Source organism: Thamnophis sirtalis, unplaced genomic scaffold, assembly GCF_051295495.1.
Source record: "Thamnophis sirtalis isolate CommonGarterSnake01/CBP01778 unplaced genomic scaffold, rThaSir2_p1.2 scaffold_5, whole genome shotgun sequence".
Lineage (NCBI taxonomy): Eukaryota > Metazoa > Chordata > Lepidosauria > Squamata > Natricidae > Thamnophis > Thamnophis sirtalis.
This window is the reverse complement of record NW_028261385.1, coordinates 115,590,937-115,663,025: the sequence shown is the minus strand read 5'-3', so window position 1 is coordinate 115,663,025 and position 72,089 is coordinate 115,590,937. Positions and strand designations below refer to the sequence as shown.

Here is a 72,089-nt window from a genome sequence, read left to right as displayed (position 1 = left end):
CTTGCCACAGTTCTTAAGTGAATAACTGCAGCTGATAAGTTAGTAACATAAGTGAATCTGGTTTCCCTATTTGACTTTGTCAAAAGGTCACAAAAGAAATTACATGACCCCAGAACACTGAAACCATCATAAATACGAATCTGTTGCCAAACATCAAAAGTTTGATGGCGTGACCATGAGGATGCTGCTACGGTCGCTAAATGTGAAAATGGTTGCTAAGTGTGAAAATGGTCATCAGTCACTTTTTTCAATGCCATTGTAACTTTGGTCACTAAGCCCATTATACCACCTTTCTTGGCACAGTTCTTAAGTGAATAACTGCAGCTGGTATTTTGTATTTTGGATAGAATCTTTTTTTAAATAGTCTAAGACAGTTTAAAAAAAGAATCCACACAGAATAAATTGAAGTAAAACATTTCAAACTATTCTTTCTATGCACAATATATTTCAAAGTGTTGTGCATAGAATTTTTAAACATGGTTTCACTTCAATTTATTTTGGATAGAATCTTTTTTTAAATAGTCTAAGACAATTTAAAAAAATAATCCACACAGAATTTTAAAAAATCCTATGCACAATAAATAAAATATTATTTTAAAATACATTAAAAAAATAAAAGAAAAAAACCCAGCTCACTTACCAGCAGGCTTGCACTCCAAGTAAACCCAGAATGATGTAGATGTTAATACAAAGAACTGAGCAAATTGAGATGGTAAAATTAGTCAGGGAAATATTTTTCAAAGAAACTTTGCCACCATTTTTCGGAGCAGCCCTCCAACCTCCGTGCCCCTCCCCTCCGGAAAATCCAGGAATTAACACTTGCGACCTCTCTAGCTATTTCCTGGAGCTCTATGATACTTGGTCATTTTTTCTTATAAAAGTGAGTAAAAGGGGCGGGGGGGGGGTCCGTTTTGTTGCTTTTAACGTTTTAATATCTTCAATGAAAGTACTGAGACAGAGAGAGAGGTTAGACAGGGTGTCTTTTGTCTTGCCCCAGTTAGGATTTCTTAAGCAAATCCACTGGGCTTTCAACATGAAGCCAGAAAATCGGAACTGTTTAAAAATGGCCCAGGACACGGGACAATTTGTTATAAAGCGTGACCATCCCGCTGAAATCGGGACGTCTGATCACCTTAAATTACTGACTAATAGTTTAAAAGGAATAGATAGCTAGAACAAATTGGCTCATGACGGTGGTGAGTTTAAAAGACAGGTCTGTCTCCAGGCCTCTTGGAATCTTTTAAGGCTAAGCATTCCAGTTCATTGGATTTCAGCAGAAGCTCAGAGACCATTTATTAGTTCAACAGTTTGTTGTTGCTGCCTGAAAAGGCTTTCCATCCTTAACTGCATTTTTCTACCTTCTGGTCTTCTTCCAACAGGACTTCTGATTGTGTGCCATGTTGCTAAGATTCCACTCCCAGAAGAAAGTAGGAAGGAGATGGTGCGTTACTTGCGTTCAGTGCAACTCCCAGATGGAGGATGGGGCCTGTGAGTAAAGCTCAAAAGCCGTTGCTTCAGAAGGACTTTCCCCACTTTCTGTTATTTCATTATCAGTGGTGGTGGCAGCAACACTAGCAACATTTCAGTTCTCCTCAGCCTAAATAGAGATGTCTCTGAATTTTTTTTTCAATTGTAAATATCTGACAGTCACTCCTTTTTCCAGCTGGCAAATGACATCCTGGTTCAGAAGGGACTGATATGCCGCTCTTGGTGTGGGCAGTGTGAATTCATAAGCATATTACACAGTGGCATATCATACATGTTTGAACCAAAGGCATAAAAAGGCAAAAGCTCTTATTGCTGATGGGCATCAATGCCTAGCCAATTACTTCAGGAGCAAATGGTTGGGATTCCTAAGGAGAAGATGATACCTGTTTCAGGAATTGGCCAAGAGTGTTTAGTGCCTTAAGAAATCAGTAAGAAATCTACATTACTTTGCATTTTGAAAGGGTAGTAGAAATTTGTTATCTTGCAAAAATCTACTATTTCAGTGAAATATTTTATGAAACCTTGGAGAATCTTTCTCAGTCTTGGCATACTGCAACTATCATAAATATAAGTCAGTTGCCAAACATCTGAATTTTGATCATGTGACCACAGGGAAACTGCAATAGTCATAAGTGTGAAAAATGGTTATAGGTCACTTTTTTCAGTTCTTCTGTAACTTTGAACGATTACTAAACAAATGGTTGTTAGTTGAGAATTATCTGTATAGTTATTTCTAACATTTTTCTATCTCTAGGAAATATACAAGACATCAACTTGAACCAAAAAAGCTTGAGCATAATCTGTGCTTTTTATCCCTTACCTCCTTCCCTGCCAGTACTTTGTTTTATCCAATTTATCTGCTATTGCAATGGCCTCCAGCTTACTCTGTTTTGTATCTTATATATGTCTTTTGTCATGTTGACTAATTTTTATTAATTTGGGGGCTCCGACATAGTTCACACCTGTGTTTATTAATAACATTTGTCCTGTCATAATCCACACTAATTTAAATATAAGCATAGATTTCCCTTTACATAAAACACTACTTTCTTAATAACTGTTCAGTAATTCTAGCATCAAGATTGACAGATTTTTTTATGAAGCCAAGAGGGGATAGACTGGACAATCATTTGACTGGGATAGCATAAGGCTTCTGCCTCGAGCAGAGGGTTGGACTAGAAGACTTCTGAGGTTCCTTCCATCACTATGATTTTATTACCAAAATAGTATAAAATAAAGGCAGAGGGAATGATTTTGGTAGGAAAAAAAGTGTGAGAATGTGGGGAGGGCTTAGAACAGACAGTGGCTTTGTTTGGAATAGGTGGAAATTCTGTTGCTTAGTCCTATTTATGCTTCTTAAATCCCTTAAACTCAGCAAATGAAAATGATATGAATTTCAGGAAAACTTCTTAATGCTAGTTTAATGTGTAGTCTTGAAAACTATAAAAATAACTTCCAGACAAATTTATAGCAGATCAATTAAGGTGGAGTTACTTTAAAATGTTTCCTACCCACCTATGGGCTGGGAACTCCTGGCTGGTTCCTGCAGTTGTTTCCAATGCTTCTTCTAACAGATACATTAATTGTAGCTATAGATAGTGAAATGTCCAGACTTCTTTGTTTTCTTTTTAAAGCTATCCTTCCTATAGTTATATTTCTTGGAAAGAAATTTTAGATTTATTACATTGTTAAAATGTGTTAATAGCTTCCTTTCACAAATGAGGTTGAGGAATGACTTTCTGTCTAAAAGACATTGTCTTCTGTCTTCCACATTGTCTAGAAGGTGGAATGTTTAATTAATAGAAGAGAGAAAGAAACTCAAAACAGCCCAGATAACACCATATTCCTAATATTTATATGGCATTTATATGGCCTGGATGAATAGTAAACAAATCCATAGAATTGTTATCACTAGTGCTCATTAAGCTTTGCTGCTCTGATTTATCATTTGAATGTTTAGGGATTACAGTATTAATTTTTCCTATTTCTGGTGAATTGATTCTGCAAGCAAACTGTAATTCTACCTAATCTCAATCTGCAGCATTATATTTCTCTCTTATGCATTTAAAATAAAACTCTAAAATATAGCCATTGTTAGTCAAGTTGTAATAAAATTACTCCATGCTCTTTTATTTTGCCTTCGTTGGTTTAATCAGTTCTTAAAAATTCACAGAACTTGAAGTACAGTTGGGTTTTCTTGTGTGAACCCATCTACCTAACACTTTTCTTGTTTGTTGTCTGTTAGACACATTGAGGACTTGTCTAAGGTATTTTCTACTGCTCTGAACTACACGGCCATGCGTATTCTTGGAGTCAGCGCTGATGATCCAGATTTAGTGAAGGCTCGAAATAACCTCCATAGCAAAGGTGAATGACCAGCTGGAGCCTGGAAATAAATGTGGCTTTCATTTTTCATTTTACCATCATTTGATGCCTTTGGAAAAAAGAACTCTCTGCTTACAGAATAATCGCAAATTATGGTTTATATGTTTATGGATTAAGTTGATTTCATCTCTTAGTGACCATATTGGTACACTGTTTTCAGAAATATTTATCCCTATTCTGGCCCTTCAGGTCTTCCTGTCTTCAGTGTCTTTATTAGTGTCAATACCACTTCTTGTCGTTTGTAACAGCTTTCTGAAACTCTTTATTTGGTTGCTTTCTGAGATCTTTGCTTATATTTACTTTAGTTTCTGTTTTCTTTTTGGCAATTTCCACTTCTTATTCTGACATCTAGTGTTCTTTAGTCTATTTTTGGCAGTCTTTTTTCACATTTATTCTTAACAATTTCTCTGATATTATTCCTCATTTCCTCTGATCCTCTGTCAAATTAGGTTCAGGGCTTCCAAGCAATTCCTGACAAGCTCCTTGAAAATGTTGGATATATGCTCAAGATTGTATCATGGAAACAAGTTGGCTTTGTTCTTATGCTTTAGGTTAGTTTGGAACTTGTACATGAACAGTTCATGATCTGTTCCATAGTGAGTGTCTGGCCACATTTTTGCTCTTGTAGCTGAGTCTTCCACATGCTTCTGCCAATAGCATAGTTATTTTCATTTTTGTATTCATCTTCTATGATGTCCAACACTTTAGATGTTTGAAGATTTTGATAGCAGTGAAGTAATTAGATTGCCAGAAACTGATACATTGTTCTGTTCTTGAAGGAGAAGGACTGGCAGAACTTGGAGGCAAGTCAAAAGAGGAATCAGCCTAGAGTGTTTACATAATCACAAACAGACTAAATCCACCTTGTCTTGAATTCCGTTGACTTTATCTAGTGCCAAAATAGTGCTAAAGTTTAGTTGAGTAAATTCCTGTGCATAAGCATGAATTGTAATATATCAGTTTAATTGGAACTTCATGTGTGCTCCTGTCTTTCATGCCTGACCATTCCAGTTCAGTTTCCTAAGTCGTATAGTCCAACTATATTTTCTTCATCATGATTTCCACCATTGACATTCCAATCTCCAAATACACATTTGGAGCACATTCTGTTTGCATATTCTACTGCTTTCACATTAAACTGGATCATAAAACTTGTCCATAAAATTGGACAAGTTGATCCAAACACTGGACCATAACATTTCCTCTTTTTCTGCATCAGTGGTTGGAGAATATACTTGGATAACCTTCATATTAAAAGGTTGTACAGGAAGTGTAATGGCTAATATTTGATCATTGCTACATTATGCCCTAATACTACTTTCACTAGATCCTTCCTGATTATGAAAAAATGGAATTTCTTTGTTTTTGTGTCCTGAGTAGTAAACAGTATGGTCAACTGGCTGAAAATATCCAGTTGGCATTCATTTTAATTTGCTGATGCCAAAGACTTAAACATGTAGCAAATACATTTCCTATTTCATTGTTTTGAGCTTTCCCATGTTCAGGAGGACTTGAGGGGGAATATTACATTTTTACTTTAGATTTTTCAATGCATTCTTGATTCTCCGTGATCATGTTTGTTGTTATGAAAATCTAGGAGAAGAAAAAAAGATCAGCTTGATGCCAACCTGCTTCCTTTTCTAAATATCTAGCTAAGAGGTTCCTCTGGTTTTCAGATGATATTTTCAGATGATTGAAGCTGCTCAGTAATTAACATGCCTAATGCTGTTCATTGATTAATAGTTTGCTATTTGCAGGAAATGGGAATGATTATGTGACCACTTGTGAATTAAATGTTACTTACATCATTCAATTTTCCTAGTGTAAAGGCTCCTCTCCTAACTTGAGAAAGTAAAGACTATTGAAACTGATTATTTCAAAAGGAACCTTTAATCAAGCAGGATGGAAACCATTAGAAGCAAAGCAGCACCTAAAAACCTTTAGGCCATGCAAATGGGATTAAGCTGATAATGACCCCTCTCCTTTGTCAGAATGCAGATTCTGACCAATATACAAGTGTGAAGATGCTTCCTTAACTCTTCTGTCCTGGGAGTCAATAAAGCACATGTTTTAGTTAGACATCAAAGTTATATATCCTACATGGCTACCATAAACATCCCTGGAGAGATGTTGGGACCTTCAGTCTCCCGGTGACAGGAAACCAGTTGTAAAGTTGTAAAACTCAGTTGTTTCAGATGTAGCTAATGATTTAACTACGAGGCTCCCCTCCTCCCAATTGAATGGCAGTATCACTTTTAGGGATCTGACACCTAGGAAGCCTTTAAGTAGGAAGCACCATCTCTTCTTTCCTAAGAGTTCCCTGTTTTACTTAGCCTTGTGAGTAGATTTGTTCTTCTGGTCTACTCCAAGTCCAATGAATAGTAGGTATTTGTATTAGTTCTATGGGCCCAGATCATCGTCAATGGAAGTCTGACAGACTCCTTTCAAATTGAAAAAGGTACAAGACAAGGCTGTCCTCTGTCCCCATTATTGTTTATTATAACTTTGGAAATACTGTTGAATAAGATACGGGGCCTAGGCGGTCTAAAAGGGATTAAAATTAGACAGCAAGAATATAGAGTCCGTGCATTTGCGGATGATCTGGTTATAATATTGGAACAACCGCAGGAAACTAGTAGGGTATTATTGAATACGATCAATCAATATGGTCAAGTCTCGGGATTTAAAATAAATCTAGGAAAAACCAAAATAATAGCTATAAATATGACTATCAAACAGAAGGAAGAACTGGGGGCGATGCTAAGATGTGAGGTAGTTAAAAAAGTTAAATATCTTGGAGTTAATATTTTAATCTCAAATGGGAAATTATACAAGTATAATTATGAATCACTTTGGCATAGTACACAGTTGGAGTTGAAAAGGTGGGAAAAACTGCATTTGTCCTTGCTGGGTAGAATAGCGGCAGTAAAAATGAACATTTTACCAAAATTTTTATTTCTATTTCAAATGTTACCAATACTTAAAAGAGATGCGAATCTTTTAGAATGGCAGAAGGGTATCAATAAATTTGTGTGGGCAGGAAAGAAGCCGAGGGTAAAGATGAAAATAATGCAAGATGCACGTGAAAGAGGAGGATTGAAATTACCTAACTTAAAATTATACTATGACGCAGTGGCATTATCTGCAATTAGTGATTGGATTCATCTAACTAATGACAGAATTTTGAATATCGAGGGATATGACTTGTTATATGGTTGGCATGCTTACTTGTTATTTAACAAAAAAACGGATAAGAAATTTAAAAATCACATCTTAAGAAATGCTTTATTGAGGGTTTGGAAAAAATATCAACATAAATTAAATGATAAAGTGCCCATGTGGGCAATTCCTAGACATGCAATTGAAAATATGAATGTAGAACAAAAACACGATAGAACCACCTATAGACAACTTCTTATCTCAGAAAGAGGGGTGATGGAACTAAAATCTTAAAGAAGAAAAGGTAGTTCAAACGTGGTTTCAGTATGGTCAATTACAGGCTAGGTGGAAAATAGATCAAAAAATTGGCTTTGTAAAAGTTGAGGATAATTTGTTTAAACAAATAAGAGATCAAAGCTCAATGCATATAAAGAGGATATATAACGTATTAGTACAGATGGATTCTGAAACGGAACTGATTAAGGATTGTATGATAAAATGGGCTCAGAATATCGAGGAACCAATAATGCTTGAAACATGGGAAAGAATCTGGGTAAGAAATGTGAAATTTACACAAGCACAAAACTTGAGAGAAAATTTTTATAAGATGTTTTATAGATGGCACCTAGATCCTAAAAAGCTTGCCTCTATGTATCCAAATGTTCAACCTAAATGTTGGAGATGTGGTTCTTGTGATGCTACATATTTTCATATATGGTGGACATGTCGTAATGTCAAGGCATTTTGGATAAAAATATGGTGGATCCTGCAAAACATCTTTAAAAGAAGGATAAAATTTACCCCCCAGTTGTTTTTACTGGGTATATGTATTGATTTTGCAGCAGCAGAGACTAATTTGGTTCTGTATTTAATAACGGCAGCAAGACTCTTGGTGGCGCAGTATTGGAAGAAGAAAGATTTACCTACAATTCAAGAATGGACTTTGAAAGTTATGAACTTAGCCGAAATGGCCAAAATCTCAGCATATCTCAAAGAACATTCAAACGAGAGATATAAACGAGACTGGAAAAAATGGATTGATTACATAAAAAGTAAATATGGGACTAAGAAACTCCAGATAGCTTATGCTTAGTATCAGTAATAATTTAAATTGTTTAAAATTTGGGTAACAGTAAGAAGCTGAGTTCAATGTAGAGATATTTTAGACTGTGATTGTTCAAAAGTTATACCACGTATGGTCTTTGGGAAGTCGGGGGGGAGAGAAGGGAGGTGGGGATTTAGGGGGAGGGGGGAGGGGGGAAATACAATATGTGTTAAATTCCATGATTGTATTTGTATACTGTGGCTTTTCAATGTTAGTGCGAAAATAGAACAAACCGAATATACTGGAAGGTAATAGATACCGAAGGAAAGAGTCGAGTGAAAGAAGAAGGAGGGTGGAGAGGGTGAGAGAGAGGAGGAGGAGAAGGGAGGGAGGGAATGGAGAGGGTGTGATAGAGTTAAGGTTAGAAAGAAGGGGAGGGGAAGTAGGCGTAGAGGGGTGTGTGAGAAGGAAGAATGAAAGTTGGAGGGGGTTGAAAAAGGGTGTATGGCGGGTCAAGGTGGTATACTGGGTTTGTATTGTAGAGGGCATTTTCTATATTCAATGTTATATACCCTGATTAAGCACAGTGAATATGTGATTGTATAGAATGAAAACATAATAAAATATATATATATAAAATAAAAATAAAAAAAGTAAAAAAATGTATTAGTTCTATGGGAGGTAAAAAGTTACTCACTAGCTTTCTTGCTTTCTCTCTGACTGAATAAATTGAAGCCACTCTTTTACTTTTTGTTTTCTACTGTATGTTGTACATTTTCCTGGCCAGAAACTTCAGGAGATATGAAAAGTCTAGATGTAAAGAATGACTCATAAAAACTGTTGTTATGAACAGGGCTAAGGGAAAAAGAGGAAGGATGAGGCCAGACTATTTGGTAGCAGTGTCTTTTCGGGACTGAGAAGGCAAGACACACCACATAGGTGGAGGGAAAAAGGAGAACCGTAGCTCTTAAATAGATCATTTCTCCCCTTTCTTTTCCTCTGTAATAACTATGAACTGTTTATGTTTTATAAAGTTGTCAGCTGTTTTGATATTATTCTGTTTTGGAATTCTTCAGGTGGTGCTGTAGGAGTCGCTTCCTGGGTTAAATTTTGGCTGGCTGTCTTGAATGTCTACAGTTGGGAAGGAATGAATACGTTGCTTCCTGAGATGTGGTGTGTAAATCATCATCAAGAAAATTATACCCAGCTTCTGTCTGTGTTCGTTATATGGATGGATGCACTTGACCCAAAAAATTCCCAACCCTGTTTACCATCCCCCCCTCCAAGATACAAAGGTTTCTTAGAATTTGCACATGCTCTTTGCAAGTCAGTTAATTTCCTATTCATTCAGATCAGTTTATTATCTTTCAACCCATGTTCCAGATTATCCCCCCTATCTCCTTCCAAAACAGACCACTTGTAAGTTTAAACTGCTGAAAATTTATTTATGAGGTAAGAGGTATAGGGAAAGCTTCACAATGAATTCTTAGTTGTATTTTCATGGTGAGACTGAAGAAGTCACATTATTAATGGAATCTGTTTCAGTATTTAGTATGAGGATTTTTTTCCCTGGGCTCTTGAATGTCCTCCTTTACTTTCTCTTCTGTTTTCTTTTCTACAAGCTGAGGAGGAATTTCCTATATTTACTTTTAAAAATTCACCTCAATGTTTAAGATTAGAATCTAATATCCCCTCCCCACAGGAAGGAGTGTATGGTGCTTTAAGCACTACCAAATGGCTCTCTAAACTTGTCTACCAGTTAGAGTAGTAAAAGTAAAAAGGGTCACTATATCACAGTTTTCATCTAAGACCAAAAGAGTACAACCTGATTCCAGTATTTTTGATACTGTCCCCAAATGTGAAATTATTTATACACTGGATAACTTCATGGAGACTCTTTGAGGTCTGATAGTTGCTAGAGATGGGCATACCAATGGCTAATTTTTCAAAGCTTACTGTATGAAGTGTGTTTAAGCAGCCACTCCATGTTTTGTTGTCATGATCTTTTTGCATTTCCTTCAGTCAAGTTGTTACATTGTCTTTGCAGGCAACTGTCCACTGTTACGAGCTTTTCCCTTCTTTCCACTTCACAATAGGTTCTTTCCTTCATGGATGCCAGCTAACCCTTCCACACTTTGGTGTCATTGCCGCCAGGTTTACCTGCCAATGGCCTACTGCTATGCTGTCCGCCTCACTGCAGAAGAAGATGAACTTATCTTGAGCCTTCGACAGGTAGTTGCCAAAGCATAACTTTCCTATTAGTCCAATGACTTTCAATTTCAATGGAATCTCTGATCTTGTTTAAGATGCAGGGTTGGGCCAATTTTCAGTTTCCCAGTCCCCAAAGGATTCCAAAATTGAAATGTAGGAAAATGCCTTTTGATCCCCCCCACTCTTTTTGTGCTCTATCTATCTATCTATCTATCTATCTATCTATCTATCTATCTATCTGAGGTGTACATGCTTCAAAAATTATTTCAAAGCGGTATTATGAAATGCATCGGATTAAGGCATCATTTTAAAGCAGCTACATTTTTCAGGCTTCCACACATTCAGCTCATTAAAGCACCCCTGTATTTAGTGCTGCTTTAAGGAGATGCTGTGCTTGTGCTCTTTCATATTCCAAAATCATCTTTCCAAATAGTTTTCAAAGAATGCACAGCCTTACTATTTAAGCTTGTAATTCTCTGTTCATAAAATAGAATAAAACCTCTGAAAATTGACCCAAGGGACTGAATGAAAGTGGCCAGCATACTGAACAACTGTACTGATATGTACACATGCCTCATTTTACTTTACAGAAACACACATAATGAAAACATAGTAAAATCATTCATACAATACTGCATTATACAAAATCAATACATTTTTGTATGTATTATTTTCTCATGAAAAAAAGAGTCAATTTTAGTCTGTTTCTTATTCATGTTATGAAGGTAAGTGGAGAAAGCTGGCCATACCACTCACTATATCTAGGCAATTTTCCATGGCAAATGACTTTAATTGCATTATCAAATGACTGACATCTTCTTCTTTTGGAATATCTGCAGTTTTATGGTCCTCATTTAATTCTTTTGCTTCATCAGTTGCTTCCAGCACTTTTCCACTGGGTTGTACATCAGTCAGTACTGATTGGAAAATTGCTTCTGAATCAGGGTCAGGGATTTGCTTCTGCAGACGAACCATAGGTTTGGATCTTAGCATTGACCCACTGCAGAAGCTGGGCTCAGTAGTGCATTTACAGTAGAATGTTTTGATTATGCCTTGTCAAGAGGTTGAAGTTTTGATGTAGTGTTTGGAGGCAAATTTTTCAGTTTGTAGGATGATTCACTTGGGGATGGCTAGGACAATTGTCCACTACAAGAAGAATGGGCCATTTCTTCTTCTTCATTTCTCAGTCAATACCACTTATCCCCTCCTCAAATAGGGCATCAGTCATCCATGTAGGTTTGTTAAGATTTCCAGGTGACGGGAAGGTCTTTGGGCTGCAGGTTCTTGAATGAGGATGGCTTTGCCAATTTACCGATCACCAAAGGTTTTAGCTTCTCTCCGGTTAAGTCAGTGCACAGCAGAACTGTGACTCATTCCTTAGAAAGTTTTCCTTTGTGGATGCCAGCTAAGCCTTCCACACTTTGGAATCATGCGGTTGTTAAATGAACCTCACTTCCCCCATTGACTATTTCTTTGAAGCCAGCTGGGAAAGTAACAAATGGTGATCACATGACCCTTGGACAGTGCAACTGTCATAAATACATGCCAGCTGTTAAGAAGTTAAATTTTGATCACGTGTCCATGGGGATGCTGATTCAGTCGTAAGTGTGAAAGTTATAAGTCACTTTTTTCAGTGCCATTGTAATTTTGAATGGTCACTAAACAAATGGTTTAAGACTCCCTGTAGTCCAGATATCTCCACCAAGAGGCAGCACAGCAGGACCTGGCCCATAGCTTCTGTTTCTCCCTGACTTATATTTTAGAGGTGTTGCTAAATTGGCTGTTGAAAAGAGCAGGTGGAAGGGCATTACAGTGGGATAATCTAATTTATTTATTAAATGTACTTATGAAATGTATGTGACACTCATCTCACTGTAAAAGTAAGTCTTACAGCATAATAAAAAGATAATACAAAACAATTTTAAAAGTAAGAAAGATTAAATACAGATAAAAACCCAAGAGGACATATTACATGGTAGGGATATTCTCTCTGTATAGTCAGCCCCAGCATTAAGCACCCTTATTGGAGCCCTAGGCCAGCCAACAGAGCCAGGTTTTAAGGCTCTTCTGGGAGGCCAGGAATATGGGGCCAACCTTACCTTCAATGGAAGAATCTGCCAAATGTCGGGAGCCACAACAGAGAAGGCTCTTCTCCTAGATCCTGCCAAAGAAATTATTGCACATGGGAACTCGGTTTGCTGTGGCCTAGAGGTGGAGCTGTATGCTGTCTTAAAGGACTATTTGTTATATTCTAAAACATTGGGATAAAAATACACCTATGCTTAGTAAGAAAGCTTTTCCAGAGGCAGTGGGATACTACTGAGAATGTCAATCTTCTGGTCTCAGTCAACTCATACCACCAATTACTTTCAAGTTGGGTGATTGGTGCATCCTTTTGCTTTTGCTTTTTTTGTTTAGTGTATGGCACGTGTTAGCCAGGGATCACTGAAGCGGCTGCCTGCCTCTGTGAAAGGATTGTTTTCGGGCGGTGTTATCTTACCCGCAGGATGCCAGGATGCCAGTAGACAATCGGGGGAGGCTCCTTTCCTGTCCCTACATGGTTTTTTGCTCATGGGAATCGAGCTGCCAAGCTGCCGACTTCAGCAGAGTGCAGGCTCAGCGTCTTACCATGAAAACAATGTCACTTAATATTATACTATTATTAACCCCTTAACAATCAAGCTCATGAAGAACTAGGCAAACGAATCCATCATGTAGAACTAGAAAGTTTTGAAATATATAGTTAAAACAAGTAGGACAACATGAATGGGGCATCCAGCAATTTGATATATGTCAAAATGCTCTATTTGAGGGAATGCACTAAAACAAGTTTCCAACTTATATTTTTACTGTGTAATAAATAACTATATTCACACCAAATCTGAAGACTTTATTTCCTCAAACTATGATCCACAGGCTAAATCTGACCTGCCATTTGTTTTTATACAGCCCATGAGCCATGAATGAACAGGCAAGTGGGTGGCAGATTATCAGTGCCATATTTCAGCCAAGGGCCGTGGATGCGTGAATATCCTAGGTGGCCATAAAGGCCTATCAGCCATAAAGGCCTGACAGGCTGGCACTGTCCAATGGCTACTGTGCTGTTTGGCCTGCAGTCTTGCCATCTTATACCTGCAAAGACAGAGGTAGGATCATCAGGCCCTTGATCAAAAGAATTTCCTGAATCCTAGTTTAGACCAGTTATGTTGCATAGTATGTTCTATTCAACATGCAAAGTGAAGCAGGACAATTTTCTGTCACAGAATGATTCTCCCACAGAACGATGCTCTGATCTGACGAAATATATTTCAGCAAAACAACCTGAAACATATCCCAGTAAAATAAGCTTGTCAACTCATGAGTAGAAATCATAACTGCAGCAAGGGAATGTTCCACTTAAATCTTTCTTTTTGGCCAAACATCATTTCAGGGGAAAAAATACCAAAAAAAAATCTGTTTCTGAGATATTGAGACCAGCCAAATTGATCAGTCAATATTTTTAATATTATACCCAAAATTTTGGATGGAATCACAACTAGCAGATAGGAGTTTGTTAGCAGCTATCTTTCAAAAGGCAGTTTTGAAGGAAGAAAAGATTCAAAATGTTCAAACTCTGCCTTAAACTCACTTATAAATGAGGCTAGAAGTTCCTATTGCAGTTAGTGTAATTCTTACTTTTGGGACTTCCTCCTGTTGTGAAAGTATAGGCAGTCCTCATCTTACATCCATTTGTTTACTGACCATTTGAAATTACAACACTACTGAAAAGTGACAATCAGTACTCAACTATTGCAGCATCCCAGAGTGACATGATCAACATTTAGGAGCTTGGCAATTAGCATATTTTTATGAGGGTTGGAGCGTTGGGGTGTTTGTGTCACATGATTATATTTGCTACTTTCCCAGCCAGCTTCCAAGAAGCAAAATCAACGGAGTAAATTGCATATGCTTAATGACCATGAGTCACTTAACTGCTTAACAACCATGGCAGAAAAGGTCATAAACTTGCACAACTCACTTAACAACCACTTTGATTAACAATGGAAATTCTGGTCCCAATTGTGGTCATAAGTCAAGGACCACATATGTACTGATATGTCTTTTCAGTTCAACTTTATGGAAAGAAATGGGTACTCTTATTCAACAAATGTTCTTGGCATATAATTTGACATCTATGTGATATGGTGAACAATCTGCCTCATTACCATCAACATACAGAATTATTGGATGTCTACAATGGCTTCCTTTAAATAGAAAAGGCTGTCAGTTTCATCAATAGGAAACAACATTCAGAATGCAGAATTTAAGATCTAACATTACAGTTCAGGATTCATTTAAGGGTTTCGTGTTTGCACAAACACTGCAGCAGCTAGTCCTCGGCCTACTGGTGCTAATTGAACATCTCAGCAATAATGACCAACTTTGTTAGAGATGAATCAGCCAAGCCTCTTTATTTAGCAAAAGCAAATAGTAAGTTCGTTAGATGACATTACGGGCTAATTTCAGTAACTCAAACTGTTTCAATCGTTAACTGCCTCCCTCCAACCACAATCTGTCACAGTTAGGCATAATCCAAGAACATGTTTGGTTTGCTGTGAAGCTGTAAATCACTTTAAATTCTACAGAGATCCCCAGCATGATGCGATTTTTCACCGGAAGATTTCCACCTGGTGTTAATGCCCTACAACTATATATATATATATATATATATATATATATATATATCTGAGAGTTACATTGGTTTGGCTGGCTTGAAAGAAGTTTTGCCTCACACCCTGCAAAGGGCTGTAGCCCCAACACATTATTTTTGCACTTAATTTGGAAGCGTCCCTTCTGTGCTCTTTGCGGCTTTCTTCCCATCCCCATTTTCTTGTCACTGATCTGAGCCAGACTCGCTTCCTTCGCATGGAAGCTCTGCAGCAGTCCACATTTAAGCTCTAAGGAGGAAAACCAGATCAAAGCGCGGAAGGGCTGGCGCCCCTCGGCTTTAAATTTTCAATGGTGAAAGCGCCGGAATTTGACTTGCTGAGTCCCTGCATTTCTTTGGATCCTCTCGCTTGCTCCGTTAAAGCTACCAGCGCCTGTTATTGTTCCACATCCAATAACTCGTTTTTCTGTGACTACTCCCTGCAAAAGTTTCTCCTTTCCCATAGGAGACCAACAGCAAGCTTTACTTGGAAACTGACTCCGCCTTCAATTGTACCTAAACTCTCGTGATTGGCACGTACTTTCATCAGTTCAAATCGGGATGTTTCCAATAGCTTCTTGGGAATTGTAGTCCTCAAGAAGGAACTGCTTTGGGCCACGATTCACCCAAAATACTTCATATCCCAGCGTGCCGCTGAAACAGTCGAGCTGTGAGGTGTGTGATAAGTCCAGCCTTGGCTGTACTTTATTTTATGCCGGTCCTTATGCTACTGCCTGCAGGCTTCAACCTTAGCTCAGAGTGACAGGATGGATGGAACGTGAGTATTTTGGCATCTCTCCTATTTTAGGATTCTTCCAGAGCTTTCTGGTCGTTTTAGTTTTAGCTTTGTTTGGAAAAATCACTAGGATGCTTTACTTGTGGCGATGCAAAAAGAAAAAAAAAAGAATGAAAAGTCCAGGACGTAATTGGTGATTAAAAAATGCCACATTTTCCCATGGTCTGAGAAGGGATTTGAATCTTCTGTGATCATCTACCCGTTAATTTTTTTGACAAAATGGGAATAATTAAAAACATATTTGTACTATGTATATATGATGTGATACATACATTATTGCTCTATGCTCTTTCTCTGTTAAACAATTTAAATCACACAGAGGCTGTTTGTGGTTTGGTTGTCCTTTCGTTTCACAAAAAAGGTTAATTTTGATAATATTTCATATTATCTAGTCATCAAATTCATTTTTGTATTTTATACATCTTTTTCTTCTTCTTCTGTATTATATTTGTTTTTTGTTTGTTTTGTTTTATTAAACATTTATAGGCCGCCCTTTTCCCTGAGGGGACTCAGGGCGGCTTACAATAATAGGGGAGGGGAGTGCAGGACAAAACACAAAAAGAAAATGTGAGTAAAAATAATAAGCGGTAAAACACAACATTCACTCAACATTCGGGGGGGGGGGGCGAGAGTAAAGTCTTATCCCCAGGCCTGACGGGATAGCCAGATCTTGAGGGATGTGCGGAAGGCCTGGAAGGTGGTGAGGGTGCGGATCTCCACGGGGAGATTGTTCCATAGCGTCGGAGCTGCAACTGAGAAGGCTCTCCTCCGCGTAGTCGCCAGTCGGCACTGACTGGCGGATGGAATTCGGAGGAGGCCTACTCTATGCGATCTGATGGGACGAAGGGTGGTAATCGGCAGAAGGCGGTCTCTCAAATAGCCAGATCCACTACCATGGAGCGCTTTATGAATGGTAAGTAGGACCTTGAAGTGCACCCGGAGATCAACAGGTAGCCAGCGCAGCTCACAGAGGATCGGTGTTATGTGGGCAAACCGTGGTGCGCCCCCAATCACTCGCGCGGCCGCATTCTGGACTAGCTGAAGTCGCCGGATGCTCTTCAAGGGCAGCCCCATGTAGAGCACATTGCAGTATTCCAGCCTAGAGATCACAAGGGCTCGAGTGACTGTTGTGAGGGCCTCCCGGTTCAGGTAGGGCCGCAACTGGCGCACCAGGCGAACCTGGGCAAATGCCCCCCTGGTCACAGCTGACAAGTGATGGTCGAAATTCAGCTGTGGGTCCAGGAGGACTCCCAAGTTGCGGACCCTGTCTGAGGGGTATAAATTTTGACCCCCCAGCCTGAGTGATGGAACGTTGGCCAAATTGTTGGGAGGAAATCACAACAGCCACTCGGTTTTGTCCGGGTTGAGTACCAGTTTGTTAGCTCTCATCCAGTCTTTAACAGCCTCAAGACCCCGGTTCATCACGTCCACCGCTTCATTGAGTTGGCACGGGGCGGACAGATACAACTGTGTATCGTCCGCGTACTGATGGTATTTTATCCCGTGCCTCCGAATGATCTCGCCCAACGGTTTCATGTATATGTTAAATAGTAGGGAGGATAAGACCGAACCCTGCGGCACCCCATAAGTTAGGGGCCTCGGGGACGATCTCTGCCCCCCCACCAACACTGACTGCGACCTGTCCGAGAGGTAGGAGGAGAACCACTGCAGAACAGTGCCGCCCACCCCCACCTCCCGCAGTCGTCGCAGAAGGATACCATGGTCGATGGTATCGAAAGCCGCTTCTACTATATCATAGAAAAACTTGAATTGGTTTGCAATAGCCATAAACCTTTTATAGATTAAACATAGTAAAATTGACAAATCCCATATAAATAGTAGAATAAAAAGATACATGGTAAAAATAATCCCTTAAAATAGAGGTGCCGAGGGAGTTAGTGACCAAAGAAGGCTGATGTAAAAAGGCTAGTTTGGTAAGAATGCCTGCAGCACATCAGCTTGGAGCCTGGATTCTTGGCACTCTGAGCTCAGAAAACATCAAGACCCAACAATTTAACCTTATTCTCATATATTCTCAGCTATTGGAAAGCAAATCATTCTCAAATATGTAAAAAGGTCACCAATGCAGCTCTTTAAATAGCAGTCCCAGAGAAAAGCCGTTTGAGGGGAATTTGATGTCAACAGATATGTTTCTTTGGTTTATCTATTTGAAGGATTTAGAACTTTGTCCAAAAATAGAAGCCCTTTTAAATTAAATTAAAACATTGTAACTTTTCCCACATCATCTGTTGAAATTGACACAATCCCCTGTATCACACCATCAGAAGGTGTGCAAGTAATTACTGGTGCATTTTTACTCTTAAGAGTTTGAGTATATTAGCTGAGTACAATAGTCCTCAACTTACAATCACAATTGACCTCAATATTTCTTGTTAAGTGAGAAATTTGTTAAGTGAATTTTGTCCCATTTTATGACCAGTTGTTAAGTGAATCACTGAAGATGATAAGTCAATAACCTGGTTGTTAATTGGATGTGGCTTCCCTATTGATTTTGCTTGTCAGAAGGTTGCAAAAGATGATCATATGACCTTGGGACAATAAATGAACTGTTGTAAGTCAAGGACTACCTATATAAATATTGAACTAAGCCAAAGCACATTGAATTACCATTAGATGAATAGCCCATAATTGGCTGTTTGCATATCATGGTATGATTAATAGAAGAGATGCAAATGCTGAGAAGCAGGAATGGGGCTGAACCCTCCACAAACCAAGCAGCTTCACATTGGAAGCATACAGGGAGAAACAGTAGATGTTTTATTTCCTGATTTAATTTTTTATTGGATTTTGAGATTACACATTTAAACAGATATAGACTAACAGAAAATTGGAAGGGACCTTGGAGGTATTCTAAAGCTCAGGCAGAAAACCCTATATCATTTTAGACAAATGGTTGTCCAGTTTTTTCTTAAAAACTACCACTGTTGGAGCATTCATAACTTCTGGAAAAAAGCTGTTCTACTGATTAATTGTTCTGTTTTACTTATCCAATGGGTTTATTTCCTTACATTTTCTATTACATGTGGCTGTAGCGAGTTTTATTTTATCCACAGTTAATCCATAGTTTAGTTTTAAGCTGGAATCCTAAAAAACAAGTTTCAGACACTGCTTGGATCCTAATGCTTGGACATTTTTCATTTGCAATGCTAGGATGAAGGCTTTACCTAGGGTCTCTCTTTTGCTTTTCACCCCTGTTAGATATTTACGGAGAAGAGGAGGCCCATATAAGACAGAACCAGCCACAGACTTAACCCGCTGGCGTTTGAGTTATGAAGAAGGTCGGCAGCGGTGGCGATATCTAGCAGATGGCGAGGGTGTGGAGCGGGAGCAGACTGCACTGGAGGCTCATTCTCTAGGGCTGGACACAGTAAGTGACTGATGCTGTAGTGAATATGAGATAGGAGGGGAATGGACAGCTTGCAAAACTCTCAGCAATTTCTTTCAAGTTCAGTCTTTAGAGAGCAGGACAGCTTGTCTGTTGCAAAATATTTCTGTACTCTAGCAGACATGGAAGAGAGCAAATTCATAGTGCATCTTTGGGTCATGTGAGGCACTGTGAATATCTGTGGAGCTCTACTGTTAACATGAGTATCCAGGAATTGTCCCACGACGCACATTGTCTTTGCAAAAGGGAAAATGGTAATGGTGGGAGAGCGCATCATATTTCTGGGGAACTTGTCTGTTATTACTTAATTTCTTTTGGAAAAGGCCAAATATGGTGAAACCGATTTGCTTGACAAAAACCTCTGAAAGGACAAAACTATAAGAAGATGTGATGGATTCAGATGGTTTATGTACACATCTCAGTGCTGGCCCTCTGTAAATTGGAGAAAGGATGCAAAAGCGATCTACAGCTCTCTTTTTAGAAAGATACCATCTGAAATACATGACTTATACTGCAGATTTCAACTTTTATTTCTAGTCTTCTGTAATTAGGAATATTACTTTCCAGTATATACAAGAGAGTGCTTGAAGAAGGCTCATATTCCATATATTTCTCTTACCAATATCTTTCAGTGTTTCAGGCATCAGTGTGTTGGATCTGGGTCCAGAAGAAATATTCAACAGATTCTCACAAGGTGAAAGAGGATACTGCCCTTTAGGAAGCATACAGATACTGGCTGGTTCCATAAAACAATAGATTAGGTGAAATCAGGGCTAGATAACCTGTGGTTTATCATACAGTAGGATTGGTCTAGTGCTTAAGGCATCAGGCTAGAAAGTGTGAAACTGAGTTCTAGTCCTGCATTAGCCATTAAAGCCTAGTGGATTACCTCGAGCCAAGCATCCTCTGTCCACCCAGCTCACCTCACGGGGTTGTTGTAGGGAAAATAGGAGGAGGAAGGTGTTCTGAATATGTTCAATCATTTGTAAAAACTAATAAACAAAGAACAAGTAAGCAAATTCACTATAAATCTTTTCTGGCTGGTATCAGAACTGTTTTTGGTTTGCCTAGGGAGCAAATCCAAGGTCAGCTGCTATCCTTTCTGTTGTACCAGAATCTGGGAGAGAGAGCAGTTAAGTACCCCTCCATACGTTGTACTGCTTGAATAAAGCAGAAGACTTCAGTGAACATCTTTATACATATGCCAGTTCCCTTTAGACTTTTATGGACCTACAGTCTGGTCATTTATATTACTTTCTGGTTCCAATTCTTTCTCTTTTGCAGACTAAAGTCTTCCCAATCTTGCCTACAGCCTGTACTGCAGAAGAGGCAGCGCTAAATGGGATGAAATTTTTTGCAGGCCTCCAAGCAGAGGATGGTCATTGGGCTGAGGATTATGGAGGACCTCTCTTTCTGTTGCCAGGTATTATTACAAGAAAGGTCCCAGTAGCTCCTTCTCACAGATGGTCATGCATTGGTCAGATGATCAGTGTTTTGTATCAAAGGCAAAAAATCTACTAAGCTACATTGGTTGTAGCTACTTCAGAATTAATTACCATATTTCTCAGAGTATAAAACGCACCAAAGTATAAGACGCACCAAGGTTTTGAAGAGGCAAATTTTAAAAAAAGTAGGTAGGTAGATAGAGAGAGAGGAAGAGAGAGAAATACAGTAAGTAGGTAGGGAGAGAGAGAGAATAGGTAGGTAGGTAGGTGGATAAAGGAGGAGGGGGAGGGAGAGAGAAATACAGTAGGTAGGTAGGAAGAGTGTGTGTGTGTAGGTAGGTAGGTAGAAGGATAGAGAGAGAAATAGAGAAATACAGTAGGTAGGGGGAGAGAGTAGGTAGGTAAGTAGATAGATAGATAGAGAGGGAGGGAGAAATACAGTAGGTAGGGAGAGAGAGAAAGTGTAGGTAGGTAGGTAGAGGGATAGAGAGAGAGAAATAGAAAGAGAGAGAGAAATACAGTAGGTAGGTAGGGAGAGAGTAGGTAGGTAGATAGATAGAGGGATAGAGAGAGATAGGGAGGGAGAAATATAGTAGGTAGGGATAGAGTAGGTAGGTAGATAAAGGGATAGAGAAATATAGAGAGAGATAGAAATACAGTAGGCAGGTAGGGGGAGAGTGAGTGAGTGTAGGTAGGTAGGTAGAGGGATAGAGAAATAGAAAGAGAAAGAGATAAATAGAGTGAAATACAGTAGATAGGTAGGGAGAGAGAGTAGGTAGGAAGGTAGGTAGATAGAGGGAGAGAGAGGGAGAAATACAGTAGGTAGGTAGGAAGAGAGAGAGTAGGTAGGTAGGTAGATGTTTCCAGGTGTATTTATCCATGTGCTGGAGAAAGAAATCAGTGACAATCTGCAGTACCTAAGACTTGTTTCTGCTGGCACAGCACTTGATCAATGTAATTTTCATCAATCAGTTAAAGAGCTTTCCAAAAGGGAAAAAAAAAAGTTTTTCACTATGGAAACCTCCCAAAAACAGTCGGTTTTTCATGAAAATGGGCCCTTTTTAAAAAATAAAAGGCATGAATAGCCTTGCGGGGGGGCTTGCAGAGTGCTCCTGGGGGGAGGCTGGGAGGGCAAAAATCAGCAAAAATGACCCGTTTTTTCACAAAAACAGGCCCGTTTTTTGTCAAAAAACTGCTTATGGAGGCTTATAGAGTGCTGCTGGGAGGGGGGGGGAGAAAACCACCCATTTTTTGCTTATTTCTGCCCTCCCTAGCCCCCAAGAGCTCTCTGAAAGCTCCATAAGGGTATGCACAGCCATTTTGGTGAAGGGATGGGACTTCAGGAGGCAAAAAATGCTGTATTCGATGTATAAGATGCACCCAGATTTTCAGCCTGTTTTTTTGAGGAAAAAAAGTGCGTCTTATACTCTGAAAAATACGGTAAATGTTTCTCTACATGCTACCAATTACTGACTAATAGTTTAAAAGGAATAGATAGCTAGAACAAATTGGCTCATGACGGTGGTGAGTTTAAAAGACAGGTCTGTCTCCAGGCCTCTTGGAATCTTTTAAGGCTAAGCATTCCAGTTCATTGGATTTCAGCAGAAGCTCAGAGACCATTTATTAGTTCAACAGTTTGTTGTTGCTGCCTGAAAAGGCTTTCCATCCTTAACTGCATTTTTCTACCTTCTGGTCTTTTTCCAACAGGACTTCTGATTGTGTGCCATGTTGCTAAGATTCCACTAACAGAAGAAAGTAGGAAGGAGATGGTGCGTTACTTGCGTTCAGTGCAACTCCCAGATGGAGGATGGGGCCTGTGAGTAAAGCTCAAAAGCCATTGCTTCAGAAGGACTTTCGCTATTTCATTACCAGTGGTGGTGGCAGTAGCACTAGCAACATTTCAGTTCTCCTCAGCCTAAATAGAGATGTCCCTGATTGTTTTTTTCAATTGTAAATATGTGACAGCCACTCCTTTTTCCAGCTGGCAGATGCCATCCTGGTTCAGAAGGGACTGATATGCCGCTCTTGGTGTGGGCAGTGTGAATTCATAAGCATATTACACAGTGGCATATCATACATGTTTGAACCAAAGGAATAAAAAGGCAAAAGCTCTTATTGCTGATGGGCATCAATACCTAGCCAATTACTTCAGGAGCAAATGGTTGGGATTCCTAAGGAGAAGATGATACCTGTTTCAGGAATTGACCAAGAGTGTTTAGTGCCTTAAGAAATCAGTAAGAAATCTACATTACTTTGCATTTTGAAAGGGTAGTAGAAATTTGTTATCTTGCAAAAATCTACTATTTCAGTGAAATATTTTATGAAACCGTGGAGAATCTTTCTCAGTCTTGGCATACTGCAACCATCATAAATATAAGTCAGTTGCCAAACATCTGAATTTTGATCATGTGACCACAGGGAAACTGCAATAGTCATAAGTGTGAAAAATGGTTATAAGTCACTTTTTGCAGTTCTTCTGTAACTTTGAACGATTACTAAACAAATGGTTGTTAGCTGAGAATTATCTGTATAGTTATTTCTAACATTTTTCTATCTCTAGGAAATATACAAGACATCAACTTGAACCAAAAAAGCTTGTGCATAATCTGTGCTTTTTATCCCTTACCTCCTTCCCTGCCAGTACTTTGTTTTATCCAATTTATCTGCTATTGCAATGGCCTGTAGCTTACTCTGTTTTGTATCTTATATATGTCTTTTGTCATGTTGACTAATTTTTATTAATTTGGGGGCTCCGACATAGTTCACACCTGTGTTTATTAATAACATTTGTCCTGTCATAATCCACACTAATTTAAATATAAGCATAGATTTCTCTTTACATAAAACACTACTTTCTTAATAACTGTTCAGTAATTCTAGCGTCATGATTGACAGATTTTTTATGAAGCCAAGAGGGGATAGACTGGACAATTATTTGACTGGGATAGCATAAGGCTTCTGCCTTGAGCAGAGGGTTGGACTAGAAGACTTCTGAGGTTCCTTCCATCATTATGATTTTATTACCAAAATAGTATAAAATAAAAGCAGAGGGAATGACTTTGGTAGGAAAAAAAGTGGGAGAATGGGGGAAGGGCTTAGAACAGACAGTGGCTTTGTTTGGAATAGGTGGAAATTCTGTTGCTTAGTCCTATTTATGCTTCTTAAACCCCACAACGTTTGAAAACTCAGCAAATGAAAATGATATGAATTTCAGGAAGACTTCTTGATGCTAGTTTAATGTGTAGTGTTGAAAACTATAAAAATAACTTCCAGACAAATTCACAGCAGATCAATTAAGGTGGAGTTACTTTAAAATGTTTCCTACCCACCTATGGGCTGGGAACTCCTGGCTGGTTCCTGCAGTTGTTTCCAATGCTTCTTCTAACAGATACATTAATTGTAGCTATAGATAGTGAAATGTCCAGACTTCTTTGTTTTCTTTTTAAAGCTATCCTTCCTATAGTTATATTTCTTGGAAAGAAATGTTAGATTTATTGCATTGTTAAAATGCGCTAATAGCTTCCTTTCACAAATGAGGTTGAGGAATGACTTTCTGTCTAAAAGACATTGTCTTCTGTCTTCCACATTGTCTAGAAGGTGGAATGTTTAATTAATAGAAGAGAGAAAGAAACTCAAAACAGCCCAGATAACACCATATTCCTAATGTTTATATGGCTTGGATGAATAGGAAACAAATCCATAGAGTTGTTATCACTAGTGCTCATTAAGCTTTACTTCACTGATTTATCATTTGAATGTTTAGGGATTACAGTATTAATTTTTCCTATTTCTGGTGAATTGATTCTGCAAGCAAACTGTAATTCTACCTAATCTCAATCTGCAGCATTATATTTCTCTCTTATGCATTTAAAATAAAACTCTAAAATATAGCCATTGTTAGTCAAGTTGTAATAAAATTACTCCATGCTCTTTTATTTTGCCTTCGTTGGTTTAATCAGTTCTTAAAAATTCACAGAACTTGAAGTACAGTTGGGTTTTCTTGTGTGAACCCATCTACCTAACACTTTTCTTGTTTGTTGTCTGTTAGACACATTGAGGACTTGTCTAAGGTATTTTCTACTGCTCTGAACTACACGGCCATGCGTATTCTTGGAGTCAGCGCTGATGATCCAGATTTAGTGAAGGCTCGAAATAACCTCCATAGCAAAGGTGAATGACCAGCTGGAGCCTGGAAATAAATGTGGCTTTTATTTTTCATTTTACCATCATTTGATGCCTTTGGAAAAAAGGACTCTCTGCTTACAGAATAATTATGGTTTATGTGTTTATGGATTAAGTTGATTTCATCTCTTAGTGACCATATTGGTACACTGTCTTTAGAAATATTTATCCCTATTCTGGCCCTTCAGGTCTTCCTGTCTTCAGTGTCTTTATTAGTGTCAATACCACTTCTTGTCATTTGTAACAGCTTTCTGAAACTCTTTATTAGGTTGCTTTCTGAGATCTTTTCTTATATTTACTTTAATTTCTGTTTTCTTTTTGGCAATTTCCACTTCTTATTCTGACATCTAGTGTTCTTTATTCTATTTTTGGCAGTCTTTTTTCACATTTATTCTTAACAATTTCTCTGATATTATTCCTCATTTCCTCTGATCCTCTGTCAAATTAGGTTCAGGGCTTCCAAGCAATTCCTGACAAGCTCCTTGAAAATGGTGGATATATGCTCAAGATTGGATCATGGAAACAAGTTGGCTTTGTTCTTATGCTTTAGGTTAGTTTGGAACTTGTACAGGAACAGTTCATGATCTGTTCCATAGTGAGTGTCTGGCCACATTTTTGCTCTTGTAGCTGAGTCTTCCACATGCTTCTGCCAATAGCATAGTTATTTTCATTTTTGTATTCATCAGTGAAGTAATTAGCTTGCCAGAAACTGATACATTGTTCTGTTCTTGAAGGAGAAGGACTGGCAGAACTTGGAGGCAAGTCAAAAGAGGAATCAGCCTAGAGTGTTTAAATAATCACAAACAGACTAAATCCAGTTTGTCTTGAATTCCGTTGACTTTATCTAGTGCCAAAATAGTGCTAAAGTTTAGTTCAGTAAATTCCTGTGCATAAGCATGAATTGTAATATATCAGTTTAATTGGAACTTCATGTGTGCTCCTGTCTTTCATGCCTGACCATTCCAGTTCAGTTTCCTAAGCCGTATAGTCCAACTATATTTTCTTCATCATGATTTCCACCATTGACATTCCAATCTCCAAATAGCACATTTTGTTTGCATATTCTACTGATTTCACGTTAAACTGGATCATAAAACTTGTCCATAAAATTGGACAACTTGATCCAAACCCTGGACCATAAAATTTCCTCTTTTTCTGCATCAGTGGTTGGAGAATATACTTGGATAACCTTCATATTAAAAGGTTGTACAGGAAGTGTAATGGCTAATATTTGATCATTGCTACATTATGCCCAAATACTACTTTCACTAGATCCTTCCTGATTATGAAAAAAAATGCAATTTCTTTGTTTTTGTGTCCTGAGTAGTAAACAGCATGGTCAACTGGCTGAAAATATCCAGTTGGCATTCATTTTAATTTGCTGATGCCAAAGACTTAAACATGTAGCAAATACATTTCCTATTTCATTGTTTTGAGCTTTCCCATGTTCAGGAGGACTTGAGGGGGAATATTACATTTTTACTTTAGATTTTTCAGTGCATTCTTGATTCTCGGTGATCATGTTTGTTGTTATGAAAATCTAGGAGAAGAAAAAAAGATCAGCTTGATGCCAACCTGCCTCCTTTTCTAAATATCTAGCTAAGAGGTTCCTCTGGTTTTCAGATGATATTCTCAGCTTGATTGAAGCTGCTCAGTAATTAACATGCCTAATGCTGTTCATTGATTAATAGTTTGCTATTTGCAGGAAATGGGAATGATTATGTGACCACTTGTGAATTAAATATTACTTACATTGTTCAATTTTCCTAGTGTAATGGCTCCACTCCTAACTTGAGAAAGTAAAGACTCTTGAAACTGATTATTTCAAACGGAACCTTTAATCAAGCAGTATGGAAACCATTAGAAGCAAAGCAGCACCTAAAAACCTTTAGGCCATGCAAATGGGATTAAGCTGATAATGACCCCTCCCCTTTGTCAGAATGCAGATTCTGACCAATATACAAGTGTGAAGATGCTTCCTTAACTCTTCTGCCCTGGGAGTCAATAAAGCACACATTCCCATGGCTATCTGTAGTTAGACATCAAAGTTATATATCCTACATGGCTACCATAAACATCCCTCGAGAGATGTTGGGACCTTCAGTCTCCCGGTGACAGGAAACCAGTTGTAAAGTTGTAAAACTCAGTTGTTTCAGATGTAGCTAATGATTTAACTCGGAGGCTCCCCTCCTCCCAATTGAATGGCAGTATCACTTTTAGGGATCTGATACCTAGGAAGTCTTTAAGTAGGAAGCACCATCTCTTTTTTCCTAAGAGTTCCCTATTTTACTTAGCCTTGTGAGTAGATTTGTTCTTCTGGTCTGCTCCAAGTCCAGTGAATAGTAGGTATTTGTATTAGTTCTATGGGAGGTAAAAAGTTACTCATTAGCTCTTCTTGCTTTCTCTCTGACTGAATAAATTGAAGCCACTCTTTTACTTTTTGTTTTCTACTGTATGTTGTACATTTTCCTGGCCAGAAACTTCAGGAGATATGAAAAGTCTATCTGTAAAGAGTGACTCATAAAAACTGTTGTTATGAACAGGGCTAATGGAAAAAGAGGAAGGATGAGGCCAGACTATTTGGTAGCAGTGTCTTTTTGGGACTGAGAAGGCAAGACACACCACATAAGCAGAGGGAAAAAGGAGAACCATAGCTCTTAAATAGATCATTTCTCCCCTTTCTTTTCCTCTGTAATAACTATGAACTGTTTATGTTTTATAAAGTTGTCAGCTGTTTTGATATTATTCTGTTTTGGAATTCTTCAGGTGGTGCTGTAGGAGTCGTTTCCTGGGGTAAACTTTGGCTGGCTGTCTTGAATGTCTACAGTTGGGAAGGAATGAATACGTTGCTTCCTGAGATGTGGTGTGTAAATCATCATCAAGAAAATTATACCCAGCTTCTGTCTGTGTTCGTTATATGGATGGATGCACTTGACCCAAAAAATTCCCAACCCTGTTTACCATCTCCCCTTCCAAGATACAAAGGTTTCTTAGAATTTGCACCTGCTGTTTGCAAGTCAGTTAATTTCCTATTTATTCAGATCAGTTTATTATCTTTCAACCCATGTTCCAGATTATCCCCCCTATCTCCTTCCAAAACAGACCACTTGTAAAATGGTGAAAATTTATTTATGAGGTAAGCTTCATAATGAATTCTTAGTTGTATTTTCATGGTGAGACTGAAGAAGTCACATTATTAATGGAATCTGTTTCAGTATTTAGTATAAGAGCATTTTGGGATTTTTCCCCTCATATTGGCTCTTGAATGTCCTCTAAATGCTTGTTTTACTTTCTCTTCTGTTTTCTTTTCTACAAGCTGAGGAGGAATTTCCTATATTTACTTTTAAAAATTCACCTCAATGTTTAAGATTAGAATCTAATATCCCCTCCCCACAGGAAGGAGTGTATGGTGCTTTAAGCACTACCAAATGGCTCTCTAAACTTGTCTACTTAAAAGTAAAAAGGGTCACTATATCACAGTTTTCATCTAAGACCAAAAGAGTACAACCTGATTCCAGTATTTTTGATACTGTCCCCAAAGGTGAAATTATTTACATACTGGACAACTTCATGAAGACTCTTTGAGGTCTGATAGTTGCTAGAGATGGGCATGCCAGTGGCTAATTTTTCAAAGCCTACTGGATGAAGTGTGTTTAAGCAGCCACTCCATGTTTTGTTGTCATGATCTTTTTGCATTTCCTTCAGTCAAGTTGTTACATTGTCTTTGCAGGCAACCGTCCACTGTTACGAGCTTTTCCCTTCTTTCCACTTCACAATAGGTTGTTTCCTTCATGGATGCCAGCTAACCCTTCCACACTTTGGTGTCACTGCCGCCAGGTTTACCTGCCAATGGCCTACTGCTATGCTGTCCGCCTCACTGCAGAAGAAGATGAACTTATCTTGAGCCTTCGACAGGTAGTTGCCAAAGCATAACTTTCCTATTAGTCCAATGACTTTCAATTTCAATGGAATCTCTGATCTTGTTTAAGATGCAGGGTTGGGCCAATTTTCAGTTTCCCAGTCCCCAAAGGATTCCAAAATTGAAATGTAGGAAAATGCCTTTTGATCCCCCCCACTCTTTTGCGCTCTATCTATCTATCTATCTATCTATCTATCTATCTATCTATCTATCTATCTATCTATCTATCTAAGGTGTACATGCTTCAAAAATTATTTCGAAGCGGTATTATGAAATGCATCGGATTAAGGCATCATTTTAAAGCAGCTACATTTTTCAGGCTTCCACACATTCAGCTCATTAAAGCACCCCTGTATTTAATGCTGCTTTAAGGAGATGGGCCAATTTTCAGTTTCCCAGTCCCCAAAGGATTCCAAAATTGAAATATAGGAAAATGCCTTTTGACGCCCCTCCCCTTTTTTTGCTCTTCTCTCTCTCTCTCTCTCTCTCTCTCTCTCTCTCTCTCTCTCTCTCTCTCTCTCTCTCTCTCTCTCTCTATATATATATATATATATATATATATATATATATATATATATATATATATATATATATATATATATATATATATATATATATATATGTTATATTTATGCTGATAAATAAATAAAGGGAGACTAGATCTATTTCAAGCTATTTAGCTCTCATCAGCTAGCCACACCCTTGTTGGGAATCGAACTTGTGCTCTATTGCCTCTTAGGCAGATGTGATAACCATTGAGCTACACAGCTCGACTCCTTATCAGCCAGCCAGGGTGAGAGATATATATTTAAAGTCACATTAAAGTCACATTAACCATTGTAGCTCAATAGTTAACACATCTGCCTAAGAGGCAATAGAGCACAGTTTCGATTCCCAACAAGGGTGTGGCTAGCTGATGAGAGCTAAATAGCTTGAAATAGATCTATACTAGTCTCCCTTTATTTATTTATCAGCATAAATATAACAAATGTAACAAAAAGGCAACAGTAAAAAAAATATTGGGTTTCTGTCTCGGTGGTCTCTTGTGACGAGCCGAAGACAGAGAGTGGAAGTGTGACCTTCCTCCCATATTTGGGCATACCAGGGGTTGTGACTTTAAATATATACCTCTCACCCTGGCTGGCTGATAAGGAGTCGAGCTGTGTAGCTCAAAACTGAAATATAGGAAAATGCCTTTTGACCCCCACCCCCTCCCCAACTTCTCTCTCTCTCTCTCTCTCTCTCTCTCTCCCTCCCTCCCTCCCTCCCTCCCTCCCTCTCTCTCTCTCTCTCTGTGTGTATATGTATATATATAAAACCAATTTAGAAGAGGTGTACATGGTTCAAAAATTATTTCAAAGCGGTATTATGAAATGCATGGGATTAAGGCATCATTTTAAAGCAGCTACTTTTTCAGGCTTCCACACATTCAGCTTATTAAAGCACCCCTGTATTTAGTGATGCTTTAAAGAGAAGCTGTGCTTGTGCTCTTTCATATTCCAAAACATCTTTCCAAATAGTTTTCAAAGAATGCACAGCCTTACTATTTAAGCTTGTAATTCTCTGTTCATAAAATAGAATAAAACCTCTGAAAATTGACCCAAGGGACTGAATGAAAGTGGCATACTGAACAACTGTACTGATATGTACACATGCCTCATTTTACTTTACAGAAACACACATAATGAAAACATAATAAAATCATTCATGCAATACTGCATCATACAAAATCAATACATTTATGTATGTATTATTTTCTCATGAAAAAAAGAGTCAATTTTAGTCTGTTTCTTATTCATGTTATGAAGGTAAGTGGAGAAAGCACGCTGAATGCTGGCCATACCACTCACTATATCTAGGCAATTTTCCATGGCAAATAACTGTAATTGCATTATCAAATGACTGACCTCATCTTCTTTTGGAATATTTGCAGTTTTATGGTCCTTATTTAATTCTTTTGCTTCATCAGTTGCTTCCAGCAGTTTCCCAATGGGTTGTACCTCAGTCAGTACTGATTGGAAAATTGCTTCTGAATCAGGGTCAGGGATTTGCTTCTGCAGACGAACCATAGGTTTGGATCTTAGCATTGACCCACTGCAGAAGCTGGGCTCAGTAGTGCATTTACAGTAGAATGTTTTGATTATGCCTTGTCAAGAGGTTGAAGTTTTGATGTAGTGTTTGGAGGCAAATTTTTCAGTTTGTAGGATGATTCACTTGGGGATGGCTAGGACAATTGTCCACTACAAGAAGAATGGGCCATTTCTTCTTCTTCATTTCTCAGTCAATACCACTTATTCCCTCCTCAAATAGGGCATCAGTCATCCATGTAGATTTGTTAAGATTTCCAGGTGACAGGAAGGTCTTTGGGCTGCAGGTTCTTGAATGTGGATGGCTTTGCCAATTTACTGATCACCAAAGGTTTTAGCTTCTCTCCGGTTAAGTCAGTGCACAGCAGAACTGTGACTCATTCCTTAGAAAGTTTTCCTTTGTGGATGCCAGCTAACCCTTCCACACTTTGGAATCATGCGGTTGTTAAATGAACCTCACTTCCCCCATTGACTATTTCTTTGAAGCCAGCTGGGAAAGTAACAAATGGTGATCACATGACCCTTGGACAGTGCAACTGTCATAAATACATGCCAGTTGTTAAGAAGTTGAATTTTGATCACGTGACCATGGGGATGCTGATTCAGTCGTAAGTGTGAAAGTTATAAGTCACTTTTTTCAGTGCCATTGTAATTTTGAATGGTCACTAAACAAATGGTTTAAGAGTACCTGTAGTCCAGATATCTCCACCAAAAGGCAGCACAGCAGGACCTGGCCCATAGCTTCTGTTTCTCCCTGACTTATATTTTAGAGGTGTTGCTAAATTGGCTGTTGAAAAGAGCAGGTGGAAGGGCATTACAGTGGGATAATCTAATTTATTTATTAAATGTACTTATGAAACATATGTGACACTCATCTCACTGTAAAAGTAAGTCTGGATGACTTACAGCATAATAAAAAGATAATACAAAACAATTTTAAAAGTAAGAAAGATTAAATACAGATAAAAAAACCAAGAGGACATATGACATGGTGGGGATATTCTCTCTGCATAGTCAGCCCCAGCATTAAGTACCCTTATTGGAGCCCTAGGCCAGCCAACAGAGCCAGGTTTTAAGACTCTTCTGGGAGGCCAGGAATATGGGGCCAACCTTACCTTCAATGGAAGAATCTGCCAAATGTTGGGAGCCACAACAGAGAAGGCTCTTCTCCTAGATTCTGCCAAAGAAATTATTGCACATGGGAACTCGGTTTGCTGTGGCCTAGAGGTGGAGCTCTTGTCTCACAATCAGGAGGTTGTGAGTTCGATCCTAGGTAGAAGCAGATGTAGGGTCTCCTGCTTGGTCAGGAGGTTGGACTAGATGGCCTGCAAGGTCCCTTCCAACTTTGTTAATCTGTTAAAGGCTCTTCTCTTGGAGTGAGTGGGACTAGTCCAGCCCCCTACTCAAACAGGAAACTATAACATTTCAGACAAATGGTTGTCCAATCTCTTTTAGGATACAATATTAAATAAATATTGGGCAGGCACAATTGTTTTTTTCTGGTCTCATGGTGGAATCTCTCTAAAGGCCTTTTGGAAGTCAGCGCTTCTGGCATGTTCCTTAAGTAACAGTTTTGTCTGTTCAAAACCCACTGAGATTTCTTGTGGATCTTCAAATGCTAATTCTTTATTCTTCTGGGTTTCTTTTGTAGGAACTCTATGTACAAGACTACGACAGTATTGACTGGCCAGCACAAAAAAATAATATTGCTTCTGGGGATTTATACACACCACATAGTTGGCTACTGACCGTGATCTATGGTATGTAAACCTGCTTCTTGCCGAAGGGCCTCCCTCATTTGTTCTTGCTAGATTCCATTTTACTGCAGAATAAAAAACGCTGCCAAGGAAACATCTTTGTAATTCCAAAAGGATCCTCAGAATATAAGGAAGATAAGCCTAAGAGGTGTTTTTCCTAACATTTCATTGTATCTAATGGTTCCCCAAAATGACAGTGATAGTAACAGATATATTATTCTCCTATCTGACAGCACCCTCCTTAGTCACTCGCATACCCTTGCACATCCTCTCCCATGGCAGCAGCCATCCCAAATCCCACTGGATTTGTGCCACTCCTTCCTGACCACCTGTTCCCTGTTCACTCCCTTACTCATCCACACACTCCCTCTCTCTCTCTCTACCACCTGGCAGCAGCCACTTATCTACCTGCCTTGGGAGCACCTGGGACTTGCAACTTTCTGCTGGTTTCCCCACTGATCTTGATTAATGGAAGTTGGCAGGAAGTTGCAAGGAAGTACTCACTTAAAAATCCATGATCCTTGTTTAACAACCGCAATAGGGACCACAGAGATTGCTATTGCTAAGTGATGTAGTCATGTGATTTAGACTTTATGATCACATCGCTTTGCAATATAAATTTCAGTCCCAATTGCCATCATTTCCTGAAGATTACCTATACATTTAACAGGAAATGGCAAAGCTATAAACGAAAGCCTTCGTTGGGGGGCTGGGGAATGAAGATTAAGAAAGGTGTAAAAACTAGACATTGTTTGCCTGGAGCAATATGTTAAATGGAAATAAGATGTGTTTCCCAGTTGCAGCTTGAATTACGATGGAAACATATGCTGGGTTGATTGTGCAAATTGTTTGTGCAAATCATATGCAAATTGATTGAATACAGTTTCTGTTGTATTTGCTTCTGATTTTTCAGAAGGTAAACTGAGTCTTCCATAGGTCTCTTTCTGCTTCTATTCCAGCAATAGCCAATATCTATGAGCAATTTCACATCAAAAAATTGAGACAGCGAGCCGTGGAGGAATTATATGATCATATCAAGGCTGATGACCAATTTACCAAGTTCATCAGCATTGGCTCTGTAAGTAATTTTTAAGTATCAATTAACTCAATAACACTGTATTGTATCATAAATTGCTCTGCAGAAAATCAGTGGCACCATTGTTTGTGGTATCCTTGGGGCTCTCTGAGCTTGGGCTGTGTTTTTTGTTTTTGTTCGCAACCAAGTTTCATTACTCAACAAGTACCATCATGAGTGCTGGGGAGTGTAGGGTTTGCTCCCTGTTTATATTCAGCAGCTTGCCCTGCCAGTATTGGTGGGGGTGGGGTTTTCTCCTTGGTTGCAGAACTGAACCAGGCAGTTATAGAGGTGCAGATGACAGACTCAATAATTCCTCTGTAGAACTGTATCAGCAGCTCCTTGGGCAGTTTGAGCTTGTTGAGTTGGCGCAAGAAGAAGATTCTTTGCTGTGCTTTTTTGATGACGTTTTTGATGTTAGGTGTCCATTTTAGGTCTTGAGATATGATAGAACCTAGAAATTTGAAGGGCTCTACTGTTGATACTGTGTTGTCTAGTACTGTAAGAGGTGGTAGTATGGTAGGGTTTCTCCTAAAGTCTGTTTCTATGGTTTTGAGTGTGTTCAGTTCCAGGTGGTTCTGGTCGCACTACAAGGCTAGTTGTTCAACCTCTCATCTGTATGTGGTTTCATCATTGTCTTGAATGAGACCAATCACTGTTGTATCATCTGCAAACTTCAGTAGTTTGCTCAGTAGTTAATATTCCTTTGATTTTTATGAAAAAGGTTGTACTTTTAAATATTTCTCATCTGTGTCTACAGTTAAACAGAAGATACTGGTTTTCTCAGGAGTTTCTGAAATGATGAAGAGCTACATTTGTGAAGAGCACAGCTATTACTCTCAGATGACTTTAGACTTTAGGAGGAAAATAATAGTTTTTTCTTTGCCTTTGTAGATATCTAAAACAATTAACATGCTCGTACGCTGGCATGTCGAAGGAGAGAAGTCTCCCGCATTCCAGGGACACGTTTCTAGAATCTCGGACTATCTCTGGTAAGGGTTTGTTGAAATCCAAACTTGTCCAGCAAACTTTGTTAACCTGGAATCTTCCTGATATGTTGAACTATAGAATTAGCTATTCTGGTTAGGTATTTTGGGAGTTGACTTTGCAAAGTGTAAATTCTAGTCTGGTGCAACACAGCTAAAAGATACCATGTTATGAAAGCTGTTATGTAGTTTGAAAGTGCAACATGGCTCTTAAATACTGCCTACTATCCTTTAGAAGATACCATATGTACTCCAAAATACATTTAGAAAGTAATTCCAGAATATAGATGGATTATCTAAGGTTATACAGGTAGTCCTCGACTTACAACCACTTGTTTAGTGACCCTATGAAGTTACAACGGCACTGAAAAGTGATCTACAACCAGTCCTCATGCTTACACTTCATAACATCCCCACATGATTAAAATTTGGGCACTTGGCAACTGGCATGTATTTATGACAGTTACATCATCCCAGGGTCACGTGGTCGCTATTTGTGACCTTCCCAGCCAGCTTCCAACAAGCAAAGTCAATGGAAAAAGCTGATTCATGTAAGGATCTCTTGATTCACTTCACAATTGCAGTGATTTACTTAACATCCATGGCAAAAAGTTCATAAAATCTGGCATGACTTACCTAGCAACCATCTTGCTTAGCAATGGAAATTGTGGCTCCAGTTGGATTTGCTTGTGGCTGAACAGTCAGATTTTCCATCTCCAGTGGACAGGCCAGATCCCACACCACATTTACCCACTGACAATAAGAAATGCACAGTGATGATGCCTCAGACCAATGTTGATGAGAGTTCTGAGTGACCAGTATACCCAACAGCAGTCAAACACTGGTTGCCCCAGTAAGTGGCGAGAAGAGCCCAGCGGCCTCCCTGAGGTCAGAGAAGCTCTTGGTACAAAGAGAGCCAGTCTGCACAAGAGGGCCAGTCTTCAACCATAATAGCAGATGCTCGCAACCACCTGATAGACTAAATCTGTAGAAAGTGTTGGTACTGGTTCTCATCTGAACTTTTACAATGTTGTGCGTTGTTAATATGAAAAGAGGAAGATGTTACAGATGTTATGTCTGCCTTGTGTGCAGCTTTATTCCTCTCTAGCATTCATCTCTATTGTTTTGTGATGCATTTCCTGCCATTCTAGGATTTACCTCTATCTGCTCTTGTGAGACCCTTCCTGTTCCTGGTGTGTGTGTAAATATAATTTCTTAATGAGGGCTTGTATAGTGTTTTTAACTGCATTTTATTAAACTACTTGAAACAGTTGTAAGTCAAAGACTATCTATTGTAGGGGAGAGATATCCTGAGATGAGAAGTACACATTAAAGTTCCAGGTAGAAAATCTTACAAAATCATTTTTTCCCCTTCCATTTGTGTTGTGACTCACCCCTCTAGGAAATCCCTGCAGAGTTTTAGCGATAGGCCAATAAGTATAAGGGTGGGTCATCTCTAGCCTGCCTCCTTCCTCACATCCAGTCCTAATTTAGCCATTGTCTCTTATTCAAAAGGCCTTTCCGGGAATGACTAGAAGACCAATGTTCATGCTACTCATGGCTCACTGTTTATGATATATAAATATGTTTATGATAGTGAAACTTACAGGTCCCTTACCTGTTTCTTCTTTGCCATGCCTCTCATGCTTGCTTTTACTTTTCTTGCAGGCTGGGTCTGGATGGCATGAAGATGCAGGTAATCATTCCTGGCATGTTTTTATTTTGCTGAGGTCTGAACCCGTCTCACCGGGTAATGACTACTGCAGACTCTGCCAAGAGCTCTGCTTAAAATTAACAGTAACAATAGTAATTTATTAATTTTTTTGTCATCTTGCTACTATCAACTTTGAGTGACTCATAACAATAAAAATGTACAATAAAATCAATTTTAAAAAGATGGCAAGCATGATGAAGTGAAGGGTCCTTCAAGTCAAAGACCTGAGTGAAAAGCCAAGTCTTCCTAGCTCTTTCAAACAATAGCAGAGTGAGGGCCGTTTGGATCTTGGTGGAATCTGTTCCCAGAGGGCAGGTGCTGCCCCTGGGAAGATCTAACTCTAGAATCCCAATAGATGTCATTGTTTAATCCAAGGAACCTACACCATGCCAACCCTGCAGGAACAAATCTGCCAGACAAAAGCGAGGAGGGACAGGCAATCCCTGGAGCAAGCAAGCCCTATGCCAAGTAGTGCTTTTGTCCATCACCGTCAAGGCCATTAGAAGAGCAGTAGCACCACCTAGATGTCCAGCGAGCTCTCCAAATCTACATAAACCAGACATCAGAATTTAGAAAGACGGAACATCTTTTTGTCTCTTTCCAATCTTCCTCCCTGGTGCAAAAGGTATCAGTCACTACAATGGGCAGATGGGTTAGAAAGTGCATCGCTGCGGCCTATTCATCTAATCAGGAGCCGATCCCTCAAGGAATTACGGCACATTCAACCAGGAGCTCGGCCACCAGGAGTTCGGCCACCACTATGGTGTGGAGTACGCAGGCTTCCCTGGGAGAGATCTGCAGGGCAGCTGCGTGGGCACTCTCTTCGCCCTTTATTCGTAATTATAAATTAGACAAGTTCGCTTCGGTGGACGCTGCCTTTGGCTGTAGAGTTCTACAAGCAGTGCATGCTGACAGGTAGACCTACAGTCTCCTCCCTCTCAACGGGGACTAGCTTGGGTATGTCCCATACATGGTTGCTATCTCCACCTCTATTGAGAAAGGGCATTGGTACTTACCTGATACGCCTCTTCTAATAGAGTGGAGATAGCATCCAGCCCCGCCCTGCACGGAGACTGTTTTCCCATCAAGAACTGGGGAGGTGATTGATCAGTTGGTCTATGTTGGTTTTTTTATTGGTGTTTTTGGTCAGGATCTGAGTTGAATCGTTCACTAAAGTTCATCTTTGGATAACACGAGGAGTCTTTTTCTTCATCGTAAGCTGGGTGGAGTCACTCACAGGGACGGGTTATATAGGTGATTAATTAATTAGTAATCAGACTCAGTCCAATCAGAGAACGGACAGTGTTAATCCATACATGGATGCTATCTCCACTCTATTAGAAGAGGTGTATCAGGTAAGTACCAACACCTTTTTTGTTGCCCCATGTGTGGCAAGGGATACATTTAAAAAGTAATTCCTAAATAGCAAAGGACTATCGACGTTTTTATTGCAGGAGAGAGAAATTGTCTTGAAGAGTACAGTAAGGTTCCAGGTAGAAGGTATTGGTGCTAGAACAGGGTGTCTAACGCAGCCCACAGGCCACATCTATCACGTGTTAGCCCCATTTTCACCCGGTTTAGTGAAGGGGAAAAATGTCCTGATATATTACATGAAAACGCCGTGATGAAGCGAGTTTGACACCCCTGTGCTACAGGAAAGGTTCCTGGAAGAGTATCCCTTAGCATACTGTCCTCTTGGAAGGGAGACCAGCTGCAATTGATTTTATGTAGTCTGCTGGCTGAAACAGTATGCATGATGTATATTTCAAAAAGCGTCATTTCAAACTATCTTCTCTTTTAGGTCACCAATGGATCACAGGTTTGGGATACAGCATTTGCTGTCCAAGCTTTTCTGGAGGTAACAGCTTTTCACAAGTTTTTCTTGTTAATTTTAATAAACTTTATGGAATAGTTAACTAGCTGCACTTTCCTATATCATAATTTAAATAAGAAATCTGCCCCAAAGCAGCTCTTTCAGCTTCAAATTGCAATTGTGAGAGAAAAACAAAACAAATGAAATTACATCACTTTCTACTCTATCTATTCAGTATGCTAATAGCCTTATTCTGGCTTCTTTTCCTTCCTTATTTTATTTACATTTTTAAACTGGATATAATTAATATAACTATATTGGCTATGGTTTGCAGTGAGTGTAAATAGTATTCTAGCAATAAACCCTAAATGGAAATTAATGGTAATAAAATATTAAATAAAAAATTACAGAGATTGATTGGAATCTAAAATGATGTCTTTGCTTTACTTGATTAAACTCTTTTTATTTAAAGGCTGGTGCCCATGAGAAGCCTGAATTTGACAACTGTCTGATACTTGCACATCAGCACTTCAGAATAGCACAGGTGAAAATGTCGCATTCTAGTCCCTGATCACATTTGAAGGATTTTTTTCCCAGCGGCCACTGAGCTATGTACTATAGACATTGTATCTATTGAACATTTGAGTATAAAAAGAACTAATCACATCAGAGAACAAACTAACCATTTCTGATAGTCCCAACAACAACATCTGCCTATCCCAGATCCTTACAAAGTACTTGATAGGTGGATAAAAAATTCTAAGTCCATAGCTCTTCTTAAAAATGAAAACCCTGAATCTGGAAAATAGAACTATGGAGAAAGGAAATGATAACTCCTATCCATTCTCATTCTATTATTCGTTTTTTATATCTTGCCTTTGTTTTTGTTTTTTTGTAAATAGCTCAAGTTTTTCCCCACAACAACTATCCTGTAAGGTGGGTTGGACTGAGAGAGAGTGATGGGCCCAAAATAACCCAGGCGGCTTTCACACTTATGGTGGGACTTGAACTCTCAATCTTCAGATTCCTATTCTACCACCTTAACCACTGGTTCTCTCTCCTCAAGCCCATAGCTAGAACTAAGTAACTTTGTTGTGGTTTACTCCTGCAAGATGCATAACATTATAATATTTTATCTCCTCCAGGTTCCAGATAATCCACCTAATTATGAAAAATACTACCGTCAGATGAACAAGGTATGATTGTACAAGGTGACAGAAAGTGGAAACAAGTTCTTAAATTAGCTGTGAAAACTTCTCTGTGCCCTAGAACAGAACAGCTAGGGTGAATAAGAAGGGTGAAAGAAGCAAAGCAGGTTTGTAATTGTTGAGTGGATTTGGGGGTTTGTTTGAAGGAGCCTTCTGCATTCTTGCTTGTACACTGAATGATCTAACAGTGTAAGACCTCAGAGGCAGTCACACTGTAGGATTATGGATGAGAGTGTTCAGTGAACACTCTGAACATTGGGCCATCTTTTAGCATTTCCCTTTCTTCTAGATGTGGCAGAATTGTTCTCTTTTCTCAAGAGGGCAAAATAGGGTGAGAGTGGCATTGGAATTGACTGTAATGATACATTATGGACTCTCATTCACTCAAGGCATTTAAAATAAATCTACCAGAGCCATGCTGCAAAAATCTGCATCATCATTAGAGAAGCAAAGTTTCATTGCTCCCATCTTCTAGATTCAGGTCAACAAATATCTAGACTTGCAGCTCACATATGCTAAACAGAGGCAGATAGAATATCTTGCCTGGTAATTTTTACCCCAAGAAGGAGTTGGAGGTTTCTAATATTTTCCTGAGTGCTAGAGCAATGTGTTTAAGAGAGAAAGAAATAGTAAGGCAGATAAATTAGAGCATAAGAATGAGAAAAAAAGGAAAAAATTGTTGAGCCTAATACCACCATTCACTTTGCCAACTTTCCATCCTTGATTCCCTGTTCTGACACTACTTCATAGATGCAGTGTAATTTACTATTTTTCCTTTTTACAATCTTGTCAACTCAATCCAAGCATACAAGCATACGTTTTTAGTTGTCCCCTTTCTCTCAACTCCTGACTTTTCCTTTATAATCTCAATGCACATCTTTTGTATTGGTTATTTTGAATTCAATTAATACTCATGTAAGCATACATTCTTGTTTTTTTCTCTTTTTGTTTAATGACACATATTTTACCCACCTCATTCAACATATTAATTCCTCCTAATATTTTACATACTAATCACTAGCTTTTTACAAGTATTTACCTGTCTTTGATTTTCACCATATTTCATAAACTTTAGTTAGTTAGGATATGTAATTCATTATTTCTTCTCGGTGAATGTTGCCATTTTAGTTGGCAAATTTGTTTTCTTTTGTGTTCTTTTTCGGTGTTCTGTGCTCCAAACCAAATTAAACCACTATTGTCTAATAACCACTAGGGTGGATTTCCCTTCAGCACTCGTGACTGTGGCTGGATCGTTGCTGACTGTACTGCAGAAGGTCTGAAATCTGTGATACTGTTACAGGAAAAGTGCCCATTCATCAAGGAACACATCCCCCCCAGTCGTCTCTTTGATGCTGTAAATGTGGTGAGCACAGAAAAGTAAATTTCTTCCTGAGAATCCATCTCCCCCACTTATTTTCATCTTGCCCATGTTGTGCAGAGTGACCAAAAGGGCAGAGATACTGAGGGGATAGCTGGGGGAGGGGGTTAAAGCAGAGGCAATTCATGCAGGGCAGAGAAGTGGGAAATCCTTGTCCAATGACCATTGCTAAATGGCATGGTCCTGCAATGTTTTGTTTAATGACTGTTTTGCTTAATGACAGAAATTCCATTTCCAATTAGGGTAATAACCCGAAGACTACATGTAGAGATTTTCAGACAAGAAGTAGTGCTATGTTTTCTCTTAATTGTATTTTTAGGCTGCCCTGATCAATTATGCCTTTAGGTGGTAAATAACAAAGCAAAACAGAAACAATAGTAGCCAAATAAAAGCAGCAGTACAGATTTCCTGCAGAGACATCACTTCCATGTGGGTAAAGGAATGGGATCTCCGCTAGCTTTTCTGTGGTGAAGATCTGGGAAAAGGATGAGTTGAACCTGGAGGAATCAACAGGAGAGAGGGGGAGCCTGGGCGCCGAAGGAGGAAGCAAGCAACTTCCCTATCGGACAAGGGAAAACCCCTTGAAATCATCGGAGAAGAAATCGGCATTCATGGCTGAGCTTGGGTGGTGACAGCAGCACATGAGGGAGAGAAGATAGCAACACAGCAACATCGGTGAGAATAAGTAAAACAACTAAACTAAAACGATGTAAATTCTACTAAAGATTCTTTGAGGTAGAATTTCAAAGCTTTGAAGCGAGCTGGATACAGCTCAATATTGGCAGCTATAAGGAGAGCTGAAAGCATGTGATTTCCTGTAGCAATAGAAGACTTGGAGTGATTTAAGAACGGAACGGAATAAGCAGAGGAGGAGAGGGCTGTTGGAGCGATTTGGACAATAAACAGAAATTGGAGCCAGATAAATCAGTGATAACAGCGAAGAAGGAGAGAGAAATACTTTGGAATACTTGAGAGAAAATATCGGATGATTGAAGAGCGCAAAAAAAAAAAAGCCTATACGAAAGAAGAGTAACATCGCCATCTAGTGGATGGTGAACTGAATAACAATATATAGGACAAATCTGCTGATGCAACATGAAAATATATTGTTGTTGTGATCTCTGAAATTGGACTAAAAAAAAATCTTTTATTTTGAAGGATAACATTGAAAGAAGAAATATAAAGCTAAACTGAACTGTGGTGAGATAAAATATTGTTGAATTGTATTGAACCATATTATAATTGGAAGAGAGAGCATAGAGGATATATGAACTATCTGTGATACTCTGAAATTATCAACGTTATAAATAGATGACATAATATATAATAGTATATAAGAATTAAATTAAGGATCTATTAGCCTAAACATACTGTATACCTTGAGAATATAAAAAAATAATAATAGTAATATAGTGTTGAAGTAGGGAGTAATAGTTTGTAGTTATTAAACAGACGATATAAGGTTATATACTGAATCAAATCAAGAACGTGTTAGGTTAAATATATTGAATATTGCATGAATATTGTGTGTATTGACTTACATACAAACCCGAATATATAGAAATTAAATTGTTAGATTGTAAGATTGAATGATATTGAATTGAAATGTACATGGAAGAGGGAAAGTTCAAAGATTGAAGGGGCTGGTAAGAGAGTGGAAACAGGCAGTGGGCAAAGAGAAGTATATGCTATTGTGGGAAAACATTGTAAAGAAATTAAAATCAAAAATGACAAGTACAACAACAACAATTAGTAAAATGAATAGGAAGGCAGCATCCAATCCAGCATCACCAACATCTTCACTCTCAAACCAATTGCTTCCTTGACCTTTGCATCGCCTGGATTCAATGTTAACTGCAGTTTTTTCCTCTTAATTTCCTCTTCCAATTCTGTTCGTTTTACCCCTTGTTTATGTCTATGTGCTTTATTTATATTTATCAGTACTCCTCTCATATACGCTTTGCTTGCATCCCATACGAATTTCATAGGTGTACCCTTATCCATATTAAAAACAAAGTATTTGGTTAGCAATTTTTTACAGTCATTGATATACTTTTCATATCTAAATAAGTTTTCATTCAATCTCCAAGACCTTCTTGTGTGTACCATCCCTCCCAATTCCATCCAAACTGGGTTATGATCCGAAAGGACCCTAGCCGCAATATTTGTCTTCTTCACCCTAGAAAGCAAATCATTAGTGATTAGTATGAAATCAATCCTAGAAAAGAATTGATGTCTATCAGAAAAGAAGGTAAAATCATATTCCTCTGCATTTCTTTCTCGCCAGATATCTCTCAGTTCAAAGTCATCCATCATGTCAAAAAAGGATTTAGGTAGCTTTGCTCGCATCTTAGTATTTGGGCGAGAAATCTTCTTATCTCTCTTGGTATCTATAACGCCATTCCAGTCACCCAATAGTATACAAGACCTATAATCCCACTGTACTAATTTAGCATGAAGATTTCTATAGAATCCGTCTTGCTGTTGATTAGGAGCATAAATTCTCAAAAGCAATGTCTTTTTCCCTTCTAGGATTAGATCTAACGCGATGTATCTTCCATAGGGATCTGCTTCAATTAATTCAGCTTTCATATCTTTTCTTAAGTATACAACTATACCATTTTTATTTTCCATAGCAGAAGCTATAAAATGTTGACCAAGTCTTGGGTTAATCAGATATTTTTGATTGGTTGATTTAATATGAGTTTCTTGCAAACAAATTATGTCATTCTTAAACTGTTTAAGATAGTGAAATATTTTCTTTCTCTTCTGTGGAGAATTCAATCCATTGACATTCCATGTTAAAATCTTAGTTGTCATCTTTGGTTACCTGAAGCTTTTTTAGAGCCTCCTGCATGGCCTGTTTAACCTTTGGCTTAGCTCCTCCCACTGCTTCTGGACTTGTTGCTGTAGCTCCTTGATCGATGGCAGGTGATTGTTGAGGTTGTTGCCTTTTAGCTTGTTGCTCCATTCGTCTAGTATAATCATACGGCTAGGTCTTTGTTCCATAACACCTTGCGCTTCTAGGAGAGAGAGATGATCCATCTTATCTGGTAGTTGTGTGGTTTGCTGTCTGTCTTGTCCTTCTTGTGATCTTTCTCCGGGTCCAGATGGTGCAGGATGTCCAGCCTTCAAAATATTATAATAAAAATCTCGGGCTTTCCATACGGAGTTGAAACGATATCTTTGCCTATAAAATGTAAGTATAATGCCAAATAGTGCGTCCCATCTGTACTGTATCTGACGGTTTCTAAGTTCTTCAACTAAAAAAGCATAATCTCTCCTGGCTCTTAGCATTTGAGGTGGTATCTCTTTCAAAACAGTCAGGTCTTGACCCCCAATTTGGAGCTTAGTGTTATAAGACTCTTGTAATATCGTGTTTCTGAGCTCTCTTGTAGTGAAATATATAACAATGTCTCGAGGGAGCTGCTTCTGCTTTGCGACCCAAGGGTTAACGCGATAAACTTTATCGATTTGCCAGTCAAACTTAGCCCCCGGTCTTCCCACCAGACTATCAAAAGCTTCTGAAAGAATCTGTTTCAGGTTTTCCTGTTTTTCTTCATGCAACCCCCTTACTCTTAATGCCAGTTCCATTTGCCTGTACTGTATCATAATTTCTTTTTCAGCATTTTCAACTTTTTGTTGCACCACCTCTGTTTTTGATGTCAAGTTTATATTAGCTTCATTAAGATCCTCTAGACTATCTTCAATTCCGGAAACATGTTCTGTCAGTACAGTTACAAGCCCCAGCATATCATCTCTAATTTTAGCAACCCTGGCATCAATTTTATCATACAACTCCTCTTTAAGTTCTTTTATCTCCTCTTTTATCTCCTCTTTTATTTCCTCTTTAAAATCTTTACGTTTGTCTTCCACTTTAATTGTCTGAGTGTTGACAGCCTCATTTAATTCCCTCAAGAAAAATTCTTTTGTTAGCAAATCTCCAGTAGGGGGCATGGAGGGCGGAGGCTGCGACTTTGTGCTAGGTATTGGCGATGTGCTTCTGGGGGCTGAGGGAGGGGGTTTCAAATTAGGATTTGGTTTTGAGGCCATTCCAAGTTTTATCTTCAAGCAATTAGTAAAACTCTACTGGCCCACTGTACAGCTATGGAAAGAGGTACTAAATCTCCCCTTTATTTTGAAATTTATGAGGCTCCGTAGGACTTTGCAAAAGGTTTCAGAAGATAAATATTGTAGCGAAACAGTTCAGCATACTCATCGCCATTTTAAGTGTCTCTATATTAGCAGAGTTAACGGAAGAAAGAAAGTCTTGTAAAAGTGAAACTAATTAGTAAAACTCTGCTGGCCGGCTGTGAGGGAAAGTAATAAATCACTCCTTTCCTTTGAAGTTTTAAAGCTCCGTAGAACTTAACAAGGAGATTAAGAAAATAATCATTGTTACGGAAGAATTCAGCAGGCTCATTGCCATTTTAAATGTCTCTTTAAATAGCTAGATTAACGGAAGATCTTGTAAAAATGAAGCTAGGATTTGAATAAACAATTAAAGTTCTCGCATACGAGTTCAGCTCGTATTAAAATCAAATAGTTCAAGCCTTGTTCTGAGTGGGAGAATGCTTATTTTGTGCTGCAAGGCAGCTGGAGATTCCCAGCATGGATACAGTTCTGCCTTCGGCTGGCCCCCCTCTCTCCGCAGACACAGAAGCTGCAAAGATCAAAAGGCACTTGCACAGCAGAACTAATCTTCTTCCCTTCTTGCCCGAAGAGTAAGATACCTGTCAGAAGTCTGATAAACGATCGTCTAAACAGATAACGCGACCAGGAACTCGGGAGCAGCTATGTTAAGCTGCTTCCATCAGTAAGCCCCGCCCAGGAAGTCAAACCAGCATACAATTGAGAGCACACTGGGTCTAGAGAAAGCGAGCTCAACAATGAACCTTCAGTGTATGCAAGATGCATTAGCAATGATACAAGAAACAATGCTGAAAACACAAGAAACAATTACAAAAACAAAAGAAACAATTACAAAAACACAAGAATCAATTACAAAAAATCACAAAGAAACTAGGAGAAATCATGAAGAAATTAAACTAGAAATGGGAGAAATGAAGAGAGATTAGAATAGATGATACAATAGGGAAAATACAAAGCGAAATAACAAAAAATTGGCAAAAAATTCAAAAAGTAGAAACAAAGGTAGAAAAAACAGAGGAGAGAATAGAGATTGTAGATTAGAAGCTGACTACACTAAACAGACAATTAGGGAAAAAATAGTATTTTTGGAACTTGAAAAAGCTGGCTTCTTTCTCCGCTTTCAAAATATAGTAGAAGAAAAGGAGGAGGATTTAGAGGAAACAATCACAGAGATTGTTGCGAACATATTACAAAAAAACAAACAAGAAACAAGAAGGGACATAGAAGAGGTGTATCAAATCCACACAAATTATGCCAGGAGACACAGGCTCCCACTTTACTAGAAAATCGGTAAGAGATGAAGTATATAGGAAAGTGAGAGAAGAACAAATAACATATAAAGGAAGAGAGATACAAATCCTGAGACAAATCCCGAAAATAGTGAGAGACCAGAGAAGGCAATATGTTCCTTACACAACAACTAATAAAGTACAATGTAATGTTCAGATGACTCACACCAGAGGGAGTGATGATTACCTGGCAGGATAAAAGATATAAAATAGACACAGTTGAGAAAGCACATGAGTTCTTTGAACATCATATCACCGCTGAGGAAGAACAAGAAAGTAAAGAGGAACCAGAGAGTAGAAGTCAAGAAGAACAGTCAGTTGAAAACAGAGGAAGAAAGAGAACAAGAACAAAGAAGAAGACAGGAAAGAGAACAAATAGAACAAGAAGGTAGTAAAATAGGAATAGAGACAAGAAACGCAAGGAAACTAAGGGCGGCATACAAATAACACAATGGAACAAGAAATTAAGTTACTCTCACTAAAACTAAATGGATTAAATTCACTGGAAAAAAGAAGGCAAACTTGACTAGATTACAAAAAATGAATATGGACATAGTATGCCTTCAAGAGGTACATATTAAAAAGCAATATAACAAACTACTAGAATATCCAAAGTTAGGAAAATTATTTGCAACATTAGCACAAAAAAGGAGGAATTGCAATATATATAAAAGAATGGATAAATGCAAAAAAAAATATGCAGATGAAGAGGGGAGGATTTTAATGATAGAAATAGAAACAGAACAAAGAAAAATTCTTCTCACAGCAATATACGCCCCAAATAAAAACCCAAAAGAATTTTATAAGAAGATCCACCAAAAAATAATAGAAATAGAATATGATATATGTCTAATTGGCGACTTCAAAGCTATAACAGATATCAACGATGGCTCACGAAAAAACTAAAAGAGAAAGACGAATCTGAATATTACTCCGTATGGGATTTATTGGCTAAAGGAAACGAGGGGAAAAGCAGGAAAGCAAAAAAGAAAGGAAGAAAGATGAACAAAACAATAGACAACTACAAAACCGGAAAAGGATTAAAAGATTGAAATATGAGATAGACTATAGCAAATAAATATTATACAAAATGATGTAAATGTAGTAAAAACTGTTATACATAGAATATATAGAATATTACATATAGAATGAAAAAAATGTATGAAATAAAGTAAATGCACAAATATATAAAATCAGTTATAAAAGATTTAATATATTATATACTAGCTGTACCCGGCCATGCGTTGCTGTGACCCAGTTTGGGCGTAGTGGGGCGGCGGGTGGGTGCTGCCATTGGTCAGGACTCGGGGCTGCTGGGCCGGGTGAGGCTGGTTGGGGGAGATGGTGCCGGGGCTGTCGACCTCGTGGAAGTTGTTGAGCATCTCCTCGGAGGAGCTGCGCTCGGGCTTCCCCAAGTCGGTGGCTCAGGAGAGTGAGATGTCTAGGATCTCGGAGGAGGAGAAGTCCTTTGTGTGCCGCCTCAAGGGGCACCCAGGGGCTGCCCCAGCCCCACTGCACCTCAGGCTGCCACCGCTGCCACTGCCCCATCAAAACCGCCTTGGGAAGGCCGTAGCTGGCTCGCTGTGAGGTGGGGTGGAAAGTGCGTGCGGCTAGCTCCGCCTCCTCCTCCTCTGGAGCTCCATTGGGCTGGCCTAGGGTAGGCCGGCTTAAGGACGGGGGAAGGCAGCCGAGGGATGGCGTAGGTGGCACCCCGCCGCAGACAGCAAAAGCCCGGTGGGAGGGGAGGGGAGAGAGGGGAGGGAGAGGCCGAAGGGCTTCGGCTCCCCTTCACGGAAATGACCAAAGCTCGTCCGATGAGGGGCGGAAAGGGGAAAGAGTGTGGCCGCAGCCCAGCAAGACATATAAAGGGACCGTCGAGGTGAAGCTAGAGAGAGGCCGAATTGTTCCGAATATACTATACTCACTAAATGAACGCTATGATAAATGACACAGCTCAATTCCAATGCAATGTCACACAAAATAATTAAATCAAAATGAAAATAAATCGAAATCTATGAAAATTCAATATAACAATGCAATTGGAAACATTGAAATGGAATCATGAAATATTTAGTATAGTGTGTGTTGCTTTTACGTCCACCAGATGGCGCTGGAAACATTGAAATGGAATCATGAAATATTTAGTATAGCATGTGTTGCTCTCACGTCCACCAGATGGAGCTGGAAACATTGAAATGGAATTATGAAATATTTAGTATAGCGTGTGTTGCTTTTACATCCATCAGATGACGTTGGAAACATTGAAATGGAATAATGAAATATTTAGTATAGCGTGTGTTCTTTTACGTCCACCAGATGGCATTGGTTTTCAAAAAAGCATTTTTTACAAAAAATAATGTTTTTACCTATCACAGGTGTGACATCTATGTAATATATGTGTATAATATACGCCATTCGAATGCAACATTGTGTCAAAATTTCAAAGCAATCGGTGAAGCACTTTCGGAGATTAGCGATTTTGAACAAACAATCATTACATTTTTATTTATATAGATTATACAAAACAACATAAATGTAGTAAAAACTGCTATACATAGAACATATAGAATATTATATATAGTCATAGTTATAAAAGATGTATTTGTATAGATAAAACAGACATCATAGATAGGTAAAAAATGTAATGTGTTGCAAAGATGTAAAGTTTGTAGAAACAAAATATTTTTTTTTAAAAAAAGCAGCAGTACAAGGTGTGCCCACAAACAATAAGTTAGACTGAATTCACAGAGGAATTGTGATTTTCAGGGAAGTATGGGGCTGAATATACATCTAGATCAGCGATTCTCAACCTGTGGGTCGCGACCCCTTTGGGGGTCGAACAACCTTTTCACAGGGGTCACCGAGGAGCCTCCCACAGAGAGGCTAGTGAGAAGCTGCCCAAAGGGAAGGAGCGGCTCGGGTTCCCCGCGCGGCGGAAGGAGAGGTGCCAGAAGACTGACAGGCTTCCCAGCAGGCGTTTTTCAGCAAGTGTTCCTGCCAGGGAGCTCCTACAGGGCGCACTCCTTCGCCAGGGTTGAGCTGCATCAAAGGGGAAGGCTTGGGCAGTGAGAAGGGTAACGGCTGAGGAGAGGCTGCGGTGGTGGTCGAGTTTCCACCTGACATCGCTTCCCTGCCCCCGGCACAGACCTGGCTCTGCTGAGCTGGCTCTGCTTAGTTCCGCCAGGATCCGAGGGGGAAATTGTTAGCTGCTCATCTCTAGCGCATGCACAAGCAAAATATCCTCCTGGGCCAGGATCAAGGCGGAGGGGACAACACTGCGCAATGAGGTGAGTAACTGGGTACACAGCACAGGGGAGCCACGCTGCGCAGGAGACTCCTCAGCACTAGACTAGGTCGGTGTGAGCTGCTGTCCCCTTCGTGTTGGCTCAGGAAAGAGGGGAATGGGGAGCAGCAGCAGCTGGTTGGGTGCAGGGAGGGAAGAGCTCCAGTTCTCCTGTGCTGCACATGGCTCTCCTTGCGCAGGGCTCTGGAACTCTTCCCTCTCTGCATCCAGAGGTGGCTGCTCCGGCTCTTTCCTGAGCCAACACGAAGGGGACCTGGCACTGAGGAGTCTGGCGCTGAGGAGTCTCCTGTGCAGCGTGGCTCTCCTGCGCAGCACAACTAGCTACTCACTTCTCAGTGGCGGCAGCGGAAGGAGTCACTGTCCCCGCTGCCGTGATCCCGGCCCAGGAAGGTATTTTGCTTGCACATGCAAGAAAGAGATGAAAGAGAAAAGGGGAGAAAGAGAGAGAGATAGAGAGAGAGAGAAATGAAAGAGCTGGAAGGAGGGAATGGGAAAGAGGGAAAATAAAGGCAGACAAATTAGAGAGAGAAGGGCGAGAGGGAGAAAGAAATGAAAGAGCTGAAGGGAGAGAATGAGAGAGAGGGAAAAGAGAGGGGAACAAATCAGGGGGAAAGAAAGGAAGAGAAAAGAAAGAAAAAGAAAGAAAGAAAGACTAACTTTGTCAGACCTATGACGAAAGCAATGGCAAGCTAGATCTCTTGCCAAGAAAACTGCAGTTTGCCAGAAGGCACAAATTGGAAGCAAGTCTGATATTTTTTAAAGAAAATAAAAGAGAAGGCGAAAAAATGCTTCTGAAAATAAGATTATTTATAATTTAGGTAACATATTATATTGTCAAACTCAAAAGAAATCAAAATATATATCCTATTGCTATTAGTACAATCTTGCCAGTTTCTATCAACATAGAGTTCACTATGAATAGATTGCAGAGAAGCAATTTCCTACAATTAATAACTTTATTTTGGATTTGCTATCATGTTCAATGAGAAAGAAAGAAAAAGAAAGAGGCAAAGGAAAGGAAGAAAGAAGAGAAAGGAAGAGGAAAAATAGAGAAAAACAGAAATGAGAGGGAGGGGGAGAGAAGAGAGAGAGACCCTATTCCCACAGAAAACACTGAGCCATGAAACCTGGGTAAGCCTTTCGGGGGGGGGATGTCATGTGACTGGGTGGGAGTGATGTTGAGTTGGCTCTGAGTGTTTTAAGATTGCCTACCCCTGTGCTATACCATGCTTCAAGACAAAATTTCATTTATTTGTAATTAGAAATAAATATTTCACAATATATAATTACATATTGTTTTTGTGATTAATCACTATGCTTTAATTATGTTCAACTTATAGCAATAAAAATACATCCTGCATATCAGATATTTACATTACAGTTCATAACAGTAGCAAAATTAGTTACGTAGTAGCAATGAAAATAATTTTATGGTTGGGGATCACCACAACATGAGGAACTGTATTAAAGGGTTGCGGCATTAGGAAGGTGAGAACCACTGATCTAGATGGAGTGATGGCTCCATTAGAGACGATTTTCAAGGCAGATAAAGTCTGAACTTTTTTGGAGCTTCCTGGACTCCTCTTTGACCAAGTCAGATTGTTCTTTGTCCTCTCTCTCTCTTTAGCTGCTAAACATGCAGAATGCGGATGGTGGCTTTTCAACCTATGAAACTATGCGCGGAGGCTGGTTGCTGGAGTTGTTGAATCCTTCAGAGGTATTTGGTAAGAGTAAAAACTTACATGGCTTCTTTACTTTCTCTAGAAGGCCTTCGGTTCCCTTTCTACACAATTCATGTCAGTCTCTGCTACGGTTTATTCTGTCCAAGGGATGGTTGCCTTTATAGAATAAAGATGGGTTGAATCTACCGCCCTCCCCTCACGTTGCCAGTGCTCAGCAGTTTTCTTGCCTTTTGATGGCTTCACCATGTAAAACATGCCAGAAGTTCACTGGAAGAAAGAAAAGTACCGTATTTTTCTAAGTATAAGATGCTCTGAAGTATAAGATGCACCTAGCTTTTGGGGAGAAAAACAAGGGGAAAAAATCTGCCTCTGCCTCCCAGCAATTTGCCTCCTTGCAACAAACAGCAAACAGTACAGACGATATACACTGTTTGTGGTGTTATATTTCAGACTATACTTCTACAGATGCTGTTAAAATTGATGTGGCTTTCTGGAAGTATACATTATTCTCTGCTATTTTAAAAAAGATACAATAGCATTGGGCCTCTTCAGATCAAGCATTTATTTTAAAAAGGTTCTTCTTTTTGTTAAGTCATCTAGAACAATAATAAAGTAGTCTTTAAAAAATAAGTCTAATAATTTGAACATTCTATAGGCATTTATAGTTGTTGATTTACCTCCTTGCAGCAAACAGCTTGATTAGCACAAGAAAAAAAAATCTGCCTTTGCCTCCCAGCAATTTGCCTCCTGCAGCAAACAGCAAGTTTCACTTTCAATTTCAGTTTAAGCATGACCCTCCCGATCATCAGCTGTTTCAGGCTGCAGGGATTGCCACAGCCTATTGCAGCCTCTGCAAACCCCATTTCCCCCATTTGCTGCAAGGAGGTAAATCGCTTGGAGGCAGAGGCCAAAGGGTGGTGGGTGGTGGGTGGGGCACCACATGGTATATAGTATATTCCGCATCCAACATCCAGATCATTCTGACCTACTTGTTGCTGTGTGGTGTTTAGGTGATATCATGGTTGACTATACATATGTGGAATGTACCTCAGCTGTGATGCAGGCGCTGAAGCATTTCCACAAGTGCTTCCCGGAACACAGAACCCTGGAAATCAGGTAAACAAAGGCGAGTGAGGGTAGAAGGAAAGACTCTTTCAGAGTTTACTTTTATTTTACTTTATTTTATTTTACTGGACCTTCTTTTTGAGAAAGTCTGCTAGAGGACAAAGTGCAGAATCAGGGCAGGGGAGGAAATAGATCATGATTCCTTAAGGGGAGAGAAAATCTTGATAGCTTAGGAAGGAGAGAACAGAGAGTGGAAATGTTGAAATGGTTTCCCATTGTGTTCTCCTTTTTACTTAGAGAGATACTGCAAAAGGGCTTGAGGTATTGTCAGAAAAAGCAGAGAGCTGATGGGTCATGGGAAGGGTGAGTATCTTCTAAATAAATACAGCTTGACAGTTTTAGGGCTGTCTATTCCAGACATTTCTTTGGATTGGAAAATGTGTCATTGCAAATAGGGAAATCCCTGGAATAGATCTTGTTTCACAGATCCTGTTTTCTCACTTGTTGGTTTGCACTCAGTGGCCCTTTGTCATTGTAGCAGAAGGTTACCCACTGTGAACCTGTTTCTGGCAGGCACATCTCCATCTCTTTCTCTCTCTCTCTCTCCGTCTCTCTCTCTCTCTCCCCCTCCCTCCCTCCCTCCCTCCCTCCCTCCCTCTCTCTCTCTCTCTTATTGCTGCAGAGAATGAACAACAGACAGCCCAGTATTTTACCCTCCCTTCCCTTCTGCCCTGAGCAGTCTGCATTGGCTGACTGATTTCTTCTCCTTTTTAGAAGCTGGGGTGTGTGCTTCACTTATGGCACATGGTTCGGATTAGAAGCACATGCTTGTATGCAGCAGACCTACTGTGGCAGGTGAGTCACCTCCTTTCTCCTTTCATTTCTGGTTAGGAGGAAAGATTGGCAGTGGAAGAAACTTCTCATGAGCACTTTAGGATAAAATCTTTTTCCTTGCTCTTCCAATCACTCTTTTGGTTGGCAAGGGTGGCTCTGTATTTCCATCCTTTTGCCTTTCTCCTCCTAGAGCGGCCTGTCAGGCAGTGTCCCGGGCTTGTGAGTTCTTAGTCTCCAAGCAGATGGAGGATGGTGGTTGGGGAGAGGACTTTGAGTCTTGTGAACAACGCAGATATGTCCAGAGCATTGCATCGCAGATCCACAACACCTGTTGGGCTCTCTTGGGACTCATGGCTGCTAGGTAAGAGCTTGCAGGATCCACTGCCTTTGGGGGTTGGTGGCTTCCCACAGAGGGAAGGGAGAAAGAAAGAAGTAAGGGAGGGAGGGAGGGAAAACAGCACAGCAATTTAGGGCTAGAAGATCATATAGTCCAACCCTCTGCTGCAACAGGAAACCTTACATTGTTTGGATTATTTTGGTGTCAGAAAAATTGCCAGAAAGGAGAAGGAGTTTACTAGGACAAGGCTGCCATGCAGAGGAAAGCAGAGATAGTTCTTGACTTATGACTACAATTGAGCCCAAAATTTTGGTTGCTAAGTAAGAGTGTTGTTAAGTGAGCTTCACCACATTTTACCCAAGCCATGACATCTCCTGGTGAGTGACATCAAGTTGGCCACACCCACACAGTCACATGACCGCTAAGCCAAACCCACAAAATAGGCCACACCCACAAAATAGGTAGCAATTTTTTTTGAAACCCACCACTGGTCCACACAACCACTTCCAATATAGGTGCTGTAACTGATTGTGCAAAACAGTATCCTTAGGATGTTTCCCGAAACAGCATTTTCTCCATAGTCTCACACCCACATTCAATTTTCTATCATTTCAAATAAAGTGTGCTGAGTTGTGAATAGAGTCTATCTGAAGACCTATTATATACCACAAGACCCTTCAGCAATGCCCTCAGCCACCTTAAATGTTTGCCATGAATTGGGTAATTAATCACAGGTCTCTGATGGAAATTCTAACAAGAGATTGGACTGGATTTTTGTGCTTGGGGTACTGTAGCACATGGAAAAAGAGCTTTTCTGAACATAGATGTTTTCTCTGCTATCTTTTCTTTCTCTAAATTTAACTGCAAGTTAAGTTCCCTGAATCTGCTTGTAGCAGTTTTATAGGAAGCAAGTGGAGGAGAAGGGGAAGATGGTGATTTCTATCCTGCCTTTATAATGTGCATTCAAGGCAATACACATTATGCTCTGACCTCCTTCTCTTGTCCTCTGTGGGATGAATTAGATTGGGAAAGAGTGACTGGCCCAGAGTCATCTAGCCAGCTTTCATGATTAATGGAGCACTAGAACCTACTAGCTTCTAGTTTCTGTCCAGCCTCTTAATTACTACATCTGATTGGTTCATTTTGCTTTGCAGGTATCCAGATGTTGGAGTTCTGGAAAAGGGAATTAAACTATTGATTGAGAAACAGCTGCCTAATGGGGACTGGCCCCAGGTAAAATGTCTCTTTTTTCAGTTTACCTGTCTTTTGCTTAAAAGCATTGTGCCTCAATTACTTAGCCCTTATAATCGTTCTCCCTGGATTTTTCAGCATCAAAAAAGTTCCTTTTCTGTTGCTCTGTAGGATTTACTGATATGTTTTTACTTATCTTCTGCACGGCCTACCAGCTAAGTGGTATATTCTTTCCCACTCTTAGGCTACTCTTGAGGAACTGCCATGCCAACAGTTTTTAATGCTTAAAAGGCTTAGTTCTCAAAGTCCTCTTCTCAGCTTAGGTCCTTTTATCCGGCGTGCAGAGCCAATAAGCCACACCAGATAGATGGAAAGCAATAAGACTTAAAAAAAAAAAAAAAGATTGCCAAGAAGCAAGTTCCAAAATGGCCACATCCCATTTATGCAGGTTTGAAAATCATACATTGCCATGAACCAGTCAAAGAAACATCACTGTAAACCAATCGTTAAAAGTAACATCATGCACACATTTCAGAAGTAACATAATTCAACAAAACCTACAAGGTTTGTTAAGACTTTTATCTTATCAATAATATTCCTACACTAAAAGAATTCCTGAGAAGGCTTCCTGGGTGGAGCCTGCTGGTGGTGGCAGCAAAAAACAAGCTGCTTCCGAATTCCTGGCTACGTATCTGTTTAGAGGATCTTCCCTCTGACGTCTTATCAGGTTTTCTTATCCTTCAGCAAGAAGGAAAGAAGAATTTGTTTTGCTGGCAAATGCGCTTCCATTTTTGCAGCTTTTGTGCTTGCAGGGAGAGGGGGGCTAGCCCAAAGCAGAATGGCTGTCCATGCTGGGAACTTCAAACTGCCTTGTGCGGGACAAAGTAGGTCTCCCCCACTCAGTTCAAAGTTTTGATTGATTTAATCTTATCACGAGCTGGATCCGTATTACGTAGGCAATAATTGTTTATCAAGAGTTTAGCTTCTTTTCTTTTTCTCCTCCGAAAAACTATTTACTTAGAGGCTTTTAAAATGGCGCCGAGCAGGTTGGTTTCTCCGGTAATAACGAACACTTTTTGTTAACTATTACAAGAATTCAAAACAAAGGAGGATGCTTATCATTTGTTTCACAATCGGCCAGCAGAAGCTTTTTAATTAGTTTCATTTCTACAAGATTTTCACTCCCTCATTAATCTTGCTTATCTGGAAGTTAAATGATGATGAATCTGCTGAACTGTCTTGTTACAATGTTTACTCACTGAAAGTTTTGCCAAGCCTTAAACTTCAAAGTAAAAGGGGAACTCAGCTTCTTTACTTAAAGCTGCATATTCAGGCAACAGAGTTTTATTAATTGCAGGCAGATAAATTTTGAAATGGCTTCAAAACTAAATATTAATTTGAAGTCGTCACCCTCTACTTCCAGGGGCACATCCCCAGTGCCTGGCACAAAGCTGCAGCCTCCGCTTCCTACGCCCCCTGCTGGGGATGTGTTAACGAAAGAATTTTTCCTGAGCAAACTAAGCGAGGCTCTTAATGCACTGACAATTAAAATGGAAAATAAGTTTAGAGATAATAGAGAGGTGATAAAGCAGGAGAGAAAAGAGGAAATAAAAGAAATGAAAGAAGAAATCAAAAGTGAAATAAAAGGACTTAAACAGGAGCTGTATGAGAAAATCGACGCTAAGGTTGTTAAAATTAGAGATGAAATGCTGAGACTTGTAACTGTATTGACAGAACATACTTCTGGAATGGAAGATACTCTAGAGGTTCTTAATGATGCTAATACTAACTTGACATTGAAAACAGAGGTGGTGGAACAAAAAGTGGAAAATGCTGAAAAAGAAATTATTATGATACAGTACCGACAAATGGAGTTTGCATTAAGAGTAAGGGGGCTGCGTGAGGAGAAACAGGAGAACTTGAAACAGATCCTATCGGAAGCTTTTGACCGCCTGATGGGAAGACCAGGGACAATCTTGACTGGCAAATCAACAAAGCTTACCGCGTTAATTCTTGGCTGGCAAAGCAGAAGCAGCTTCCCCGAGACATCGTTATATATTTTACTATAAGAGAGCTTAGAAATATGGTACTGCAAGCATCTTATAACACTAAGCTTCAAATTGGCGGTCAAGACCTGATTGTTTTGAAAGAGATACCACCTCAAATGTTAAGAGCCAGGAGAGACTACGCTTTTTTGGTCGAAGAACTCAGAAATCGTCAGATACAGTATAGATGGGATGCACCATTTGGCATTATATTTACATTTGATAAGCAAAGATATCGCCTCATCTCTGTATGGAAAGCCCGAGATTTTTATTATAATATATTGAAGGCCGGATACCCTGCACCATCTGGACCTGGAGAAAGACCACAAGAAGGACAGGATAGACAGCAAACTACACAACCACCAGATAAGATGGAGCATCTCTCTCTTCTAAAAGTGCAAGGTGTTATGGAACAAAGACCTAGCCGCATGACTACTAGACGAATGGAGAAACAAGCTAAAAAGCAACAGCATCAACAATCACCGGCCATCGAACAAGGAACTACAATAACAAGTCTGGAAGCAGTGGAAGGAGCTAGACCTAAGGTTAAACAGGCCATGCAGGAAGCTCTAAAAATGCTTCAGCCAACCAAAGATGACAACTAAGATTTTAACATGGAATGTCAACGGACTGAATTCTCCACAGAAGACGAAGAAAATATTTCATTATCTCAAACAGTTTAAGAATGATGTGATTTGTTTGCAAGAAACTCATATCAAGTCAACTGATCAAAAATATTTGATTAACTTAAAACTTGGTCAACATTTTGCAGCTTCCGCTATGGAAAAGAAGAATGGTATAGTTGTATACTTAAGAAAAGATATGAAAGCTGAATTAATAGAAGCAGATCCCTTCGGAAGATATATTGCTTTAGACTTAATTCTAGAAGGGAAAAAGACATTACTTTTGGGAATTTATGCTCCCAATCAACAGCAAGATAGATTCTATAGAAATCTTCATGCTAAATTAGTATAGTGGGACTATAGTTCCTGTATACTATTGGGTGACTGGAATGGACTGATAGACACAAAGAGAGATAAGAAGATTTCCCGCCTAAATACTAAGATGCGAGCAAAGTTACCCAAACCTTTCTTTGACATCATGGATGACTTTGAATTGAGAGATATTTGGCGAGAAAGAAATGCAGAGGAATATGACTTCACTTTCTTCTCGGACAGGCATCAATCCCTTTCAAGGATTGATTTTATACTAACCACTAATGATTTGCTTTCTAGGGTCAAGAAGACAAAGATTGCGGCTAGGGTCCTTTCGGACCATAACCCAGTTTGGATGGAGTTGGGAAGGGTAGTGCAGGCAAGAAGGTCTTGGAGATTGAATGAAAACTTATTTAGATATGAAAAGTATATTAATGATTGTAAAAAATTACTATCTGAATATTTTGTTTTGAATATGAATAAGGGTACATCTATGGAATTCGTATGGGATGCAAGCAAAGCATATATGAGAGGAGTGCTGATGAATATAAATAAAACACATAGAAATAAACAAGGGTTAAAACGAACAGAACTGGAAGAGGAAATTAAGAGAAAAGAGTTGGAGTTAACAATGAACCCAGACGATACAAAGGTTAAGGAAGCTATTAACATATTAAAATCTCAATTTGACATGTTGATCTCTGACCAGGTAGCCACTAATTTATTATATGCAAAACACAATACTTTTTGTAATGCAAACAAACCTGGCAGATGGTTAGCTTATCAGATTAGGAAAAAAAGGAAAACTCGAAATATATCTAAACTGATTTACAGAGGGAAGGAGGTGTTTCAACAGGAAGAGATTCAAAAGGCCTTTCGGGAATTTTTTACAGAACTGTATAAAGGGGATAAAATTAATGGTTTAGATATAGACAAATATTTAGATAAAGAGAAAATACCTTCAGTTACAGAAGAGCACAGGCAAAAATTGAATCAACCAATAACCTCGGGGGAAATCTTGCAGGTAATTAAGCAATTAAAGTCAGGGAAAGCATCAGGTACAGATGGCTTGACAGGGGTTTACTATAAAAACTTACAGTTAGAAATGGTAGAACCTCTTAGAGAATTATTTAATATGATTCAAACGGAAGGTAAAGTGCCTCCATCTTGGAAGACAGCGTTTATATCTTTGATACCCAAAGAAGATCAAGATACTACTCAACCTAAAAATTATAGACCTATTTCATTACTGAATGTAGATTATAAAATTTTTACTAAAATATTAGCAAATAAGTTAATGTTGGTTATTCAACAATTGATACACACGGACCAAACATGTTTTCTACAAGGGAGACAGATGAAAAGTAATGTCAGATTAATTATTAATGCATTAGAATATTTGGGAAAGAACAACCAGATCCCTGCTGCGTTTATATTTTTGGATGCTGAGAAGGCCTTTGATCGAGTTAACTGGCAATTTCTGCTGAAGATATTGCAAAAAATGCAGATAGGAGATAATTTTTTACAGTCAATTAAAGCAATATACCAACAGCAAACAGCACAAATTATAGTCAATGGAAGTTTAACAGACTCTTTTCAAATTGGAAAAGGTACAAGACAGGGCTGTCCTTTGTCCCCATTATTGTTTATTATAACTTTGGAAGTACTGTTGAATAAAATACGGGGCTTGGATGGTTTAAAAGGGATCAAGATCAGGCAGCAAGAATATAGAGTCCGTGCTTTTGCGGATGATTTGGTCATAATATTGGAACAATCGCAGGAATCCAGTATGGTCTTAATGAATACGATTAATCAATATGGTCAAGTGTTTGGCTTTAAAATAAATTAGGAAAAACAAAAATATTAGCTATAAATATGAATACTAAACAAAAGGAAGAATTAGGAGTGATGCTAGGATGTGAGGTAGTTAAAAAAGTCAAATATCTTGGAGTTAACATTTTAACTTCAAATGGGAAATTATATAAGCATAATTATGAACCACTTTGGCATAGTATACAGACGGAGATGAAAAAAGGGGAAAAATTGCACTTATCTTTGCTGGGTAGGATAGCGGCAGTGAAAATGAACATTTTACCAAAATTTTTATTTCTTTTCCAAATGTTACCTATACTTAAAAAAGATGCAAATCTTTTAGAATGGCAGAAGGGTATCAACAAATTTGTATGGGCAGGAAAGAAGCCGAGGGTAAAGATGAAAATAATGCAAGATGTACGTGAGAGAGGAGGATTGAAACTACCTAATTTAAAACTATATTATGATGCAGTGGCATTATCTGTAATTAGTGATTGGACTCATTTAACCAATGATAGAATATTGAATATTGAGGGACACGATCTGGTATATGGTTGGCATGCTTATCTGTTATTCAACAAAAAATTGGATAAGAATTTTAAAAGTCATATCTTAAGAAATGCTTTACTGCAGGTCTGGAAAAAATACCAATATAAATTAAATGACAAGATACCCATGTGGGCAATTCCTAGACACGCAATTGAAAATATGAATATAGCACAAAAACAGGATAGAATTATTTACAGACAGCAGCTTCTTACCTCGGAAAGGGGGGTATTACAATTAAAATCCTTAGAGGTATTAAAAGAGGAGAAGGTAGTTCAAACATGGTTCCAGTATGGGCAATTACAGGCTAGGTGGAAAATAGATCAAAAAATTGGTTTTATCCAAGTTGAGGATAATTTGTTTAAACAAATAAGAGATCAAAGCTTAATGCATATAAAGAGGATATATAATGTATTAATACAGATGGATTCGGAAACAGAATTAGTTAAAGATTGTATGATAAAATGGGCTCAAAATATTGAAGAACCAATAATGTTGGAGACATGGGAAAGAATCTGGGTAAGAAATGTGGAATTTACACAAGCTCAAAATCTGAGAGAAAATTTTTACAAGATGTTCTATAGATGGCATTTAGATCCTAAAAAGTTGGCTTCTATGTATCCGAATGTACAGCCTAAATGTTGGAGGTGTGGTTCTCTCGATGCTACATATTATCATATATGGTGGACCTGCCAAAAGGTTAAGGCATTCTGGATAAAAATATGGTGGGTTATGCAAAATATCTTTAAAAGAAGGATAAAGTTTACTCCTCAGTTATTTTTACTAGGTATATGTACTGATTTTACAGTGGTAGAGACTAACCTGATTCTGCACCTAATAACGGCAGCAAGACTGTTGTTGGCGCAATACTGGAAGAAGGAAGACTTGCCTACAATCCAAGAATGGAGATTGAAAGTCACCAACTTAGCCGAGATGGCTAAAATATCGGCATATCTTAAAGATCACTCAAATGAGAGATATAAACGAGACTGGAAAAAATGGATTGACTATATACAAAATAAATACGGGACCAAGAAATTCCAGTTAGCCTATGCTTAAGATCAGAAATGATTTAAATTGTTTAAAGTTAGTTCAGCAAGAAGAAGCTAAGGTCAATGTAGAATGTCATTGATTTCTTTATTTCTTTTTTCTCAATAGATTTTAGACTGTGTTAGTTAAAAATCCATACCGTGTATGGGTTCTGGGAAGTCGGGGGGGGGGAAGGAGGAGGGGGGGTTGGGGGTGGAGGAAGGGGCATACAAAAAAAATTGTACTTCAATGTTTTAATGATTGACGAATGATGAAATATTTGTGTTTTTTAAAAGAAATAAAACCTTTGGAACAAGAAGAATTCCTGAGAACTTGGTACTTTGACCTTGTCCATCATCTTAATGGACAGCCATTCTTGAGCAGGAAGGCAGATGGTCTGGCTTCCATCTATTGCTATTTTCCCTGCCTAACAAAGCAGCTCAGTCAGTGGATAACCACACCATCCCCAAAGCTATTACTATATGCTAAATAATGATTAATATATGAATTAAAATACATTAAAGTGGGTTGTCCCCAAACTCTCATGAAGTTGCTGACATGCTTAAATATGGATGGAAAGCAAAAAGCATCTGCCACTACTGCCTTGTACTTTGCAATAATATCATGAGTTCAGTTTTGATTTATTCTGATACCTTTCTTGGTTAAGTCCATTTCAACAGCAGCAAGTCCCTCCTTTTTGAATTCCTAAATTATCCTCAAAATATGCAGACTTTTTATTCTTTTGATATACAAGGCAAGTCAACTTGTTAGAAGCTTCCCGTATGTGGTCATGTATGTTAGGTGCAGGTGACTCACATGTTTTATTTTCCTTTCCTGCAGGATCTTTTGGGCTATGAAATGCACAGGAAAGATGAGAGGGAAGCTTTACATTTTGTTTCTTGTTTTGCTTACAGGAGAATAATGCAGGTGTATTTAACAAGACTTGTGCTATCAGCTACAGCTCCTATCGAAATGTCTTCCCCGTCTGGACCCTGGGGCGCTTTTCTTCCCTATATCCTGACAGTCCTCTTTCAGGCAAATGCTCAACAAAGGCAATAAGAAACGGGAGGAAAGAACTGGCTGCAGAAATGACCAACAGACATAGTTTAGGATTTGCTGCTTCGTTGTAACAATCTTGAAGTCTGTCTGAGGTTCTTTTTGAGGCAGTCAAAGGGACTCTTTTCCAAGGAACCAGTGAAGAGAGAAGTCAGTGAAAACCTGCTGCTGCCCTGTTGGTTGTTGCTCCTTATAAAGTGTCTCTAAATTCTGCTACATTTGGAAGAAAAAAGCCCTTATCTGGCAAAGACAAACACATCTGAGGAAAAATGTAAATATGGAGTCTTGAAGACTTGTGGAACTTTGTTCTTCTGACTGTTGAAGCTCCCCTCTCTTAAGTAGAAATAAGAGGAAAAACATTAACCACCTTTTTTTGTCCAGTCATTTATATGCCCTACTTGTGCATAACCCTAAGATTTTTTTCTCCTTCTTTCTTTTTTTAATATTTCTTAAGATATCCCTACTTCCTTTTGCTACTTTCTTTCATCAATTTATCTATATTTCATCGCTGTGCACTATTTCTCTCCCCCTTGAAGAATTGGTTTTATTAAGACCCTTATTAAAAAAAATGAATTCTTTTTATATGCTTGTCTTTTGTATATATGATCCAAATTTTCTGACTTTTCATTCATCATAGATTTGCTTTAATAAACAATAATTTTAAAAATGTTTGTAATCTTTGATGTCCTTAATTTTGGTTTTCAAGCTTTCCTCAGTTCTCTGAGGTCATTATCAAAAGGATCATATTTGCATACACATTCAAAATATAATAAACACTTTGTTTGCATAAACAGGATTTATCCAAATAACATTGGCTTTCAGACTAATCCCCAGCCTGACTTAGTGCAAATAGTTGTGTAATTTACCTAGGCTAAAACCCAAGAATTTCTATACTTGTATAGGCTATTTTATATTAGGGAATATAAATAGCATTAGGAAAATATGATCTGGTTCATCCATAGTTTTTATATGTAGTAATAAAAAGTATAGGTTTTAGAAAAATTAAAAGATGACGGGTGATATGATTTTTTTCTTCTTTCCTTAAATATGGATTTCTTTCATTTTTTAAAGGGAATGCTTATTTTTCCTGAGTCATGTGGGGTTCTCCAATAGATCAACATACATGCATGCATACATACCAGGGGTGGGTTTCAGCCGTATGGGCCAGCACGGAAGTTCTATGATTTGTGATTCTCTTCCATTTGCAGAGCTTAAGCCGAAGCAGAGATCCTATAGAATACTGAGAGAAATGAGTGTATGAAAGGTTTCAAGTTAGAGACTTAGCACTATTGAAGTTTTATGTGCACTGAAAAATAATAAACTTTCTTCCCAAGAAAAAGAAAGAAAGAAAGAAAGAAAGAGAAAGAGAGATGAAAGAAAGAAAAAGGGAGAGAGAGACAAAAGGAAGGAAGGAAAGAAAGAAAGAAAAAGAAAGAAAAAAGAAAAAGAAAGAAAAAAGAAAAACAACTTATGACCACAATTGAGGCCAAAATTTTGGTTGCTAAGCAAGAGCATTGTTGAATTGAATTGAATTGAATTGAATTTATTGCATTTATATGCCGCCCTTTTCCCCGAAGGGGACTCAGGGCGGCTCACAATCCAAGTCAGGGAAGGGGGTACAGATAAGGGATAAAAAAGACGAAAAGAACAATACATAATTTAAAAGCACACAACAACCATACCATTTGAGGGAGGGGGCAAAAGCTCTTTAGCCCCAGGCCTGTCGGAACAGCCAGGTTTTAAGGGCTTTGCGGAAGGCCTGGAGGGTGGTGAGGGTTTGAATCTCCACGGGGAGCTCGTTCTAGAGGGTCGGAGCAGCCACAGAGAAGGCTCTCCTCCGGGTAGTCGTCAGTCGGCATTGGCCAGCGGGTGGAATTCGGAGGAGGCCTAATCTGTGGGATCTAATCGGTCTATTGGAGGTAATTGGCAGCAGGCGGTCTCTCAAGTACCCAGGTCCAATACCATGAAGGGCTTTATAAGTGACGACTAGCGCCTTGAAGCGTATCCGAAGACCAATAGGCAGCCAGTGCAGCTTGCGGAGGATAGGTGTTACGTGGGTAAACCGAGGTGCATCCACGATCGCTTGCACGGCTGCATTCTGGACAAGCTGAAGTCTCCGAATGCTCTTCAAGGGCTGCCCCATGTACAGCACGTTGCAGTAGTGAGACTAGGTTACCACCTAATCGGTTGACTTCACCCCAAGATGCTATAAAATCAGATAAGCATGTAAAAATGTAATTGTCTTACCCTTATAATGGGCTTACAAATACAACTTCAGGTAGTCCTTGACTTACGACTAGAATGGACCCGGTCAAGTGACTGCTGCAGTCATTAATCAAATATTGCAGTCATTAAGTAAATCCATTGTCTGCTTATGTCTATGGGATTGGGTAAAGACACAGGGTGAAAATGATGCAATTTATATGCACGATGATCCAACTTTTCATAATAACATCCTGAGGCACCTATTGTCATGTTGACAGCAGTATCTGTCTCCAAACCTGGCAACCTCAAAACCTGTGAACTTCAACTTCCAGTATTCCCCAGCGAGCATGTCCCGCTAAGGAATTCTGGGAGTTGAAGTCCCCAAGTCCCCAAGTTGCAAAGTTTGGAGACCCCTGTGATAGATTCTACTGCAAACCCCATTTTGGCCTACAGCAGTTACTGAGTTGTATAATCCCAGCCCAAGTAAATTTTTTCCACTCCCCAAAAAATCAGCATAAAAAATTACTTTATCATTACTATAATGTTAAAGCATTTGATGGCACTTTTTTTTTACCTACTTAAGTGAGTACTCACTGTTAAGTGAATTTCACCACATTTTCCAAGTTGGCCACGCCCACCTGGTCACATGACTGCCGAGCCACTCCCACAAAACAGGCTACACCTACAGAATAGGTTCTAAAAATTTTTGAAACCCACCACTGATGCATGCATGCATGCCTACATACATACATACATACATACATACATACATACATACATACATACATACATAGCACAGAATAGAATCTGAAGTCTCAGACAGAAAAGTAGTCTTTTAACTTACATTAGGCAATTCAGTTTCTGAATTGGGGAGGGGAACCTGGTTGAAAATAGAAAATAAACAGCATTATGATTAAGCACAGCTGTAGCATTTCTTTGGCATAGTTGCTCACTAGCAGATAATTTACTTTACTTAATTTACTTGAATAAATAATAACAATAAAATCCCTTCTTTGTATTCTGAAAGAACATTCTATTCTATAGTCTTATACAAATACATATTTTTGGAGTTTGAATATTTCACAAAGTTAATGTAGACCAGGGGTGTCAAACTTGATTTCACTGAGGGCCACATCAGGGTTGTGTTTGACCTTGGGGAGGTGGAGGGATGGGGGCGTGGCCAGGGTGGGCATGGTCATCTTGACGTCACTCATGTTGGGGCCACCTGTGGCAGCTCAGGAGGGCCATACGCAGCCTTGCGAGCTCCGTTTTCACTGGCAGAGGCACTGCGGGCCAGGCCTTTGCTGTTTCGAGGGCGGCCCCATGGGCCAGATGTGGGCCCCAGGCCTTGAGTTTGAAATCCCTGATTTAGTCTAACCCTCTGCAATGTACAGGAAAACCAAGTAAAATGTAGTCTTGTGTTTGTTCCCAGACTATATTATTCAGATTATTATTTTCTCATTCACCACTTTGCTCCAACAATCTGCACAAAGGAGAGACAAAGAAAGCAAGACTTTAATTGCTTGCACTTCACTATCTCAAGGATGAACCCAGCACAGAGCACATTCAGCAATAAAGACAGCTACTTACAGAGGAAGGATCACTGGCTTGCTGGTCTTCTGCACCATCTCCTCACCACTTTGCTCCAACAACCTGCACAAAGGAGAGTCACAGAAAGCAAGACTTTAATTGCTTGCACTTACATCTTACATAAGAATAACACAATGAAAGAAATATACTCAAATATTTACTTGTGTTATTGCTTTCCTGGTTGTTGATATTTCCATACTGTTCTTAGGCTTCCAGATTCCTCTGTTGCAGCTTTCCTGGTCTTTACTTGTGGATCATCAGCCGTGTGGTGGTGCGCTCTGAGCCAATCTTTCACTGTAGGAATTGAGTCCCATCTCTCAACAAGCATGCCAACAATACTTATCACCATCCGATAACTTATGTTTGGAACAATTAGGCGTGTTCTTTGTTCTGAACATATGAGGTTCATTTTTGAGAACCCCCTTTCCGTCTCTGCTGAACTAACAGCAATTGTCCTGACTCTCTAGCTTTTCTGATACCATCAGGGATTTTGTACTTGTCTGGATTTTTCAGCACATTTTCCAAAAAATCTCTGTAGGCGTTCAAATTAATTTTGTAATGAAAAATTCTGCCAAATGCAACCAATGCTGCCTCTGCCTCAGCCCATGGAACGACTACATCTTCATTTTTCCAGTAATCTGGCTCCAAATATGTGATAAAGTGTAACTTGTTTGTGGCTGGCAATAAGCTACCTGTTCTTAGATGGTTGCAATCCATCAGACTTTTCTTCAAATTGGTGATGATGCTTGACAGAAGCTTGTTATGAGGAAGGGCAACAAATCGTTGATTTGGAGCTAAATTGATGTTTTTCAAGGCTTGTGTTTTTAGCACTTCAACAAGTTCTGTTTCATATCTGTCCTTTCTCTGTCTAAGCACGTCAAAAGCATTGATTGTTTGCAATACTAACTTTTTGGCCATGATGGCATCTGTTTCTCTCCCCTACAGAGCATTTGATAGAAGAGAAATCTCATTTAGAATATCAATCATGAGGGCCAAATCCTTCAAAAAAATTAGATTTTCAAAACGGGAAGCCGTGCCTGGGAATCTTTCATTGTCCAGAAAAAACTGATGTAGTGCTGGATAAGCACACCACACAGCTATGGTTGCCCTTAAACTACAGGCAGCCTATCTTGGTCCCAAAACTCTGCCAATCTTCACAATTTCTATGCCCAATTGTTCAGAGATTTGGAAAAGGTCATTCTGGCTCTTGCAGGATTTCTGGAAAGTGGTGTGTATTTTATCAAGGAAGCTCTTGAAGTGGTTGATCTGCTTCACTTCTCTTATTGCATCATCCAGCACAAGTTGCAGGCAGTGGTTTAAGCTGTGCCAGATTATGATGTTTGGGAAGTCTTGAGCTATTCTGGCGCTGACTCCAGATTTCCTTCCAAGCATAACATTGGCACCATTGGAGCAGAAAGTGATTAAATTCTTCTGTAGATATTCGGTGGTAAACCCAACTTTATGCAAGCTTCCTACAACTGCAGAATATATGATCTCCGCATCTTGTTTCTCTAATTCCAAAAGCTCAACGAAGACAGTTGCTGGGCATTTTGGATTCTCAACTCTAACAAAAACTATCAGCACTGCTTTCATTGAAAGTGTTGTGGCTTCATCGATTATTAGACACACCTTTTGATTATTTGCAATAATCCTGGAAAACAGAGTGGTCTTGATTTGGTTTGCAATGAATTCAACTATTTTCACTGCAGATCTCTGTGAATGCAAGCCAACTCCCACATCCACTCCAACTGTATTTAGCAAATTTACTTGCGCTTCGATGTCTGAGAATGGATTACATTTTTGCGCCAGATTGTAAACAGTAGAAAATATTGTGCAAGTACTAGATAAATATTTGTCAGTTGACTTATCCACGGATTTGGTTAAAGCTTCCTGCTCCCATTGCTTCCTGCTCTCCACGCAAATAAGGTGTGCTTTTGATTGAAAATGTTCCCTTATTTTTTTTTCTGAGTGAAGCTTGTTGTGTATCCTTAGTTTTCCCTGCTGGCACAACCTGGAAATGCTTCCACTCTCTAGAAACATGAATACCTTTCTCTAAAGAGACCATGGGTTTTGCACAGTACTCACAAGCCATCTTCTTGTCGGATACTGCCAGTCCATCATACTTGTCCTTGAAGAGTTTGTATTGCTGCAAATTCCAACAGTCGGGAAGTTGTGGAACTTCAGTGCAGTCGATGGACTTGCTGCTTTCTCCAACCTCAAGTGGTGGAAGTGGTCGTGCTGGTGGTGCTGGTGCTTGTGGTGCTGGTGCTGGTGCTTGTGGTGCTGGTGGTGCTGGTGCTGGTGACTGTTGTGGATCAGTTGATTCCTCAACTCTTGGTTTTTTGGAGAAGAAGGCGGTCATACTCTGTTGCCTCTTCTTCATTATGCTAAATAATACTAACTGCCAAAGAAATAAAACAATATTGGACTTAATTGTGGTTGTAAGCTGAGGACTACAGGTAACAGAAGGGACCTCTGCTTTCAACCAACAATGTACAGTCTTTTCAGGAAGGATGAGAAACAGGAAAGATATAAACAAACAGGAAAGATATAGTCTTTCATCCAAGAAGTTAGTTCAATAATGAATGTCATAGATTCCCAGAGCAATACAGATTTCCTTTTTCTGAAATTTAGTTCTCAGTTCCAAAAAACAGGAATATATGAATTAGGTTCAGTACTTAGATTGGTCCAAGTAGCTATTCAGAAGTTAGTGGTTAGAAGCAATGGTAAAGCAAGATATGAAATTAAAACCAGAAATATTTTGTTGGCTATTTGAAAGGGAGTACAATATACATTTAATTTACATATGTTAGCAGCTGCTGGAATTGTGTTTGCACAACAGTGGAAAAACAGATATGAAAATGAATAAATATTACAATGTGCAAGAATAAATAAATTGACAATTAAAATCAAGAAGGCTTTGAATACTTTTTCACGTGGGATTTGTTTTAGCAATTGCTAACAGAAACAGAAAATAAGAAATCCAAAAGTATGAAAGAAAACACCATGGAAGGAAAGGTCACTAAAATGTATAAGGAAATATTATTAGTTCTTGATCATTATTAAGGTGTAGATAACTGCGGGACATTACAGACCCACACCCACAAAAACTATGACAGTGCCAGGAAAACATCAAAAAATAAGAATCCCCCCCCAAAAAAGACTGCAAATGAAACCAGTTTTTCCCTTAACCCTAAGGACAGGAAAGACAAAGCCACTGGAATAAAAACCATCAAGGCAATGTGGAAAATTATAAAGGACAGGCACTCACAGAACCATCAACCACCTCAGAATTACCTAAACAACTTGAGTGTTTAAGGTTGCAGGCCCCTGTTCTAGAAGGTGCTGTGCAACTAGATGTCAGTTTCCAGGTGTACATATATAACCATTTGTTGGGTATCTGATAATCTGAAAAATGCAGATTGGTATAACTTTCTTTCTCTTTCTCTGTAACTCTCAACATTTATTCAGTAAAATACCTTTCATCATTTCAAAAAAACTGGTTTCATTGGCAGTCTTTTTTTGGGGGGGGATTTTTATTTTTTTGGTGTTTTCCTAGCACTGTCATAGTTTGTGGGTGTGGGTGGGTGTGTAATGTCCCACAGTTATCTATGCATTAATAATGATCTAGTAATATTAATAATATCTAGTAATTAGTAATATCTAGTAATAACATCGTCTTGGCCACTCCCACCAGGTAACATGGGTGACAGGCCACTCCCATCCGGTCACATGGGTGGCAAGCCACTCCCATCCGGTCACATGGGCAGCAAGCCACTCCCACAAAGGAGGCCACGCCCACAGAGTAGGTTCGAACAATTTTTGAAACCCACCCCTGGATCAGGCCCTTGATCAAAAGAATTTCCCAAATCCTAGTTTAGACCAGTTATGTTGCATAGTATGTTCTATTCAACATACAAAGTGAAGCAGGACAATTTTCTGTCACAGAATGATTCTCCCACAGAATGATGCTCTGCTCTGACGAAATATATTTCAGCAAAACAACCTGAAACATATCCCAGTAAAATAAGCTTGTCAACTCATGAGTAGAAATCATAACTGCAGCACCTAAGACTTGTTTCTGCTGGCACAGCACTTGATCAATGTAATTCTCATCAATCAGTTAAAGAGCTTTCCAAAAGGGAAAAAAAAGTTTTTTCACTATGGAAACCTCCCAAAAAGTTTTTCATGAAAATGGGCCCTTTTTTTCCAAATAAAAGGCATGAATAGCCTTGGGGGGGGGGGGCTTGCAGAGTGCTCCTGGGGAGAGGCGGGTGGGGGATCAGCAAAAAATGACCCGTTTTTCACAAAAACAGGCCCATTTTTTGTTAAAAAAAACTGCTTATGGAGGCTTATAGAGTGCTGCTGGGAGCTGGGGGGGGGGCGAAAACGGCCCATTTTTTGCTTATTTCTGCCCTCCCCAGCCCCCAGGAGCTCTCTGAAAGCCTCCATAAGGGTATGCATGGCCATTTTGGTGAAGGGGTGGGACTTCAGGAGGCAAAAAATGCTGTATTCGATGTATAAGATGCACCCAGATTTTCAGCCTGTTTTTTGAGGAAAAAAGGTGCGTCTTATACTCCGAAAAATATGGTAAATGTTTCTCTACATGCTACCAATTACTGTAAGGTGACCAGATTTTCAGATTGGTAAAGAGGGACACCTTTGACCTGGGGGGTGGGGGGCTTGATTAAAAATTTTATACGGAGCAACAAAAATTTTCATACAACGGAAAAATAGTATTGCAATATTTTTTTTATTTCAACATAACTACAATTTACAAATATAAATGGTAACTGTTGCCAAACATCAAAATTTTGATCACGTGACTATGAGGATGCTGCAACGGTCGCTACGTGTGAAAATGGTTGCTAAGTGTGAAAATGGTCATCAGTCACTTTTTTCAATGCCATTGTAACTTTGGTCACTATGCCCATTATACCACCTTTCTTGCCACAGTTCTTAAGTGAATAACTGCAGCTGATAAGTTAGTAGCATAAGTGAATCTGGTTTGCCCATTTGACTTTGTCAAAAGGTGATTATATGACCCCAGGACACTGAAACCATCATAAATACGAATCTGTTGCCAAACATCAAAATTTTGATCAGGTGACCATGAGGATGCTGCAATGGTCACTAAGTGTGAAAATGGTCGCTAAGTGTGAAAAATGGTAATCAGTCTCTTTTTTCAATGCCATTGTAACTTTGGTCACTATACCACCTTTCTTGCCACAGTTCTTAAGTGAATAACTGCAGCTGATAAGTTAGTAACATAAGTGAATCTGGTTTCCCTATTTGACTTTGTCAAAAGGTCACAAAAAGAAATTACATGACCCCAGAACACTGAAACCATCATAAATACGAATCTGTTGCCAAACATCAAAAGTTTGATCGCGTGACCATGAGGATGCTGCAACGGTCGCTAAGTGTGAAAATGGTTGCTAAGTGTGAAAATGGTCATCAGTCACTTTTTTCAATGCCATTGTAACTTTGGTCACTAAGCCCATTATACCACCTTTCTTGCCACAGTTCTTAAGTGAATAACTGCAGCTGGTATTTTGTATTTTGGATAGAATCTTTTTTTAAATAGTCTAAGACAGTTTAAAAAAAGAATCCACACAGAATAAATTGAAGTAAAACATTTCAAACTATTCTTTCTATGCACAATATATTTCAAAGTATTGTGCATAGAATTTTTAAACATGGTTTCACTTCAATTTATTTTGGATAGAATCTTTTTTTAAATAGTCTAAGACAATTAAAAAAAATAATCCACACAGAATTTTAAAAAAATCCTATGCACAATAAATAAAATATTATTTTAAAATACATTAAAAAAATAAAACAAAAAAACCCAGCTCACTTACCAGCAGGCTTGCACTCCAAGTAAACCCAGAATGATGTAGATGTTAACACAAAGAACTGAGCAAATTGAGATGGTAAAATTAGTCAGGGAAATATTTTTCAAAGAAACTTTGCCACCATTTTTCGGAGCAGCCCTCCAACCTCCGTGCCCCTTCCCTCCGGAAAATCCAGGAAGTAACACTTGCGACCTCTCTAGCTATTTCCTGGAGCTCTATGGTACTTGGTCATTTTCTCTTATAAAAGTGAGTAAAAGGGGCGGGGGGGGGGGTCAATGAAAGTACTGAGACAGAGAGAGAGGTTAGACAGGGTGTCTTTTGTCTTGCCCCAGTTAGGATTTCTTAAGCAAATCCACTGGGCTTTCAACATGAAGCCAGAAAATCGCAACTTTTTTAAAATGGCCCAGGACACGGGACA

General features: G+C 39.1%; 2 protein-coding genes across 2 annotated transcripts; both read left to right on the top strand.

Annotated features, from left to right (window-relative positions):
* Positions 1–1,382: 1,382 nt before the first annotated feature.
* Positions 1,383–10,443, top strand: LOC148045593 (lanosterol synthase-like). Its single transcript, XM_087715151.1, has 4 exons — positions 1,383–1,488; positions 3,734–3,855; positions 9,154–9,250; positions 10,174–10,443. The coding sequence occupies exons 1-4, from the start codon at positions 1,439–1,441 to the stop codon at positions 10,325–10,327; spliced, it is 423 nt and encodes a 140-aa protein (XP_087571277.1). The 5' UTR covers positions 1,383–1,438; the 3' UTR covers positions 10,328–10,443.
* Positions 10,444–15,627: 5,184 nt separating this feature from the next.
* LOC148045592 (lanosterol synthase-like) lies at positions 15,628–62,671 on the top strand. The gene is made up of 22 exons (XM_087716674.1): positions 15,628–15,753; positions 18,991–19,159; positions 20,462–20,600; positions 22,330–22,438; positions 24,671–24,792; positions 27,571–27,667; positions 28,584–28,719; positions 32,462–32,570; positions 33,527–33,645; positions 34,537–34,634; positions 36,297–36,324; positions 38,144–38,200; positions 38,628–38,699; positions 39,301–39,351; positions 40,577–40,726; positions 51,114–51,210; positions 52,179–52,284; positions 52,531–52,596; positions 53,008–53,088; positions 53,258–53,428; positions 54,559–54,637; positions 61,877–62,671. Exons 1-22 carry the CDS (start codon positions 15,743–15,745, stop codon positions 62,090–62,092), a joined length of 2,283 nt encoding a protein of 760 aa, XP_087572800.1. The 5' UTR covers positions 15,628–15,742; the 3' UTR covers positions 62,093–62,671.
* Positions 62,672–72,089: the final 9,418 nt, after the last annotated feature.

Bases quoted from the DNA above. Each gene is read 5' to 3' on its own strand.
- LOC148045593 (XM_087715151.1), top strand. From the start codon at position 1,439: ATGGTGCGTTACTTGCGTTCAGTGCAACTCCCAGATGGAGGATGGGGC. The intron at 3,856-9,153 runs GTGAATGACCAG...GGAATTCTTCAG, and splicing joins AAATAACCTCCATAGCAAAG to GTGGTGCTGTAGGAGTCGCT. The intron at 9,251-10,173 runs GTGTGTAAATCA...ACTTCACAATAG, and splicing joins ACGTTGCTTCCTGAGATGTG to GTTCTTTCCTTCATGGATGC.
- LOC148045592 (XM_087716674.1), top strand. The intron at 27,668-28,583 runs GTGTGTAAATCA...ACTTCACAATAG, and splicing joins ACGTTGCTTCCTGAGATGTG to GTTGTTTCCTTCATGGATGC. The intron at 36,325-38,143 runs GTAATCATTCCT...CTTCTCTTTTAG, and splicing joins TGGATGGCATGAAGATGCAG to GTCACCAATGGATCACAGGT.